General features: G+C 35.8%; 4 protein-coding genes across 6 annotated transcripts in view; 3 read left to right on the top strand and 1 right to left on the bottom strand.

The window, feature by feature from the left end:
• The first annotated feature begins 5,901 nt into the window (after positions 1-5,901).
• LOC127812018 (OVARIAN TUMOR DOMAIN-containing deubiquitinating enzyme 2) lies at positions 5,902-19,277 on the top strand. 2 transcript variants are annotated; one of them, XM_052352274.1, is made up of 9 exons: positions 5,902-6,206; positions 7,025-7,107; positions 7,197-7,242; positions 9,088-9,196; positions 16,030-16,121; positions 16,217-16,279; positions 17,198-17,316; positions 18,826-18,901; positions 18,994-19,277. In XM_052352274.1, exons 2-9 carry the CDS (start codon positions 7,043-7,045, stop codon positions 19,048-19,050), a joined length of 627 nt encoding a protein of 208 aa, XP_052208234.1. In that variant the 5' UTR covers positions 5,902-6,206; positions 7,025-7,042; the 3' UTR covers positions 19,051-19,277. The 2 variants fall into 2 exon arrangements, with proteins under 2 accessions (XP_052208234.1, XP_052208236.1); XM_052352276.1 differs by lacking the exon at positions 7,025-7,107.
• Positions 19,278-21,011: 1,734 nt separating this feature from the next.
• On the bottom strand, positions 21,012-28,739 carry LOC127812005 (uncharacterized). 2 transcript variants are annotated; one of them, XM_052352249.1, is made up of 3 exons: positions 28,065-28,739; positions 23,490-23,621; positions 21,012-22,864 (listed from the first exon to the last, which is right to left on the bottom strand). In XM_052352249.1, exons 1-3 carry the CDS (start codon positions 28,509-28,511, stop codon positions 21,368-21,370), a joined length of 2,076 nt encoding a protein of 691 aa, XP_052208209.1. In that variant the 5' UTR covers positions 28,512-28,739; the 3' UTR covers positions 21,012-21,367. The 2 variants fall into 2 exon arrangements, with proteins under 2 accessions (XP_052208209.1, XP_052208211.1); XM_052352251.1 differs by lacking the exon at positions 23,490-23,621 and having other exon boundaries at positions 28,065-28,738.
• A 15,819-nt stretch (positions 28,740-44,558) lies between these two features.
• LOC127811186 (uncharacterized) lies at positions 44,559-44,918 on the top strand. The gene has a single exon (XM_052350891.1). It carries the CDS (start codon positions 44,559-44,561, stop codon positions 44,916-44,918), a length of 360 nt encoding a protein of 119 aa, XP_052206851.1.
• Positions 44,919-66,671: 21,753 nt separating this feature from the next.
• The window catches only part of LOC127812261 (uncharacterized), a 5,537-nt gene continuing 119 nt past the window's right edge, over positions 66,672-72,089 (top strand). Inside the window, exons 1-5 of the mRNA XM_052352649.1 lie at positions 66,672-67,117; positions 69,183-69,933; positions 70,019-70,262; positions 71,362-71,424; positions 71,916-72,089. The exon at positions 71,916-72,089 is cut by the window's right edge and continues 119 nt beyond it. Coding sequence (XP_052208609.1) covers positions 66,775-67,117; positions 69,183-69,933; positions 70,019-70,262; positions 71,362-71,424; positions 71,916-72,023 — 1,509 coding nt within the window. The 5' untranslated portion in view covers positions 66,672-66,774 and the 3' untranslated portion in view covers positions 72,024-72,089. The remainder of the gene's footprint in view (positions 67,118-69,182; positions 69,934-70,018; positions 70,263-71,361; positions 71,425-71,915) is intronic.

The raw sequence follows: 72,089 nt of genomic DNA on the forward strand, positions 1-72,089 counted from the left end.
GATGATTGTTATCTATAAGAATCCTAATATTTTAAGCGGATTAGGATTTATCAAGATGAATGTTATTTTTATCATAATTCTAATGGGTTCTAGAATAGCAAAATAGATGTTATTATAAGAATACTAATCCCGTGACACTTTGGATTATTCCATATTTCTCTATAAATAAGTAAACACTCATTTATGAAAAACTACGCATATGATACTAGTTTCAATACAGTTTCATTATCTTTAGTGTCTGACGTAAATATCAAAATATTTGTGCAGAGATCTCCCCGTGCTCTTTGATTATTTTTTTATGTTTGCAGACTTAAGTGGTTTGACGATGACGTTTCTAGGTAAATTAATTCATTGTTATATTCAGACAACAACAATTAACGCCGTCCGTAGAAAATGTTCAAAAAGCCTAAGAGTATTATAATTGCAGATAATACAACAACGTCCCCAAACAAATAAATCTATTGTTATATCTATGCAATAATAGTACGTAATGACAAAATATAGGACAATGGCCATCCAAAAATAGAGAACGACAGTTGCTTGAGAAACATATAAGATAATTATCCTAGGCAAGAACTGTGAAACTGTCAACAAAAGCAAAAACGTAGAGGGCTGTTGAAAGAAGTTGAAATTTTTTGACTGAGACAAAAACAGTCGGTGGAGGCTAAAGAGGAAAAATTAACCATGGCTTTTGCTTGTGTTGACGGAAGCAAAAAAGGGAGTATAGTTGACGATGACGTTGGTAGCTTTGATATCAGTTTTTTGTTCCTTTGTGCAAGTATATGTGTGTGTGTATATATATATATCTATGTATATGAAAAGGAAAAAAAAGAGAAACACAACTATTCAAAATTACATAAAAAGATTTACATGATTCGGTGTAACCCTACGTCCACGATAAAGAGATGAGCAAAATCCACTATCAGTAGAAAATTTATGTACAAGAAAGAGAGAGCAAGCTGTAATGGCCTTCAAAAACCATAGTCTCTCGATACCCATTTTTACATAAATGGGAACATTTCCTATTTATATGGGTTTTGGGGTAAATTGGGAGGATATTTGGCTAAAATATGTTTTCTGGGCTAGAGAATAAGAGGCACAACCTAACAGTTACTCATGGCACAATTTATAGTTGAAATTCATCGTGTACTGTTTGTTTTTTAGTCATATTATTGTGTGATAATAAACTTGTGAAAGAGTATTTAAGAACAAAGGAAGGTGGCAAGTAGGGTCTACTCCATTTGGCACTATTGCTCATTGCCTATAGAGATTGAAATGAATCACTGTTTTCATGTCACTTTCACTCTATTTCAATTGTTGAGCATCAAATCAAATATAGCTTTCATATCTTGTGATTTAATTAAGAATAGCAAATTTATGCCTTAGCTTTTAATTTGAATACAAAATACATGATTTCAAATGCCTTGTGGCTTATAGGTCGATACATTTTACTTGTATGTTTGAAATGGATAAAACATAAAATAATTGATTACACTTACCAAATGCATATATTATGCAATGTACTATTTTGAACTTTAAAAGTTTGGTAAATTTTAGGTAGCACTCTTGAAGTTTGTCTAAATTATATTGATTATTTTTGTATTTTTAAAAATATTATTAATCTCCATCGTTGATAAGAAAATACTTCAATTGACAATTTTAACCCATGCTTAAAAATGCTCATCTTTCTTTCTTTCTTCCTATGCTATCTCTTACTCGTGTGTATGTGTTCTAGGTTTGTTCTATAACAACACATTTTTCGAGTGTGTGATGATCTTTAACATGTTGAGATTTTTTTAATAGTTGCACTTAGATTTCAAAGTTTTTTAAAATTCTATTTGTATCTCTTAACGGAACATCCTTAATAATATTAAAGTTTAGACATGTAATTAAAATAATCCACAAAACATAGTCTAGATTATAACTTAAGGAAGAAATACATACCTTTTAATATATAAATGCATCTATAAAATATAGAGGTTTAGAATTACATTATAAAGTAGATACAAAAATACTCATACTAGCAAGTTAGTCATGTATCTTATCCTTACCCTTATTTGTTACTGTCTTACTAGTTGTTAGAATTGCTCAAGTATGTCACTACACCCTAAGGGAGGGGTGAATTGTGTATTTTAAAAAATAAGATGAAATATACAAATTTTTACTTGAAATGAGGTTTTAGTGCAAGAAAATAGTAAATATAAAATGATATTTGCAAAACTTGCAAAAATCTAAAGTAATAATGAAATTAACACGAGATTTATAGTGGTTCGATTTAACTAACATACTCCACTACCTTAGTTACTTACTAAGGATTTTCAAATTTACTAAAATCTCCTACTTAAACTCAAGTAGACTATTTAGCAATCAGTTAGGCAATATACAACTTCCAACTTGTACCCAATAGACTCTTTCGTAATACTACTAGGCAATATACAAAATCAATTACCCATTAGACTCTCAAAGATATAAACTATTAGTTAAAATGTCTCTCAAATGAAGATACAAAAGCTGAAACAGAATAATACAAATGATATTTATAGCCTTTTGAGAGAAAAATGAGAATAGAATCATTAATGAAAAGAATGAATACAATTGTAAACTCTTATTACTTTATTATCATCCATTAGTTTCTCCAGTGCATCATTGGGCTGGTATTTATTAGCTTATCTCAAATATTAAAGAAAACTAATCGTTAAAATTAGTTGTTAGAGATTTTTAATGTCTACAAAAACTAGCCGGTAAAGAAATTTATGATGAAAAAGTAGACAAATTCAAAATATCGATCGATTATTGTTCAAGAATGTACATAGATCGGTTAATAGGTTGGAGAAATTGATTGACTAACTTCAAAAGCGGGAGACTAGATCTGATGTAGTGACTATCGACCAATGGTGGTCGATAGCATACTATCATTTGGTTGACATGCATATTAGGCTAGTCAACAACTTTTAAAGAAACAGTTGCTCGATTTATAAAGATGATCAACAGTTTGCTTGCCTTTAACATCCTAAATAATGCATACGTAAAATGGTTGACATAAATGACAAAGCGATCAACAATTTTGACAGAAAGGATTTGTATATGATGGAAACATATTAAGACAAAAATTTCCTTTGGCATTATTTTGATTTCCTAAGGTAAAATATAATATTTTTCATCATTAAAACATCAAAAGTAAAATAATTTTGACACATTTCATACAACAATTCATTTGATTTCAAAATAACTTTTCTTTGATGTCATAATATTGTTTTCCAAGATGAAATATTTCCCACAAAGAGTTTTATATTGAAAGGACATTTTGAATTTTTATCTTTGGCATCAATGAAATATATAAAGGCTTTGAACAACAATATCATCAAAACTATTTTAGATATTTTACAAATTAATTTCACTAATCATTTTCAAATTGTAAAATAGTTTTTTATCATCAAAACAACACTAATCACTTTACACATTTGAATATATTATATTAAATACTGAATCATTTAGTGATAATTCAAAAATATTTTTGTACATAGTATAATGTGACTCAACTTAATTCTAGAGGTTTAATGTCTAGTAATTATCCTTAGGTTAGGATGTAGTTATAGCAATTATCCCATTAATTACCACTTTAGGGATAAAGTAAATAATTCTCTAGATTAACTTTTTACTTTTTTTTTTAGAATTGACATAAATGCAATTATGCCCAATAATCTCACATTGAATGCCAATAACATATATTTTAATACATCACAACTGTCAATAAATGCGACAATTAACAATTTACATATGAAATAAACCAAGTTTAAGAAAAAACCACTTGCCCTGATTCACTAAACCGTGCACTAAATTCGTCTTCTCAATTTGCATGTAAGCCTTGAACTAACACACTTGACCACCAAAAATTCTCCAAATTATTTTTCTATAATTTTTCAAATATTTTCTCATTTTTTGTACCTTTCACTTTGTCCGCTTCCTTAGAATATGTGGTGTATAGCACATACCTTTATTAATTACCATCATCAAATTTTCGATGGCCATTGAAAAGTTTCCAATTTAAACCTCTAGCATTTTTTCTTTTTTTGTTATTTTCTTTTCCTTTTTTTTGTCTCCCCGTAATTGGTTGGGAGTAACCCAAATGTCACTAAACTAGTTCAAACTTCCGGCATGCTTTGGTTTTCGATAAGACTCAAAACATTCCCAAATATCATTAGAAATCACTAAAAATCTTCCTAATCTTTTCTTTGCACTTTGAGGAACAAAAAACCCTCTCATCATGTCTTTCAAATTACCCTTTAATTGGCTCGATTATGTGATTATTCTTTGACAAACCCTTGTATTATTTATAAGCAAATCCTAGCCATTCACCTCTTCAAACCATTATATTGAGCCATTTTCTTGCCAATCAAGCTTGCCTAGGTCATCATGGCCTATTTCTACAATTATTTGCAAATTATCTTATCACTTAAAAAAAGGGTTGGCATTGCAGTACAATAGACAACTTCTTATCGTGTTCATGCTGTAGTTTTCATTATTTGCACATTTAGAGCCAATAATTTTCATTGATTTCTCATAAGCTATTTTTCTCAAGTCTTATTTTGAGAATTTTTTTTAAGCCTAAATTACTTTGTATTTATTTCTATCTTTAGAGAAGTTGCACTAGCCTAAAAAATTTTGAGAAATTATATTATGCCCCCATTTTGACAAATACCAAAATAACCTTGAGATGAAAATCCAAATAATCAGAATGTCCTCAAGCTATTTTCTTTTAGAAAAATCATAATCTTTTATTTTTTTTCTAATTTTCTTAAAATCTCAACTATTTTATGTTTGAAACTAATTGAATGAACCCAAATGAAAATAGGGTGAATATGAGTTTTCGATAAAATATAACAAACCCCATAAAATCATCTATTTTTTTCCATTCTTTCTTATTCAAGGGCTCGTTAGTTTAAAGTCATAAATGAGTTCGAAGATAGATTTCTAGTAAAATAAAATAACTCTATAAAATTTTTTTCTTCTTTTTTTAAGATATAATCAATTGAATCCAAAAACAAACACTTATGAATTTGAATGATTGAAACTATAATGACCAACGACAATGGTACTGGTGGTCAACTGACCACTACCTATAGTAATCCTTTTATTTTTATTTTTTTGTGTTTTTCTTTCATTATAAAGAAAAAAATAAGAAGACCATTTTAAGGATCCAAAAATAATTAAGAACCGTTTATTAACAACAAATAAAAGTAATTAATGATCATCAAACTTAGGGCGTAGGCATTAATTTTAAAAATATTAAAATAATCTATACAATTTAAGTAAATTTCAAGAATAATTTTATAAATTTATCCAAAATATATAAATTTATTGCATGAATTTTATTTTCTTATTATAAGAAAATTTATATGTCACTATTTTCCTCTCTCCCCTCAATTCTCACCAGCATACAAAAAGTAAAAAAAAGAAAAAAAATTAACCTAAAATGATTTTGTCAAAAAAATTAAAATAGAATGAAGAACTCATGTTTTGTCTCACTCAAGTTCCTAAACCTTAATACAAGATATCATTTAGTTTGCTCGTATGAGCATGATGTAATAGTAAAATACTTAAATTTTATATAAAATATCGAGATTCGAATTAATGCGGAGATTTAAAATATAAAATTATTGTTAGAAGATAACAATAAAGTTGAAAGATAAATTTCATATGAATTATATCAAATATCTATCTTTAAATATATATAAATTCTATCTACGTCTAGATTTATTCAAAGATTTATTCAAACATGTGTCAAATGAGAAGTTCAGAAATTAGTATTGCAAAGCTCAAATACCTCATGTCAATAAAAAAAAAAAAAATCGTTTAATTTAAAGATGAGATGAGATCAGAGAGAACAGAAATTAACACTAATACACCACAAATACCAATTCTTCTCATTTATTCCAATCCAAGAACAGTTCCTTCCAAGTTCCAAATCCAATCGGCGACGAACCAAACTCGGCGGTTTGGGCGTAGGGCTTCCAATCGGGGACTCGGATGCAGGGGAAAATTGCTCGGTGTGAAAGCGACAGCTTCTACATGCAGCAATAAGCGGCGCCCGCCTTTTAACAGAGCCTCTCCCTCAGCCAAACCAATTCTCTCTCTCTCTCTCTCTCTCTCTCTCTCCCCGACACAGATACGAAGAAGGATCGAACAAGAAAGCAAGCAAATTGAGTGTCTGTTTCTCCTCTTTCTCTTTATACTGTTGTTATTTTTGCACTTGTCTTTACTTCAAAGCAATTCGTTTCTTTGTGCGGGCTACAACACAGATCTGCGCCTTCCTTTCAACATTTCTCATCTGTAAAATTTCTGGTGGTATTGTTCTTATCCGCGTGTCGTCCTCCTTTCTCAATTATAGGTTACATTTTTGCTACTTGTGTAAGGGTTAGTGTTTTTTGGGGCTCCTTGTCGGATTTCTTCACCGGAAATGTTGTAATTTTGATCTTTCTTTTGTTTTCACGGAGCTGTATGATAATTTGGGTGGGCTTTTGGGCGTAATCTGGTTCTGCTCTCTTGTTCTATTTTAATCTGAATTGGTTCTTTAATTTTCCCATTCACTCTTTCGCCCTGAAACTTTTGTAATATCCGTGTAGTTTGTTTATCCCTTGATAGTTTGTACGTGTTGGGGGCATTGCCTCATAGGTTTAGTTGGTTTGGCAGATCTGTTTCGTTCACGAAGTTTGATTTCTCAAATCCCAGAGTTTCCTGTTTTCTGTTCTTTGCTTTCCCTTTTTTCTTAATTTAATCATAGTCTAATTACAAGCGCTTTTCCCATTTAACATTCTTAGTTCGACCATTAAAATTTCATTTTCCCACAAGTGCGTTTCCTGTTTTAGTTAGACCATGAGGGCAGGCATTTGCATCAGTTAAGGTTGTTTTGCCTTCTGGTGTGCTTCTCTTGAGATATCCCAGTGGTGGGAGCTTTGTGCATTTGGCTGATCCTTTTATCTATATGAGATTATTAAGTTGCAAAATGGATTGCATGTTTGATCAGGTACATAGTATTTCTATCATGGAAGGTACTGTAGTTAGGAGGGTGATTCCGTCAGATAACAGCTGCCTGTTCAATGCTGTTGGGTACAGCTCTCCAAATTCTAAAAATGCATGCTTTTTCAATAATTAAATTGGGATTTTAAACTGTTTCCTTGTTATTCCTTCACTTGCAGGTATGTTATGGATCATGACAAAACTAAAGCTCCTGAATTGAGACAGGTAATAACCCCACAATGCATGTATCTAGAGCTAACTTTTAATACATGACATTTCACCCATTTAACATTTTTTCTGTTGGCATCTGAGATCCTGTATTGAGAAGTTGGTGCCAATGAACTGAAAACTACTGCCAGACCCATTCTGGACTTGTTATGTCAACTTGCCTTTATGTGATAACTACTCTTTTTTTTTATATATGGCATGATTTTTCCACATTTATTACTGAAAATGTCAAAGAACTAAAACAACATGCCAGATTTGACAACTGTATCCATGTCATTGTTGTAATTATTTCTCTATGCAAATTGCGCCTATATGGACCCTGTTTATTACTTTACCATCTAACATACTTTTCTTAGAACTTGAATATTCAATTATTCTGTTTGTAAACCAACTGGATTATTCGGAGTATATCTTGGATTTTCTGCATGGCTTATCTTTGCTTGTAGAAACAGGTAAACTACAAATAGAATTCTTGGTGAAGTTTGATGAGATTTTTAAAATGAATAATAGGAAGGAATCATCAGAAATTCAAGCTAGTGATGTATACAGTCAAGGGGCGAAACATCATTTTTTTTTTCTATTAAAATGACCAAATCATTTTTGTTTCTTAGGAGATCAACATGTAGTGATAGTAGAAAATCAAAACTCTAAGGAGCTCTTTAGTTGTTGAAAACAGTTCCAAATTTCTGGAAACTACTCCATATAAAATAAAAAATTAGAAAACTTGTTCAAATACAAAAAAAATTCCAAATAGAAATGGACTTTCCAAAATTAAACTGAACTTGGAAAACTTCTGAAAATAGATTTCTAAATTTTCCTTACTAATTTGGAGATTTCAAAAATGCGGTTCTTCACAAAATTTTCCCAAAATCATCTCCATCTCCTTGTCCTTCTCTAACACAAGTTACACAAAAGAAAAAATCTCTCTCTTTTTTGAACATATATTCCAATTTTCTAGATTGGAAATTAGTTTCTGTACTTTAACATTTGGAAAAATGAAAAGTAGAAAATTTTATAAAAAATTGGAGATTGAAAACTAGAAATCATTTTCCATAACTGAACAACCTCTAATGTTCTAATCTAGACATATTGAAACTTACAAAACTTTATGGAACATTATACATCCATATTTACTTTTCTATTAAAAAATATTTGAGAACAAATGAGATCTTGAATTATTTTCAGAGAGAGGTAAAAAAAACTGATTATGAACATAATTAAAGTCCTTTGTCCTCTTGCTTTGATATTATAAATAACTTATTTTCATAGATATTATAACCGGTGCATTATTTTTTCCTACTCTGTTACTTGAATCTATCATTTTTTATGAGCTCCTTTCCTCATTAACTATTTAACCTTTTCTCTTTGAGTATTTTATATTCATTAACTTTATCCAACCTTATTCATGTTTTTCTTAAGTGAAAAAAAGAAATTGTAAATGTTTGTACAATAATTTCCTGAATTTTAGAAACAGCTTGACCTTCGGTTATTATTATTTCTGATTATTTGGTAAATTTAATTTTATTAGAACCTACATTTTATTTTGTGCTTGATAAGATTGATTTGTCTGAATTACTTTCAAATTAATTATTTTTTTGATAAGATTTTATCATTGAACTTGCATGATATTTATATAGTTTTAGGTTTTGTTTCCAGAATTTTCTTATGTTTCCAATATTTTTAGTCATTTTCTTTATGTGTATGTTTATACATAACATATGTTCACATGATACCTGTTTGTAATGGCATCCACCTTTTCTACCTTATACGCTGAATCAATGCAATACTGTTTCCTTCTGTTGCTTAGGTTTGTATTTTCCTACCCCTTTTTGGCTTTTGTAGGTTATAGCTGCAACAGTGGCTAGTGATCCGGCACAATACTCCAAAGCATTCCTAGGAAAGCCAAATGAAGAATATTGTGCTTGGATCCTTGACCCAGAGAAGTGGGGGGGTGCGTTTCAACTTGTATCTTATTGATCGGAGTTCATTATATAATTTATCAAAACATATGTGGACTTCCTCAGTAGTGCTTGCCTTCTGTGTCTTGCTCAATCTTTCATATAACTGTTATGGAAATCACTGGTTTCGCTGTGACTATTTTCTTTTCACCTCAAAAAGTGACAGCTAGCTATATGCATAAATCATTAATATATGTGTGTTTTCATGTATATATATGTGTATGTCTATGTATGTGTCTGTGTGTATATGTGTTGGAATATCAAATCAAAAAGTTTGAATACAGATAAGACCAAGAGATAAGGTTGGTTGGAGATAAATTTGAATATGGATGAGACCAAGAGATAAGGTTGGTTGGAGATAAGGGAAGATTCAAAAAATTAAACTGATAAAGAGTTACTCCTAAGAAAAAGGAGGCAGTTGATTTCAAGTGATAAGTCCAGCTTTAGTGATAAACTTTATCCTTTAAAGATACTCAATTTTCCTATTTTTTAGGAGATGTTGTAGAAGAATTCTTGTATATATACCCCATTTGTATACTCTTCTTTTCTTTGTTATGGCTATGCATATCATAGTGCTACCATATCGCCTAATTCAAGCATTTAGAAGAGGGGGTGTGAAGGTATTTTGTTCTCCTGTTTTGATTCTTTTCAACATGTGTTATAAAAACTGCTGAATTTGTGGAGTGACAGCCGCATTATAAGATTCCTTCTGCTACTATGATGTGAACATGCTTTCACGGTTTGAATATGAGATTTATTAGTTGATACTTGTGATAGAACAATATATTTCCATTCATGGTTGAATGGTATGCACAACCTTTATATATATATATATATGAACTTAGACTACTAAAAAAGGAAACAATATATCCTACATATATTCTATATATATCCTACATATATTCTATGTATCTCAAGATATATAGTTACTGTATCATAGATACTATATACAAATCATATCTTAACACTCCTTTTCAAGCTGGAGCATAGATGTTGAACATGCCTAGTTTGGTGCATATGTAGCTCACACGAAGACTTTTGAGAGACTTAGTGAACAAATAAGCTAATTAATCATGAGAACCCACAAAGGCTGTGACAATATCTCTAGAAAGCAACTTTTATCCGATAAAGTGATAGTCAATTTCAATGTGTTTGGTTTTTTCATTGAACACGAGGTTAGAGGCAATATATATTGCAACCTGATCATCACACATTAATTGCATAGACTTGATCTGAATTGCTTCCAACTCCCCAACTAGTTGTTTCAACCATATCAACTCACATGTTTCTATGGCCATAGCTTTTATATTCAGCCTTTGCGCTAGATCTGGTGGCAATGCTTTGTTTCTTACCTTTCCTAGAGACTAGGTTGCCATCAATAGATACACAATATCCCGATGTCAATGCTTTTATATTCAGCCTCTGCCCAATCAGTGTCGGTGTACCCCACAATTTGACTATGACCATGATCCTTATACAATATACCATGACCATGGGCATCTTTAATATATCGAAAGATATAGATCATTGCGTCCTAGTGGTTGTCACAAGATGAATCCAAAAATTAACTTACTATACTAACAACAAATGAAATATTAGGACAAGTAACTGTAAGGTAGTTGAGTTTGCCAACTAATCGATGATAGTGCCTAGGGTCAGAAATTGGCTTCCCCTGTCCTGATAACAACTTGATATTTTGATCTGTAGGAGTATCTAATGGCTTGCATCCGAGCATCCCTATTTCTTCAAGCATATCCAATGCACATTTTCTTTGAGAGATGTAGATACCAGTCTTTGATCGTGCCTTTCAATACTCAAAAAATATTTCATGTGATTCATATCCTTGGTTTGAAAGTGTTGCTGGAGATGAGTTTTCACTTAGTGATGCCCAAATCATCATCCCCAGTGATAACAATGCCGTCCGTATACACCACTAGAAGAATGTGACAATTAGATTTGGAGTGATAAAAAACTGAATGATCAACTCCACTTTAACTTAACCGAAACTTCATGACAACTAAACTAAACCTTCCAAATGAAGTTCAAGGAGATTGTTTAAGGCCATAAAGGGATTTCTGTAAATGACATACCTGCTCAGACTCCCCTTGAGCAATAAAGCTAGGGGCCAGTTGAGAAAGGCATTCTTGATATTGAGTTGATGGAAAGGCTAGTTGTACTTGGTAGCTAAAGACAGGAACAACTGAATAGATGAGATGTTGGCCCTAAGAGAAAGGTGCCCTCATAGTCAAGCCCAAAAATCTGAGTGTAGCATTTAGCAACAAGTTAGGCCTTAAGATGATCGACACAACTATTGGGTCCAACCTTGATAGTATAAATCTGGCGACAACCAATAGTGGACTTACCTAGAGGAAGAGGTACTAAGTCCCAAGTCCCATTAGAATGTAAGGTAGACATTTCTTCAACCATTACATCGTGCCACCCTGGATGAGAAAGAGCCTATGTAACATTGTTAGGAATAGAAACCAAAGACAAAGAAGAAACAAAGACATGATAGCTTGGGGACAATGAGTGATAACTAATAAAGTTTGAGGTGGGATGTTAGGTAATACAACGATGAGTACCTCTAAGAAGGGCAATGGGTAGGTTAAGATAGGAAAGGAACCAGAGGAGGCAGGCTAATTGGCATGGAGGGTGAAGGCAATGGTCCATTAAGATTAGCTGCAATCTCCGTGGATGCATCATGCATCTATTATTGGCTTTGTTGATGGGTCCACAAGTTGAGAATGACGTTGGTATGTTTGAAGATCTAGGCAATCGAGCTGAGAGGAGGAGGAAGATGGAGATGAAAGATAAAAAAGGGGGAATAGGTAGTGGTAAACTAACGAACACCGTCTCAGAGATTTAATGGATTGAGGGAAGGGGTGGACTCAAAGAAAGTGACCTCAACAAAGATAACATATCAAGACAACTCAGGGGAGTAACATCGATATCCTTTTTAAATATGAGAATAACCAAGGAAAACACACTTAAGAGATCAAGTAGACAAGTTATCACAGTTAGGAGCAAGTTGATGGACAAAATAGGTACACCCAAGTAGTGGAAAATAATATAAGTTAGATTGAGGAAAAAGGATATAATGAGGGATTTGGTTGGCAAGGACAAAGGATGGCATCTGATTAATGAGATAACATGTCGTCCAAACAGCATCAACCTAATATTGAAAGGGAATATGCATCAGTAGGAGCAGCATGCGTGTATTCTCAATGTGATGATGATTCTTCCATTCAACAACCCCATTTTGCTTTTGGGGAAGGGGGGGTAGGACAAGAAGTTTGGTGAAGAATCCCTTTAGATGCCATGTATGATTAAAAGGGGGCAGATGGGTATCGAGTGCATTATCACTACGAAGGGAATGAAGGGTCACATTAAATTGGGTGGAAATTTCAGCACAAAAAAGTAGTGAAGGTGAAAAATAACTTAGATCGATTTTTCATTAGATATACCCTAGTAGTTCGTGAAAAATCATCAATAAAGGTAATAAAATAATGAAACCCTTGTTTTGAAGAAACATGACTAGGCCCCTAAACATCAAAATGAACAAGTAAAAAAGGAGAGCTAACACACTTATTGACTCGATTGAGAAAGTGACTACGACTGTGTTTATCAAGTTGACATGACCCACACTCTAATTATGAAAGATTGGACAAATATGGTACCATCTTCTTCAAACTGCAAAGAGATGGGTGCCCTAGACGAACATGATCTTGTAGCGGTGAAGTAGTAGTAGTGCAAATTACAGGTGGAGTAGATGGAGACAAGTGGTATAATCCTCAAGATTCACGACTTATGCCAATCATCCTTTTGGTCCTTCGATCCTAGATAGAATTAGACAAAAAGGTTATGGAGTAGTATAAGTTGACACATTTTGGTAAATGCAAAATAGATGACAAGGGCAATGTAGGAAGGGGTTTTGCACTCCCAATACTCTTCATTGAGGCTTGGGAACCATTAGCTAGTGTAACAATAGGTAAAGACCTCGAGCTATGGATACTAGAAACAGAGAAATATTACTAGATATGTTGTCGGTAGCACCTGAATAAAAAATCCATGGGTCGAGAGAAGAGGATTGGGTGAAATAGACTATGGGATTACTAGTGTGGGCAAACGATGCAATAGATAAAGTAGCTTATTGTGCAACGTGGAACTAAAAGAACTGAGCGCACTCTTCTTTTGAGATAATCACTGAAGGGGAGCCACTGGTTTTATCGTGGGCACCATTGGTAGAACTTGGATCTCTGAACTGTCACTAACAACTTGAGTTGTGTTGGTTGTGCGAGGTGGTGACCATGAAGGTCGTAACAAGTGTCCTTGACGTGACTAATATGATTACAGTAGGTACATTGGGACTGAGATTGACCACATCCACCACGAAGACGACCCCCTCCATTACCTTTGCGATTAAAATGGGATCCAATTTGAGTTGTGGCAAGAGTAGACTGTTCTCCAGGGATTGAACCACCACGATCAACAATCGAGGAAGAAGTGCGAAGTAATCTGGCAAAGACCTTCGTCAAGGGCATAAGAGAGGTACTCCCTAGAATTTATGTTTTGATAGGCTGAAGCTTTGAACTAACGCCTTGAAGGCAGAGAGCAGTAAACATCTGATTCTGCTGCTCTTGTTGCTTTTTGATATTTGCATCAAATGGCATGAACTCATTAAATTCAGTAATCGTGGAACTTATCCAAATGTCATGTTTGACTCATTCTGTTGCAGATGAAATAATGCACCAATAACATCATATATACAAGTTATGTCACTAGCATACAACTCACAAACACGATTCCAGAGGGCAATGCATGCACGAAGAGTGCAAAAAATGGGCATTAAGTTCAATTGTCTACCACAACAAACATAATAATTGGGCATCCACTTTTGTCCATGTTGGTTGATGGTTTGTAGGAATATCAACAACTATCTTAGTCAATTGATCCTTGAGTCTTTGACCAAGAAAATATATGTCTCAAGCAGAAGACTAGGTGGAATAATTTTGGCCATTTAGTTTTTCCATGGTAATAATAGGTGTCTCGAAAAAATGCGGGACAGTAATGGTGACTAGGATCTCGGTGACTGGGTTGGTCTTGGCTACCATGGATGGAGATTAGATTTGAGATGCGTGAAAGATAGTTGGTGACAAGGATATTGCGCAAGACAGTAGGATTTGGGTCAGCGGATCTGACTTGTCAGAATCTGGGTTGGATCTGGGTCACTGGAATTGGGGTTGGATTAGGTTGCTGGAATTTGGGTTGCTAGGACGACGAGCTTGAGTAGATTGGTTGTGCGATGAAGGGTGGTTGGTTACAAACGATGATTCAGATTCGTCGAGGATGACTGACAATTGGCAATCTGACATGGTGACGACAACTGGTGAGGGCGACTGGCAATCAGCAAGGATGATTGGTTGTTGAAGAGACTAACCATGCAATCTTGGTGAGGCATGCGAGGATGGTCGGTGGTAGGGACAAAGCCAATGACAGGCAATGCTGGCGGCAGTTGCAAGGGTCGACAATTGAGATAGGGCTGACGACGGTTGGACGGTGGCTTCTGTTGCATCTAACCTAACTTAACTAGGGTTAGGGCTAGGGTTATGGCTCTGATACCCTATGGTAGAACAATGTATTTCCATTCACTGTTGAATGGTATTTACAGCCTTTATATACATGAACTTAAACTATTAAAAGAGGAAATAATATATCCTACATTTATTCTATATATCTCAAGATATGTGGTTACTATATTGTAGAGATACTATTATATAAATCATATCTTAACAAGATATATGGTTTCTATATTGTAGAGATACTATATAAAAATCATATCTTAACAATACTAATACCCTGCCAATCCAAATGAATATTGGAATCATCAAGTTTGAATTTAGATATATAACATTCCCTGTGTATTTGAGGAACCATTCTACCTAAATCAAGTAGATTTTTTTTTATTATTTTTGAGGACAATAAAAAAGAGCTATGATTTTTAAAGCAACTTACAATGAAAATGAATAATTACCTTTTTCTTGTGACTCATTTAACTTTTGTGAACTTTGTGCTGTGTATACACATTTTGCCTTGACTTGTATTTTTTTGTTTATCACACTATTTAGCTATTGTGGACATCAAGGTTGAATTTTGATATTAACATACCTTATGTATTTAAGTAATCATTTCACCTAAAATCATATAGAAATGAATTAGGTCAACAGTTTGGTATGTCCCAACTTTTGTAAGATCATAAATGCACAGCCGTGATCTCTTATGTTTGTGTGGAGATTGCACTCTTATTATGGTGTTTCACATTCCTGCATCTATTTGCTCCATTGTTGGATGCCCCTGTTCTGGTGTATGTTGATAACATTAGCAGTTTGGCTGTGAACAAATAACTATCAAAGCAAATACATACGGAATGGTTTTTCAGTTTGCAACACAGACATGTATTTTTGTGGCTTCTTTTTTCTACGAAATCACCAACAGTAAAGAAACAAAGAGAAAGAGAGGCTCCGGTTTAAGCTCTCTCTCTCTCTCTCTCTCTCTCTCTCTCAGTGCTTATGTTTTCTTTTCTCTTGTCACTAGTTTGTTGGTATATGGATTTTGTTATTGTGTACCCCTTTGTTCTTATAGGTTATCCCCATTAATGTATTTATTTGACAACGTCCTTTCTTTTTCCCTCTGAGGAGATAACCAGTATTTTAGCTTCACTTCTTTGGGTTTCTAGAGATATTTATTTGACCAAATAAGCTAAGTATGGTGTTTAGGCAAGTTCTTAGGATTATTCTGCTAATCTTTTCATGTATTTTACCTTGTGAAGGTGCCATTGAGCTTGCAATATTAGCAGAGTATTATGGACGTGAAATTGCTGCATATGATATCCAAACCACAAGATGTGATCTGTATGGACAGGTAGTATTGGTGATGTGGTGTCATTTATCTTGATCTTGCAAACTTTTATGATTTGTATTTTTAATACCCATTTCCTTGGGGTTACTGTGAAACAGGGAAAGAACTATTGTGAAAGGGTTATGCTAATTTATGATGGCCTTCATTATGATGCTCTGGCTGTATGTTCTCTTTCTCTCTCTCTCTGCATGTGCCTGTGTGCACACGCATAAATATGAATATGCTGATGTTATTTTGGAGGGATATTGAATAGTGTTTATGCTTTAGTCTTTGCCTACCTCTATGAGTAGGTTGTACTGGATTTCATCTCAGGTACCTTTTATGTCTTAATGATCCAATGGGTATCATAGTTGTTTTAACTTCGAGAAAAGCTATTTTCAGGTAGGTATATAAGTTATAACACACTTTTAGATTAAGATTCAGATCACAAGGATGGGCCAACAATGGTATCTGCAGTAGATTTTACAAACATCTACTTGTTTCACCTGTTGTGCTCATGATTAGGGATGGCAAAAAACACCACCCCCATGGGGAACCTGCCTTGCCCCAGCCTGCCCCGATTGGGGCGATGCCAACCTCTGACAGGGGGTTGGGGCAGGACAGGGCAAATCCCTGATAAGTTTTATGGGGATGAGGCAGGGATGGAATTATTAATCCCCGCCCCGCTCCTCCACCCTCCCCCGCCTTATAATATATATATATATATAATCATATATGTTTTAATTATGGTTTTTATTTTTGATAATATATAAAATAACAAGTTTGCTTGCTTTTAGATTATCAATTTTTTTAATAGATTGTAAGTTTTTTATTTATTATTGTAAAATAATCAATATAAAAAAAATTGTTTTTTTTTCTGGGGAACAGGGATCCCCATCCTTGTTGGGGGCGGGGATGGGATTCAATTTTGTTTCCCCATCATGGTATGGGTCAGGGGTTAGGGATGGGGAGGGCTGCCACACCCCATCCCTGCCCTGTTACCATCCCTAGAGGTTGTACAGTCATGATCTTGAATCATTTCCAGTTGTGGAGAGACTTTTTTTTTTTATGCATTCTTGATTTCTTGTTTTGTACTGCAGATGTCTCCTGCTGATGGAGCTCCAGAGGAATTTGATCAGACAATATTTTCTGTTCAGAAGGATGGAACTATTGGGCCAGCTGAAAGGCTGGCTCTCAGCCTTGCTAGGGAGCAACAAAGGTAGAAATTTTGACATGGATGAGTAATATTACACAATTATTTGCTCTTCAGTCTTCTTCTAATAAATAAACACAAACACTGCTATTGAGTAAAAAGAGTCACTTTTGAAGATACAAATTGACCTGAAATATTCAGAACTTCCTTAGACCTTGAAAAATTCATCTGCTGAAAGAGTTAGGCAACTCGCCTATTATCATGATGTGGATTCTTGTATTTCCTAGCAATTTCATCAATCTGGTATGTGTCATTTGAATATGTGGATGGTATGTTTGTTCATGATCCTCTATATTGCAATGCTGTGTGTTTTTTTATATTTTTCTGTCAGTTACACTTTGGGTTTGTGTTTGATTAAAATCATTCACACTATAGGATGAATAGCCATTTTAACTAGATATGGAGCCTCTTAAGTATGTTTAGCTTATGGGAAGTTGTGCTTGGGCACAACCTCAAATATAGCAAGCTTTCTAGATGTTTATGGAGTTCAGATTTCTCCGTAATTTGGTCATATCCTCTGTGCATTGTTAACATTACTATATTTTCTACTGCTGAAAAAGGGAATACTAACATACTATAAGCTAACTGCTTGCCATTCCTTCCCCTCTTTGTGATTGGTTGAACAGAGAAAATATTAACCTACTTTATCTTGTCATTTTTTAATGTTTTAATCTCTGTTCTCTATGTACATTGTATCTCAGGGCAACTGTTTAATGAATTAATTTTTTCATGACAAATCACTGTTTATGTTCTCTGACAATATCTTTTATTGAAGAGATCTCCTCGTCCTATCAGGAATTTATTATTATAATTACTTAAGACACCTTCAATGCAGTTGGTGTTTTTAACTGCAGTAGAGTTTTACAGAGCCATGAAGACGTATAGGTGGATTCAGTTACCAAAATTCCCATTGACGTAAGATCTTTACAAGGAAAAACACTTGTTATGCTTTTGTTGTAAAAGTATCGAGTGAAATACCTAAAGCTTGGAACTTAACCTTTTGTATAAGAAAATGTCATAACTTTCCTGGCCAATCTTGAGCTTTGTTCTTCAGCTGCTTGGCATGATATGCAAGGTCTGATCTCTGACGCTTGGGGAATATGATAAAGCTCAATTGATAGTTTGGGCCTACTCCAGAGGACTTAAATCCCATCTCTCTCTCTGAGTCTCTGAGATACTATATATATTTTTAGTTTTAAAACAATTTGGGGTTTGGTAATGTTAGTTTAACTTGCTTTGAGGCTATGATATCGGATTACCTGGTGCGTTGTTTTGATTTTCTCCTCGTGGTTAGTTTGGCCCTTTGTCTCCATCTAAGTATGACTATTGATTATTGTCAACTCTGCATTCTGTGATAATGTGGTGTAACATCGTCCACTGGATTGCCCTTTTTCTTAATTGAAGGATAGCCTGGTGTCTAATTAATGAATGCTTAAGTTAAAATACTACTTATGGTTCGTATGGTTGGTGGGTGTCCTCATCATATGTACCAATTTTTGTTTTGGTCCCGTTTAGGAAAAGGAGTTACACCGACACTGCCAACTTCAGTTTGCGATGTGGGGTCTGCCAGATTGGAGTTGTTGGCCAAAAGGTTCGCTTTCACCAATTCTTTACCATATTGATGTCATATTTCTCTGCGTTCTTCCCAAATTTGCTCAAGATTTACCTACTGAAAATTTGCAGGAGGCAGCGGAGCATGCACAAGCAACAGGTCATGTCAACTTTCAAGAATATAGATGATATGGATATATAGAAAAATATAGAACAGGAACAAATTTTTTTTTGATGAATTTCTCAGACATTTCCACCCCCCTCTCTTAATCTCTGTAGTTTGGCCAATGTTTGATCTTATTGGAAACTGAAGTGGGGGGATGAAAAGGCCAAGCCTGAAGAAACTGGATTTGCTGAAGAAGAACTGTGGTGTTATTTTATTCATATCTGGAAGTGGAAGGATATTATTTGGTAAATTGGGTTGGATACAACTGTGCCTCTATTCTTTGATGGGTCTTCCATTAAGTTTAGGTATATATATATAGGGAAATGTTATATCCACACAAAGATTTCACAAACAATTTGTGACACATAAATTTGATTGTTAAAATAGAAGTGATGTCTACTATTTAAATGGTGTTAATGTTTACTTTCATAATAAGATTGTATTAATAATATTATGAAATATTTCTAATTATAAGATAACTAATGCCACTTAACATGTACTAAAATAAATTTTATTTTTAAAAATTTTAATATCATAATTTAATTAATATATTTATTTTATTTTAAAAAAAGTATATAACAAGTTGATCGTTTGGGATCCCAATTTAACCATTAAAACGTGAAGCTCTCGGATTCGATTTTCAGAAAGTTGGTAGCAACGATGATTTATCTTCTCTCAGCTCTGCGAAAATTTCTGTATTTAGATTGGGACAAATCAATCCAAGCATCCATGTCCTTCCTGCCTTGCAGATTATTGTTTCCTTTCCTTTTCTCCTGAGTTCTGACCCTCACTGTAAAAGCTGCTTTTGTTTTGTTAAGTCTTACCACTGCTACTACTCGTGCTCCCTCCCTCTCTTATTTGGAATTCTGATTTGTCTGTGGGACTTCCCCTTGTTTCTTAGGTTCTTTTCATATATATATATATATATATTAGGTTTTCAGTTTTGTCTTTTATATTCTGTTTGTTCTTGTAGAATGTAGCCTTCGTTTGAATTGTATTGCTACAATTGGTACATCATCATCTGCCCAATAATTCATTGTTTGAGGACTATACGTTGTATTAGCACAAAAGTCGATAAGTTAAATGAGTAATATGTCAGTGTCAATCTAGTGGGTTACGAGTTTGATTCCCGCCCTATGCAAGGGCCAAAAATTCAACTTGCAATTTATCTTTCCTAGTGTAATCGAGAATACAGGCACCAAAAATCGCACAAGGACAATCATCCAAAGATTATAGGTTGATTGATGACGAAGGATACCAAATTTATGATATACATCAATTAATTCATTTTCAACCTAATATTGCATTTTTTTTATTTCATGTTTAAAAAATTTAATTCTTAATATTTAATATGAAAAGCATATATACCTAATTATTAGATCCCTCAAAAATATAGACTCAATTTAATAGCTTCATTTAGGATTCACATTCTAATAGAAACCATAGCCAATCCAACCATATATATTGTCAGGTGGTTGGTAATTTTATTGTGCAGCTCCTCACTTGATCATATAAAGCCATTTTTTTTTAAATATTAATCATATAACTTTACAAAACAAGGTATCTAAATAAAGAAGCTCATGTACTAGTAAAGCCATAAGGACTTGGAAAATACCGAGACATATGACTGGCCCTTAAAATTAAAAAAAAAAGGTCTGCCACTTATATCCTCTTGGACCTCCAATGGGAATAGATGTTTTAATAATTAATAATTTATAGGATCTCAAGTGAGACAGCTTCCGTAGGATTATATTAAGGAAATATTTGAATTTATTAATGCCAGTTTTCTTGTGTGGGTTTTTATTGTCTTTTTTCAGATTTTTGCATTTAGTTCATATTTTAAGTTAGGAAACTGAAAATTGAGTCTGTCCTTTGATTGCATAGTATATATTAACAATATAATTTACTTAATAATTATATAAAAATGGTTGGATATGTTAGTGAGTGGTAAGAAGGGCATAGAAACGGAAAGCAGCTTGCAGAAACACTTTTTGGGCAATTTTTCACTTTTATTCCAACTCACTCACTCATTCAAGATTGGAAACAAGACAAGGGTGGGTACAAAGAAGCATATTATTATATAATATAAAGATTGGACCCAATTCCCATAGCATGCATGAATGAATGATACAGCCATCAGTCCCAGTAGAATACAAAGTAAAACCTAAATTCAAAGATCATTCATTGAGCATTATATTTATTGGCAACTAGCAACTGGCGGCATGCAGTGTGGAAATACAAATACTCCTCCCTTGCGGATGAAACACCACCACCACAACAGTAGTCAGGAGTCAGTAGTCAGTCATCATCCAGCTGCTCCCCACCTACCTCTTCCGCTGCTCAAGTTAAGTGCTTGCTTGCTTCAATTCGATTTTTTGGCTTTGTCCTACCCTCCAAAAGCTTCGTCTTCGAACTTCTCTCGTGCGTAGTACCCCCCTTGACGCCTCCAGACTCCACCGAGCACCAATCTGAAGAAGAACTAAGCCTACTTTTACTTGAGCCCCCATCTGGGGAAATGCTGCTGCTACAAGAAGACAGCCTGCCTCCATTAATCCCTTCCGCTGACATTATCCTATAGTTTTCACCATCATTTGGGCCTGAGCCTGAGCCTGAAAACCAGGGCATGGATAATGCCTTCTTCAAATATGTCTTTGGCACTCGCCCAACTTCACGAGTTTCTGTAATTGGTGTCTTGTTGCATGCGTTTTCTTCCCATTCTGCTCGACTCCCTGATGCATTACCGCCATGATGAATCTCAATAACAGATGGATTGTCACTCCCTTCAAGTGAATAACTTGATCCTTGATCCTCGGGTTGGCTCACAGTTTCCCACCCGCTCCCATCTTCTTCTTCTTCTTCACCATTCTGATCCAAATGTGCACTAGAATGTGTCTGCTTACCATCTTTATTGAACATGTTGACTTTGGAGCTCATGGCATGAACCTCAGAGGCAAGGATGCCGGGACTGAGTTCAACACATGGTCCAATGTCCCTCTCACGGCCATCATCGAAATTAAAATCTTCAAGCTCATTTAAAAATTCCTTGCATCCTTTAATATTGACCGAAATAGCAGTTCGGCTAAGGAACTCTGCTTTTCTCATCTCCTCTGCATCAGGGATGGCACCTTTCGAACTCAGGAAAGTCTCTAGATCTGCTACCAGCTTATTCATCTGAGAATACTTCTCATCAAGTGCTATCTTTGCATCAACGAACTTCATATGAACCCGCTCTTCACGCCACACCTCAGCTATCTGCAACATCTTCCTCTCCTCTTCCACTTCCTCACAGAGTTTCATGCACTCCCTCTTCAATGCTTCTACTTCAGCCTTATCTTCTCTGACTTCCTCTGCTAGCTCGTAGCATACTTCCTCTATTAACTCCCTAGCCTTCCACTCTCTCTCATAATCCTTCATATAACGTTTCATCAATAACTTGGAATCTGCCAGCTCACTGACCAGCTTGGAATTCACAATTTCCAGCCTCTTAAGTGTTTTTCTCTCCTGGCTCAAGTCAGCATTCATGTCATTAAAAACAGCACAGATTTTCTCACGTTCTCTACTCTGCCATGTGGCCTTTTCCTCACTAAGGTTCTTTAAGAAGTGTTCAAGTTTCTTTTTTGAGGCCTCTCTCTCAGTCTCAAGCTTGTGAATACAAGCTTGAGTTCTTGCAAGTTCTACCTCAAGTGCAGATATTGTAGGGTCAGCACTTAATTGCCGTTGATGTTTGCTCGAGTGACAATAAATCCATCCGACCTCATCTGATGCTTTCAGGCAGGCAGGGTTCCATTTTGTTGCCCCCTCCATGGCAAAGATCGAAAATTGAACCACAGGTTCAAACTGCAATTCATGACATGTTTCAAATTTAGTAGAAAAACGAGGACAAGGGGAAATTTTACAAAATAACTTGAAAGCCACATCAAGAGAGATACTTAAACTAAAAATGGAGAATAAAAATGCTTTCTGACTACTGTTATACACATCTCACAATTTGAACATTGAAGAACAGCTTCATCCCTCCATTCTTTCAATTGTCCTATTTCTTTCATCCCAAAAGGTCAATGTTTTGATACTTTCAATAGATAATACAGTTAGGATTAAATATAAAAGACCATTTACGTGACAACAATTATCTAATTAACTTTAACTAGGAGCTATGCTAGCATCGGGATATATGAGATTAACTTTAACTAGGCAATAGACATATGAGATTACATGCCAGCCATAGGTGCAAAAAGTTCATGTGGATCCCACCACATCTGTTTGTATAACACAATCACATATCCTCATCATCGTTGGCTAATGCTAGCACCCATCAATAACTAAGTCCTCATGATCAAGAGTTTATAAGCGTTGTATCTTGTGTAGTACCAACTTATACTATAATCCAAACTCCAGCAGCTTCCCGTTCATCTTATCACAAATAATTATTGCTAATATAAAGGTCCATAAAGAAGCAACGGACCTTGAGAAACTGCCTGCTCCTTGGATCAAAGACCGAACGAGGACTCTGCGTTAGATCCTTTGCGTTACAAGAACTATAAGCATGGGCCTTGAGATGACTGAGAAAAGCCACCCCAATATGGCTTTCTCCATGCTGCAGAGAAGATAAAACTGAAAAGTGAAAAAAATAACCATCTTGATCCCAAAACCAATCCTACCCAATAAAGAGTTTGAGCAGCAGACTGTAACTTTTGGAAGGCAACGTACTTACAGATAGATGTGAAAAAAAGATATGAAAATGGTATCAATCATCAACATGAGAATCCAACATGAAATTATCAAAATTGATTTAGTGGATTGATTGGGTCAAAATTGTCAGTTATGATTGGGTCTTTGATTCTGTTTACTGATTTAGTGGGTTGAGATAATTTCATTTTTTTTAAATTTAAGTCCAGCAATAAATCCTATTTTCTTGTTATTCAATTGACTTGTATTGCCTATTTAAAGGCATGATGATATGAATAAAAATAATGAGGTTACAGCTTTCACATTTATATTTTTTCTTTCTACAGTTTTTGTTCGTTAACTTCATAGCTATCAATGTCTCTGAAATTCTAACAGTGGTATCAGGGCATTCAATGATCTTAAGAGGCCTGTGAGAAAGAACCCATCAATGCCTTCTTTATTTCTATGGCTTCCACCAACACATCATCTCTTTCACCACCAGTTTTTTATGGAGAAAATTATCAAGTATGGGCTATCAAAATGAAAGCTCATTTGAGAGGTCTCAGTTTATGGCAATGGGTCGAAAGTGAAAGGGAGATACCTCCGCTTGGCAACAATCCTACGCTCAATCAAATCAGAGCTCATGAAGAAGCAGAAGCTAAAGCTCCGAAGGCTTTATCTCAATTACACGCTGCTGTCTCCGAATCAATTTTCTCAAGAATCATGGCTTGTGAAACGGCTAAAGAAGCATGGGATGTATTGAAAGAGCTATATCAAGGGAATGCTAGAACGAAGAGAATACAAGTGCTGAATCTCAAAAGAAATTTTGAGATTCTTAGAATGAATGAAAAGGATACAATCCAAGAGTTCTCTGAAAAACTAATGATGGTGGTAAATAGAATTAGACTTATGGGAGAAGAGCTACCTGACAGCAGAATCGTTGAGAAAGTCTTGATAAGCCTACCTGAGAGGTTTGAGGCAAAAATCTCCTCTCTTGAAGATTCAAGGGACATTAGCCAAATTACATTGGCAGAATTAATCGGAGCCTTGCAAGCTCAGGAGCAAAGAAGGATTATGAGAAATGAAGAAAGTGAAAAGACGGTGGAGGGAGCTTATCTTGCCAAGAGTTTATCGTCAAAGAAGAAAGGAAAAATTCCAGAATGTGACCATTGCAAAAAGCCTGGTCATGAAGAGAAAGATTGTTGGCACAAGGGGAAGCCTCAATGCTTCTAGTGTAAAAGATTTGGGCATTTAAAAAAGGATTGTAAATTTAACATGAAAGAACAAGCAAATACAGTGAAGGCGGTTGAAGGGGCAATTGAAGAGGAAACGCTCTTCTAGTTGGTGAGAAGTGCACCAAGAAGAATTTTTTGGAGAGAAGTGCTCCATGAAACTGAATTGAGTTTTTTTTCAACATGTGAAGGAAGTATTGATTGTGATGAGAAGTGCATCAAGAAGTGAAGAGAAGTGCTCCATAAAAAGTTGAAGTTTTGCAACTTTGAATCAAGGAGGAATGTTGAATATTGATTCAAAGTTGCTGATTTAGTGGGTTGATTGGGTCAAAATTGTCAATTATGATTGGGTCTTTGATTTTGTTTACTGATTTAGTGGGTTGAGATAATTTCGTTTTTTTTAAATTTAAGTCCAGCAATAAATCCTATTTTCTTGTTATTCAGTTGACATGTATTGCCTATTTAAAGGCATGATGATATGAATAAAAATAATGAGGTTACAATCTTCACATTCATGTTTTTTCTTTCTACAGCTTTTGTTTGTTAACTTCATAGCTACCAATGTCTCTAAAATTCCAACACTTTTGGAAGGCAACATACTTACAAATAGATGTGAAAAAAAGATATAAAATGGTATCAATCATCAACATGAGAATCCAACATGAAATAATCAACTCTACTGCAATGTTTGCAACTTGGATTTCTCCACTACGATTCATGAGCATATACAGAAATAGAAAAATCTTTTGACAAATGTGTATTCAATCATTTCCTTTTCTTATCCTTTTTCTTTTAGCAATCATAACATTAATGCTATTCTAAAAAAGAGGATTGGGAAAGGAAAAGAAAGAAAAGGACATAAATTAGGGAAATTCTATTTGTTGCCATTTCTTTTACTCTCCACACTCACTTTTTAGTAAAATTCTACACTTGCTCTTCGTAGCCACCCTTATTATTCTTTGTAGGTATTATTTTCCAAAAATACTATCGCGTGCACACAACCACATGGAGAAGACGGCAACAAGCGGAAGGCAGAGAGTTGCCACCATAGCGGTCGTCGGCAACTCGAAAGGACATCAATTGGTCGCGATGAACGCGGCTGCCCATCATGACAGCAAAATCGAACAAGAGAAGGCAAGAAATCGATGGCCATGGCAAGACCCACATGGAGAAGACGGCAACAAGCAGCGAAAGGATCGAGAATTGCCACCATAGCAGCTCGAGAATCGTCAATCACGCTGATGACTTGAATGCGGGAGAACTCTGAACCCATGGGTTCTGGAGAAACCAATTTTTTCGAACCCAAATTTGGTTTTTTCTCGAACTTCAATTCTCTTGAACCAATGGGTTCAGGACAAACCAATTTTCTTGAACCCATGGATTCGAGAAAATGCAATTTTCCCAAACCCATGGGTTCAAGATAATTGTATTCTCCTGAATCCACGAGTTTGGGATAATTGGATTTCTCCCAACTCTAGGTTCCCTAACTCTAGAGTTCAAGAGTTTTGTGAGTTTTTTTTTTTTCTTGTTGAATTCTTGAATAATGTTATTCGAAATGAAATTGTGTTTCTGGTAACTTCATATATATGGAAACTACATATATCACACCAATTGTAGACTATATATATATCACACCAGAAAAAGATATATATATATATCTATATATCACACCAATTGCAGACTATATACATATATATATGGAAACTATATATATATATCACACCAAATGCAGCGTATTGCATTTTGACACATTCGAATCCTGGGGTTCGAATAATATGATATTTAATTTAATGGAAAAATGAACATACACAATGTCACAATCAGTTGCCAAAATATATTGTATATTAAGGCAAAGCCATAAGCTTTTTGAACCCAGTGGTTCGGTAGAGTTGGCAAATGGGCAGGTCGGCCCGGCCCGCATCCCGCTTGGCCCATCCATTTTGTGGGTCGGGCCAAATTTGGCTCATGAGGGAGGCGGGTCGGGTCGAGTCGGGCCGGGAAATGGGGGCCCGGCCCGACCCTATGGTCCTTAATAAACGGGCCAAGGCGGGCTAGGCCGAGCCACTTTGGTGGGTCGAGCCGGGCCGCGGGCCACAAAGCACTAGCCCGGCACGACCCGTTTGCTACGGTATCGAGCCGGGCTGGGTTGGGAGGCGGGCGGGCCCATGGGCAGCCCAACCCATTTGCCAACTCTAGGGTTCGGATACGTATTTACACATCCGAATCCCAGGATTTGGATGCATTGGCCATTGTTCTTTTACTCCATGGTTGTATTTCGATCTATTTTTTGTCTTCATCGCATCGTCTCCGACGTGAATGGGCAGCCATGCATGTCGCGGCTCGCGAGCAATTCATTGATGTTGACAGTGAGGATGGGCAACATGGCAACTGATCCCTGTCACGATCGTCATTGTTTGACCTTTCGTTCCAATCCCCGGTGGCTGCATTCATTGCGGCCAGGGGAGGTCCATTCGACTCGTCGATCGATGGTTCTCGCCACTGCCATGGCCGGCAGTTTGTGTTCCGTTTTGGCCGATGCCTCTCAGTCTTCTGCTCCTCCTCGTCGCCACCATGGCCGTCTATCTCCTCTCTTTCTTCTTTTTTGACAACCGGCAGCCTTTGTGGCTGCTGTTAAGGAAGCAAGCCGCGACTCTAGTCGCCAGCGATGATGAACGGAGAAGAACAGATCCGTGGCTGTAAATAAAGAGCAAAAATGGGTTTTTACTCTAGATTATTTTAGTCATTCTAAATTTTAGCAAAATGTGACTGTGAGGAGCAAACTACATGGCTGCAAATAGAATTTCCCCATAAATTATTGTCTGCATTTGTACATGCATATAGAAACATTTATTTTCTCCATTAAAGAACCACAAAAGCTCAAAAGAATATAGCTATCGCTTAATTTATTTTCCTGGCTAATTACACTTTAGATCCAAAATCAGTGCAATAAAGCAGCTTCAATTTCCTTGTCAATTAACATGTAAAAAAAAAAAAGGAGAGAAGCTTCAAGAATCAAGAATGGATGAAGATACAGAGAAGTGCATTCACAAGAAAGAACGATCAAACCTTAAATTTGCTTTTGTCTGAATTGTTTGAATCCAATTGAAAACTGCAAGGACAGATCATGAATGTAAATGTACCTTAAACCCTAGCCTGCCGTGCTCAGACAGAGTAGACCTCTCGCTGCCGCGGCCGGCGTCGACAGTCATACCTGGCAGCTGAACCCGCCACAGCACCGCCGCAAGCTTCCTAGACGAAACCACAGCTTCCCTTACCTTTCGGCTACTTTTTCCGGCGAACTTCGCCGGCAACTGCCTCCCTTCACTTAACGAAATTTCTTCACATTTTTCTCCGCCGCCGAACTTCCAGCGTAGGCCAGGGGTCCCTGGCCTGCTCCGCTTTCCCGCTGGAGCTCTGTTTCCTTCCTTGTGCAACCTCTCTCCGGCGGAGGAGTATCCGCGGTCGGTAGTTCTCCGCCGAGGTGGTTTCTGAGTCTTCACTCTCTGGGGAAGATCCGACTCTGGAGTTAGGTTATGAGGTTTGGACGAGACAGCGGCTTGGAGGGCAGTGTCGCCGGTGGTCTTCATCGTTGACGGCGAGACTCAGGCATCACAACGCCTCCAGGTTGGGAAGAGTACGTTGTTGTCATTGATTTCTCGTGACAGCCGCTTCCCGCTTGCGTGTGTGAAAGCGAGAGAGAGAGAGAGGGGAGGGGGACAGTAATTTTCTGAGTGATTTTCCCGAGAAAATGCCGCTGGCTAAGGGCTGCGTCATCGAAGGAAGCAATTAAGCATGATGTCTGTACGGTCGACGTATCTCCTGCGCTGTTTGGATTGTGGACCGTTTGGTATGGATCTGAAAATTCATTTATTAGGCTTTTAATTACATACATATATGCTTTAAGTTTTAAAATTTATAAAAATTTAAGAGAATCTGTTTCATAATTAATTTTGAAATTAGAGGGATGATATATTATTTGTCTCGAATAATATTTATGTTATCCGACATAGATATATTGATGCGGTCACCAATCAAGACCCGACCCAAAATCGACCCGACCATGCTGGAATAATATTTTAATATTTCTTAAGTTTTAAAATTCTACTTAATTTAAGATTTTATTTTATTTTATTTTAATACTTCTTAAGTTTTTAGAATTTTACTTGATTTAGAATTCAATTTCATGTTTCTACTTGATTTAGGATTTTACTTCATGTTGTATTATGATTTATTTCTATTAGGATTTTAGTTGGATTTTGTTTACAAATATTAGATGAATTTGGATTAGCCAACTACTATAAATATGCCTAGGATCTAGAGTTTGTAATCAAGTTTTCCTTAATCAAATTTCAGCAACCTATTTGGGTTTTCTTAGCAAAACAGTCTTGTTTTTACGTCTTATTGAAAGCCAAGATTCGGCCATTGAAGTTTGCTCTTTCAAGGGTTTATTTTGGTGTGTTTTTTTCACACACGCGCTACACGCTGCGTCAGGTGGTATCTGTAACACCCGAGAATAATTTTGAGGATAAAAATGATGTTTGATAAAGGGCATAATTGGAATTTTGGGAAAAATAAGACTATAAGGCACACTAACACAGTTTTGGACGACCGAATTAATCAGAGGGAGTACCTCGGACCCTAGATAGCCAAGGAAAATGGTATAGTATCGACGAGCAATTAAAATTATGATTTTTAGTGATGAAAGAAATGAGATCGGGAACAGTTTTCGGTACAGCAAAAATACAGCTGCCAATTAGGTCGTATTACCGAATTGTTATAAACGATGTCCAAAAAGTCAAAGGAGGGTATCAAGGACTAGTATTCGATGTATAGAACAACCCTTAAGTGGTTTCAGGTTGAATCGAGCGGATTTGAGGTCAAATAAATCAGTCGGGCCTAAGTGTAATTTTCTAAAATTGCCCGAGGAAGGTCTAAACGGAAATTTTTCGAAAGATTCAAGGGAGAAATGAGAAATACTAATCTTAAGGGTCATAGTGAGAATGTTAGAAAGATCGGGGGCTTGAGGATAAGGACCAAAATGTAAAACAAAATTTCATGGGGGCCTAACTGTAATTTTCAGAAATTTCGCACATACATGGCAGATTTGGCCGAGATTTTGGCCTGATTTTCCGGCTATTTGGGCAGCCTAGGGTCGTCAGGGAGTGGCCTAGGGTGGCCTAGGAGGCGTGGGGAAGAAGGCTTAGCCGGAGATCAACCACGTGGGGGCGGATTTTGGCTATAAATAGCCAAGGGTTCGGCCGAGAAGGAAGCACCAAATCGAGCTCGTTTTTGAGCGATTTTTGGAGCTTTGATAGAGGGCTTTTGGTCTCTGGGAGACAAGGATCATTTTGGGATCGATTTGAGGCGTTTTGGAGTAGGTTTGAGGGGGTTTCGAGTTCGGCCGAGGGTTTGAGGCGGTCCGCCTAGCCGGACCTGCAACCGGCCATTTGGGCCACTTTCCGATGGCCTTTTGGCCTGATTTTGGTGGGGATAGGATCAAATTCTCAAGGGCTTCCGGGGGGTACCGGTTTCAAGGCGATCGGAGCAACCCCCGGCGGCCGGCTAAAGGTAGAAGACGACCCGCGCGTGACTGCCACGCGCCAGTTCAAACCAGTCAGCCACGCGCCCGCGCGTGAGGGCGCGTGAGACTTCAGGTAATTTCGAAATTTTTTTATTTATTTTAAGAAAATTAAATTATAAATTATTATGTAAAAATATTTGAGAAAATAGTCGTATAGATATTTATTTTGGATTATTAGAGAAGAAAATGGGAGAAAAATAGGAAAAATATGAGAAAATTAAGGAAAATTATAATTGTTGGATAAATGTGATGATTAGGGTGCCTTGAGGGTTGAGACGAAGTGACTCGTGCGAAGATCGAAGAAGGCACGCAAATCGAGGCAGGCACGTAAATCGAGGCGTACCGAAATATCGCCAAAGGTGAGTGTTCGCCTCCAACTTTGTTTTGACTTGTAAGTGGTTCTACCCGAAAAGACTTTAAGTGACATGTGAATGGTTTACTGTGAATGTTCATCCCTATGGCTTGGTTTATTATGGTTGTCCAAACAGTTATTTACACATGCATTGAATTTCGTACAGTAAATTGCATACATTGAGATGTTGATTTTTATGCATGTTATGATTTCTCGGCATTGGCTTGTTTTGTGTCGTCCATGTGGGACGTGGGTTGGTAACTTGTGACGTAGCCCAGAGTGACAGCACTCGGGATGCGTACCTAGGATTAATGCTAGGTGACTCACTTGGGACAGGGCTGAGACGGACTTCACCCTACGGGACCCAAGTGGCGGGGCTGAGAGTGGACACCACCCCGGTTGTTGGCTCAAGTGGCGGGGCTGCGAGTGGACACCACCCCAGGATCCTTTGAGCAATAGCATTAATGCCGAGGTGACGTCGATTCCGAGGATAGTGCTGATATGACACTCTTGGGGCTAAGGTTGCGTTGGGTTTTGGAATGCTTTTGAGTTGGAGCGTAAAGCCTAACAATGACAATGGGGTGATTCCCGGGTTCATATGCCGAGGTTGTCCCTCTTAAGCAGGACTGTTTTGCCAATGGGCCGAAGTGGTTGTGTTGCCTTTAGAGAGATTGCATTTTCCCCGGTTAGGGTTAAGTGCTATGTGGGATTCTCTTAGGCTGGTGCATGTCGGGATTTATCGATTTTGTATATGATTTTTCATATCTGCATGAAAACGTTTTTGAACTCTCACTTAGATGATTCAGCATCTAATTTTGACTATGTCCCTGGAATATTCAAACGTTCCAGGTGAAAGCAGTAGCGCCAAGGGAAAGAATATCATCGAGATGTAGCGGCTATGTTTAGTTTTCGTAGGTTTTGTCCATGATTACGATGTTCAGAAGTTATGTAATATTTTGATATTTTCATGTGAAACATCGACTTGGTTATTGTAAAGGAATTGTCGGTTATATATCATTGAGGTTTCGATCTTGTTTTCGCTGATGTGATTGTTGATACCTGTCTTAGTTTATTATTAAATTTTGATGTGCTAAGAAGGTACGATCGGGATTGACGGGAAATGATTATGATGAAGGTATATGTGTTGAGAGACTTATGTTGTGTGTTCGATGTTGAAAAAAAAAAAAAAATATTCCCGAAATCTCGAGTTAACGCTCGTTGTGGGAAAATGGGGCGTTACAGTATCAGAGTTGTTCATCAACCAATCAGATGGCCAATCTTGAAGGTAACGGTAGTAACCAGCCTCGTGACGGTGATCGGGGCCTACTCGCGGTTTGGAGAGCAATCGAAGAACAACGGGAAATAACTCGTACAATGGAGCAACAATTGGAGCAAATCCGCAACCAATTGGGCATTTTACAACCAGTTAAGGATAATCGGAATCAGACTAATGGCATGAATCAAGCCGGCTACATTATACCGGGAAGACCAACCATTAATCCTGTCCTTATTAATCCTAGAAGACCAATGATGGATGATAGCGACGATAAGGATGATCTTGGTCGTATGATAGCCAACTCTAGTGGTAAAGGGGTTGGGAGGAATGGGCAGCAACACAACCATTGGGGAAACGATGAGTATAAACTAAAGAATGACTTTTCGATGAATTTGGAGCTTGATTTTGAAGATTATGTTGTCCCAACAACCTCAACGTTTGCAAACTTAGGTCTGATTTATGCGGCTAACATAACAGAAACTCCAAGGTTATTGACTCATACTGGGGTATTTTCCAATCCCGAGGGCTCAGGAAATGCTTCGCAACCCAATGATAGTGGCATTTCTTCTTATCGACTTGCGACTGTAAAGGAGATGAAGGTTATGGTAGCAAATCCTTCTACAGTTTATTCAAGCTCTAGCATGGTTGAATCTAAGGCAATAAGAACATATTCACCTTCGCAATTACAAAAGCAAGATGGTCACATGGGTCTCTTTGTGGGTAGGGGTGTTGGATCTCCTAGGCTAGTTAACTCAACAACTGTTATAGCTGATCAAGTGCTTAGACCAAATGAGGATTCAAGCATCAATATTTTAAGTTATGGAGAGACTGCTGGTAGTCATGGAATGAGCTTTTATTCGAAACAGTTGCAAAAGAATGCTTCCCCTGGCAAGAAAAATCTACAAATAAATTCAGAAACCGTTGAGGAGTCAAAATCAATAAAGCTAATTAGAGGAGAAAGACTTGTGATAAGATCTACCAGATTAGAGAAGCACTCAAGATGGAAGGTTCAACGTCCTCAGTCTAACAGTAATAATACAATAGAGGCGGAGGGCAACAAACATGGTGATGGTTGGACCCATGCCAACGAAGATAGGGCTAAGAGGAGAAGGAATGTCTTTGCTTATGTTCCCTTAGCAGAAAAGTTCAAGCAGTCCAAGAAGATGTCAAACAAAAGTTGCACAAATAAGAAGTACAAGGCGACAGCTAATAAGCATAAGAAGCACAAGGTATTTGAGGTTGGAGATGAAGTCATGATATTCTTGAAGAAAGAACGGATTCCAGTAGAAAAGCAGAACAAGTTCAAGCCAAAGAAGTATGGTCCTTACAAGATTCCAAAGAAGACCAATGATAATGCTTATGTTGTGGATTTGCCTAATCAAATGGATATTTCCAAACATTCAATGTGACTAATCTCTCTTCACACTTACTGGATGTGGATTTGTCCAAACATGATCAAAATTCGAGGTCGAATTTTTTGTCAAGTGAAGGTGAATGATGCAGTCACCAATCAAGACCCGGTCCAAAGCCGACCCGACCACGCCGGAACAATATTTTAATACTTTTTAAGTTTTAGAATTCTACTTGGTTTAGGATTCTACTTTATGTTATTTTAATACTTCTTAAGTTTTTAGAATTTTACTTGATTTAGAATTCAATTTCATGTTTCTACTTGATTTAGGATTCTACTTCATGTTAGATTAAGATTTATTTCTATTAGGATTTTAGTTGGATTTTGTTTACAAATATTAGATGGGTTTGGATTAGCCAAATACTATAAATATGCCTAGGATCTAGAGTTTGTAATCAAGTTTTTCTTAATCAAATTTCAACAACATATTTGGGTTTTCTTAGCAAAACAGTCTAGTTTTTGCATCTTCTTGAAAGCCAAGGTTCGGCCATTGAAGTTTACTCTTTCAAGGATTTATTTTGGTGTGTGTTTTTCACACCCACGCTACACACTGCGTCACATATAAGAGAGAAGCCCACAATCTCCTTTGATTTTATCTACGTCGAACAAACGTTATATTGTCATGTTAATCCGACATGAACAGCATAATAATTTTTTTAAAATTAATAATAAAATGAGATGTTCTCATTTTTACTTCATCCATAAATTAAACCTATTTGAAATTAACATTTCTTAATTTTTTTAGTGGAATTAAAAAATATAATGAAATAAAATTAATTTTAAGAATATTAATATATCCCTAATGCTTTTTAACTCTAATTTTATAATTAAATTGTAACAGTGAGTGGGGGGATAATATCTTAGGCCGCATTTAGTTGAGGAAAACATTTTATGCTTTTTAACTCTAATTTTATAATTAAAAAATCACATCTAAAACCCTTTTAATATAAAATGAGGAGTCAAGTAGTTTGAATAAACTTGATAAAATCTTAAAAGTTAAATTGATCATATGTTACCTAAATTTTGAATATATTTAACTTAAAACACTATTAAACTTTGTATTTTGACAAATTACTCTTTTTAACTTTTTTGAATTAGCCACGACACCTCATTATTATCAATGTTTTTGAGTGAATTGATCATAATGATAATAATGAGGTGTCGTGGCTATAAATTTTATGCTTTTGTCTTGAACGCCCTTGAGTTTTAAACTTTTTCAACATGGACAACCATAAAAACAAAGTGTTTATTGAACTAAATTAAATAAAAATTGGGAATAATTTTAATTTAAATTAATTGGAATAACATTGTTTCTCATGAATGAGTAACATGGTCATTTGTAAAAAGTTCATGTAGCAAAAAGAAAATTCAATTGATGTACGATATATTTATTTAATATCGTTAGTAACAACTATCATGATTAATTTAAAATTATTTTAAGAGTTTTGTTGAAAATTTTGTATTTTAATTTATTGAAAATATATTTTGGTGATCAAATATTTCTTAATAAATTTGGTTTATTGATAATTTTTTAAATATTTAAATTTTTTCTTAAGATTGAAAATTTCATACTCATAATATATTTCAAAATAGTCGAGTATGATAGAAAACTTTTATGAAAATCAATTAAGTATGAAAAAGATTTTTTATAAAACTCATTCAAGTATATGAATTGATCCAATTGACTATCATAGGATTTTACTCGAGTATGTTACACAAAATTATGTTGTTTTTAAGTTAAATTGAGTATGGAACTTTTGAAATTGAGTAAGGATCTTTCATTACTTGGGTGAGTTTTCCTGAAAAATTGAGTTTCGCCAAAGCTATATAATATAAGTGTCTTTTTACTCGAGTAAAGTTTATTTCTAAATTGACTAATGTATTTTATTAATAGAGTAAAATATATGTATTAGTCGAGTGAAGATAGATTGATTTCTAGCTAAGTCCTTGAACTTAAAGTTAATCGAGTATCAAGTGTTTGTACTCGAGTAAATTTGGTTGTTAGTCAAGTAATCTTAGTCCTGTAATCGAGTGAGTAATGCAAGTTTTTATGACTTTTGAGTTAGTCGAATAACGACTTGATCATATTCGAGTAAGCCCGCTACATAATCGATTACATGAAAGGTCCAATCGAGTAAGGTGCTATGTTAGTCAAATAAGCTCATATATTAGTCGATAAGTTTTGTCAAAATTTGAAAAATATAATTGTTGGATGCACTAAATGCTTAACAGTTTCAACTTTTTAGTTTATTTAATGTATTTCAGACAATATCGGCATTTTTCTATGAATTTATATCTACTGTTTAATACTTGACAAAAAATGACAATTGTGAGATAATTGAAGCATTCCAATTCCCATTTACCATGTCAGCTAACATTCAATACAAGAAATCTATAAATAGAAGATGAAATTGCTTGAAGAAGATTAAAAGAACTAATTATAAACTCAAGAGCTACTTTCGAAAGCCTACAACGTTCATTCTTAAAATCCTTCCTATTTCTCACGAGCCGATTCTGCTTAAATCTTTTTGTGAGATTTTCTTTAGAGAATGTTCTTCATTCTAAATTTTGTAAACTCTCTCTATCAAAAGAAAAGTTTTAGTACTTACTGTTTTATTTCATATTTTTCTATTGAGAAATCATTTCACATTATTTGTGAAAACTTGTAAAAGGTTATGCCTAATCCTTTGAAATGCAATGTATTGGTTTTGACCGAGCCAAGTATAAAAAACCAAGTGTGATAGGTTACATCTAGTCTTTGAAAGACAGTGGTTGTAACTGTGTTTATTTGTAAAAAGTCAACTATAAATGTTTGTAATTGAGACTGTAAAAGTTACAAGGTAATAGAATACACTTGGTGCGCATTTGCAAAATTCTTGGTTGTGAACCAAGGTAGTAGACTAAGCAATTGAGGCTGAACCACTTTATAACTGATGTTTTACGCTTGTTATTTCCTTTATTACATCTTATCTCAATTCCTTTTATTTAAATTCAAATTTAAAAAATTGTGAAAAGGCTTAATTCACCCTTCTTAAGTTAACATTTGTATCAAGCTTATTTGACAAATTTAAAAATTTAAAAATATTTGAACCAAAAGACTAAAATTCATATAATGTGCTCAATTTACCAAACTCTAAATGGTTTAAAGTGTCAATTTTAAGTTCAATTACTCCAAACACTGATAAAATTTTAAATAAATGAAGTTAAGCCTGTCAAAATATTAGCAAATCAGAATATGTGATTGATATACCTATTCTATAAGTGTTGTGCCGTATTCTTCAATGTCCACCCATACAAGCCAAGCCCAAATTTTCAAGGCTTATCATACCCCCCCTCCCCCCCCCAAAAAAAAAAAAACAAAAAAAACAATCGAGACAAGGTCTTTGAATCTTGTACAAGATAAGGTTTCATGAACCTTGCTTCGAACAAGTCCTCACAAAGCCTTCCTAAAGAACCGATTATGGCCTCAGGACCTTCTGAGACACCCTCCCGAGGCCAACCGAGACAACATCCTAGGAAATTGTCCCAAGATAATGTCCTAGACAACTTTATCTTATGTCCCATACCAGCTCATATGGGTAGTCTTCCTTTTGGCAAGCGTAGTAAGATATGTCTTGGCAATCAATTTTGGCCTAAATCCATGCTTAACTTACTAGGTTAAATCACTCTTCGTGCATGGCCAAAGAGATCATGATACGTGCCCAACCACCTGTTCTTGTTCCCTTACTTTAGGGTATAAATGGGGGTCATTCCCCTCTTTTAAGGGATCCCAAATCTCATATCCCAGATCTAGAATTCAAAAATTCAAAACCTGATCGAATCCTAAGAACATACTTGCTTATCTCAAACATACTTATCTTTTGACCTGCTTCTTTAACATGTTTTATGACCTAAGTATCGGATGGCCTTTGTGGGATTGTTTATGCGTGCCTTTTAATCGCATTTCATCTTGCAAAGAATTTCATCTCTGTTGAGAAATTTATTGTTTTGATTTAACGAGGAAATAAGTAAATTTGGTTAAAAGATAATAACCAAAACAGTAATAAAAAATAATTTAAAAGTAATCGAGTTAGTCAAGTTTTAATTGAGTAAATCAATTAAATCAAGTCAAGTTATAGGTTCTATTAATCGATTAATGAGTTCATTCTAATTGAGTAAAAGTCTAATCAAGTTCTCACACTCGAGTAAATTCCTTTGTAAAAATTGAGTATCCTAGGCCAAAATTCAAAGTAAAGATGTTAGTATAATCAATTGTAAGTTTTTTGTAATTAAGTAAACTTTAGTTAAACCTAAAGGTAATCGATTACAAATATAGGCTTATTTGAGTAAAGATTTAGTGTACTCAACTAAATATGAGTTTTTATTCGAGTAAGTAATGCTAGTTTTTGTCGATTCAAAATTAATCGAGTAATTGAATTTTGTAATTGAGTAATGATCCATCTATACTGGAGTAAATTATTTTTGTAATCGAGTAAATAAGTGTCAAAGATATGTCAAGTTTCTGTATCATAAGTTCAATCGAGCATGAAAATTTATATTTGAGTAAATAACCTTTTGTAATCAAGTATATGTTGAATTTTTTGTGACAAAAATTTAATCTATTACAAAATTTATATAGTTGAGTAAAGATCAACTCAGTTGAATAAACACAAGTTTGTACTCGAGTAACATTTGTCTGAATTTAAAATTTATAACCGTTACAGCTCATTAAATGCGACATGTCTTTACTTTTCAAAACATTAAATGATTTTTAGACAACTTGTACATAAATTATGATTTTCTAATTGATTTTTTTAGGCTTGTAGAGACAAAAAATGATAGTTAAAACCCAAAAACAAAAAGAACATTCTTTTTGTTGAAAGACATCTCAGCTAGAGCATTCAATACCAAAAGACTATAAAACGAGTTTGAAACCTAATAAAGAGTAAAATGTTGTGAACTTGAAAAGTGAAACACTCGAGATCTCAAAGGCTTCTAAAAAGATCATCACTACTTAGTCCAATCAAAAAGAGAGATAGTGTTTTTTGTTTCCATATTGTTATCTCTTTGAATCACCAAGAGAAGTATTCGTAAATTGAGCAATATTACTTTTTCTCCTGACTTTATTATTGACATTTTATTGTAAATTTGTAAAAGTTAAGTCTTACTCTAATAAAAGACATTAATTGTGGTTAAACTAATTAAAAAATCATTGTTGTAAAGTATTGTAGCTAAGCTTATTTCAAAAGCTATCCAAATAAGTTAATTTGACTAAATACTCGGTGAGAAACTAAGATAGTAAACTAGGCATAAGCCGAACTACTATATATTTTTGTGTGTTACATTTTTCATTTTTATTTGCTAATTTAAGTTCTTATTTTTAAGGGTGAAAAGTCTTAATTTAACCCCCCCTCTTAAGGTAATAAGCTCTTCAATCTCCTCACAAGATCTCTTATAAGACGAAGACCTCTCTCTCTCTTGGACAAAGATTACAATCTCTCCTCAAGGAATAATTTCTTCCCTCACAAGTAGTGAAGGTGTCGTGCACAACGACAGTTGCTTATTCAAGATTTTAGAGTTGCTCATTCAAGATTCGGAATAATTTCTTCCCTCACAAGTACTAGAGGTGTCTTGCACAACGACACTTGCTTCTTCAAAACTTTGGAGTTGCTCATTCAAGATTTGAAACCATATTGCACCTTGCAACAACCCTTCACCTTGCAAAATTTTTTATGGGACCCTCTACAAATTAAATTAATATGAATAAAAAAAATTATTATATAAAATTCATAATATTTTACTTTAAGTTTACTCGTTTAGCATTTTTAGATGAAAAATTAATAATTAAACTATTATAATTAATTTGTTCTAACATATGTCTTTCAATAGATACCATCGCTAATCTATTAGTGTAGATTCACTAATAATAGAGGGATCACAAATATTGAAATATATACACAAAATTAATTGATAATCTAAAGGCTAATAAAAAAATCAAAAGATATACCTGATAAGTCACACAACGGGATAATGAGTACGAAAATGGAATTGCTAAAGAGAATGTGTAGTTGTGAAATTGGTTGGATTGAGGACCTACGCTTGTGCAGATTGATAGTAGATGCAAGTGATAATGGATGGATAAAAAATTGAGAAGGAGAGAAACTGAGAAAGACTATAGAGTCGTGGCCACTACTAGGCGTATGAAAATAATTGTGATACAATCATACAAGGAGGAGATTGAGATTAATTAAAAATACATATAATAGTTGTGAGGGGATGGGTGCCACTGCCAGACACAAGGAAATGTGATTGATTATTAATAAATGAATGTGAGATATTGAGATTAATTAAAATTTATAGTGATGCTAATGGAATTAATTATTGATAAAATAGATGTGAGACATTGAAATTAATTAAAAATTTATAATAATTTAAAATGGGCATGGCCCATAACATCTCTTCAATTTTTAAATTTATTATTTTTAATTAATTTTATTTTTTAATAAATTTAAATCTAAAAATTGAAATGGGCATGACCACCCTAGTGGCTTGAAATGGGCATGGGCCCTAGGCGAATGCCTAGACAATCTATACCTAGGGCCGGCCCTACCCTTTACAACATTAATCTTCTCATGCTTCAGTCGTGTTTTATCTCTATCTACTCAAAATTTTTAAAATTATAAATTTTAATTGTTATATTTCGACATTAACAATGAGAAAATTTATTATTTATTTAAGGTTATTAAGATTGAAGTTTTGTCAAATTTTAATAATATTTCTTATGTAATTAATTTTTATTAAAAAAAATCGTGTTGACAAGGATTTGCACTGACAATATCTAATTATATAACCAATTCATAAATGTCTTATTTACCATTATATAAAATTTGATTTTATTCAAAGTTTCAACAAAAAAATAAAGTATACTAAATTAAATATAGCTAATAAATGTTTATTTTCTAAGGTGCACGTAACCTGAAACAATTTCTATAATATATCTATCACAGTCACTGTGTGTGCCGTGACGCGGAGGGAGGCTGAAGCTTATCCGCTTCTTAAGGCATGCCCATGCAGTTTCGGAACAATGACGTTAATTTTCCTTCCGCCCGCCGTTTAAAACTTTGATACTTCGCTTTCCCCATGCTTACGTGAGTGAGTAAGACATTTACCGATAAATGTTATTCACAACTTGTTTAAATATTTATTATTATTAAAAATTATTATTTTATTTAAAATTTATAATTTGAAACACTTAATTTTTTTCTCCATAGTTTTTGTTCATTTCAATCCAATAAGGTTCTTCAGACCGATAGCAATGGCGATGGAGCATCATGATCTAACAATCTATATAGTGGGGGTGGTCGACACTTACAAGCATTCCGATGTTCAAGTCAATATATATTAAAAAATGATAGAGTATTGGTAAGATTTAGAAATAACATAGCTTGACCTGCGATCAAGTTAGTTTATACGAAGATGAAGGTATTTTGTATATCGCTGATCATCGTGGGAGGATAAAGGGTCGAGAATCGAGATGCACAATAATGATAAGGATCATATTTGAGGATCTTGAATCTGATGAGAATTATGAACTAATGAGAATCAGTGCGTGAGTTGTTCGGGATTGATGAAATTCGTTACTGATAGAAGAATCTCAACTTAAATGAATATATTATTCAAGCTCTTGCATAAGGATTTAGCCTAGGAGTCTGGCTAGGTGCCCAAGTTGTGGGTCAACCCAATGGATCAGTATGATACAGTTTTATTTTTTTATCACAACCCTCTTAAACATTATTTTTAATTAAAAAATTATTCCAAAAAGCAACAATAATATTCTAATTAATATTAAACAATTACATGCAATTATATTTTTAAAAATTAATTTAAAATAAAAATATTAAACTTATAGTTAAATGGAGGAAAGTAACACCGGTTGATGATTTAAGGAAGAAAAATAGAGAGAGAGAAAAAAAAGTAAAAGAAAAATGTAACCACTAGACCAAAAAGAAAAAAATAATGCCTAAAAAATTAATCAAAAATTGTACTTATTGAGATATATAAAAAAAAGAATTCTGTATTTGAAAATTCAATTATTTTGAGATTGTTTTGCTTCACAATTCAAAGATAAAAGGAAGACCAATTTACTTTTTTTATTCTTTTATCTTTATTTGATATTATTATAAAATTTGAATTGTAGAGAGGATTATTTATTTGAAGATGGTTTTATAAAAGTTATTTTTAAGAAAAATGATTTCTGATTTTAAAAAATATTATAAGAATCACTTTCAACAAAATAATAATAATAATAATAATAATAATAATAATAATAATAATAATAATAATAATTTGGAATTTGGTTGGAACTTATTATAATAATAATAATAATAATAATAATAATAATAATAATAACTTAAATTTTCTTTTATGCACATATTTTATATTTTTTTTCATTTAGGGGTTCCATACTTAAAAAAATTATTTTCTAACTTGGATTTATTATCTAAAATATTCAAATACTTCAGGCAAGGCAAGTGGTTCGGAAAAAAAATTCTTGAAATGTAGATTTTGAAAGGTTAATTAGTTGTTTTTTAGGCATAACATTTGGAAGGTTAAGCGAATAAAGTTTTTGAAAACAAGATGTAAATTGTAATGTTAGCGAAGAATTTTTACGGGAAATGTTTTTGAAAAAAAAAAAAATCAACCTATAATGTGAAAACACATTTTAAAGAGAATGGTAATTAATAGTCAAACTATATATAATGGTATAAACAATAGTCTAAAATTGAAACTAAGGGTCCATTTGTTTGCAGTAAAATGTTTTCCTGACCAAAAATAGTTCCATGAAAAGTGTTTTTTGTTATTTGAGTGTAACCTAAAAATATTATTAGAAAATCGTTTCTAGTGTTTGGCCGACACTTTAGAAAATTACAATATTTTGTTTTTCTTATCATCAAGTTTATAACATAACGACAAGAAAAATAATAAACACATAATAGTAATAAATATCAAAACATGATAATATCATATATCATAAAAGTTTTGCATAATAAAAGTAACAAGTTAAGTTCTACAAAGCTGTGAAAAATAGAGAAAAAGAAAGACTATCGGACAGAAGGCCAAATGGTACTGACAACGAAAATATAGGCGGAGCCCAATAGAGATGACAATGTAGGTGGAGATGGATAGAGGCAGAAAAAGATGGAGATGACAACGTACGGTGACATAGAGAGGTGGATTTGAACAAAGATAGAGCTTGATAGAAATGACGTCTAGTACGATGATGCAAGCAGAGGCTAATAAAGTGTGACAAAGACAAAGAGAGGCTTATCGACCCAAATAGAGCTTGACGGATAAATATAGCAACACGAGAGGAGCTCCACGGGCAAAGGTAGTGATGCAAGTAGAGTTAAACGGATAAAGGTGACGATGTAAAAAGTACTAGACAAATAGAGGTGGAGAAGGCATTGGAAACTAAGAAAAATGTAGAGGATGAACCTTTGAAAGGCGACTTACCGACTTCAACGTCGAAAAGTCACCTTGCATACTTTCCTCGTGTTTAGAAGAATAGATTTATTCTATGTTTATCCAAGATTAATTCATAGATTGTAAAAAAAAATAATTTCATATCATAATTGACTTTATTCCTTCATTATCATGAGAGAAAATTTTAATTAAATTTGATGGTTCAATCTTAAGTAGAAATAGTATGTCTTTTAAGTTTGTAAAAGATATTCTTTTTGAATCGACCTAGACACAAATAAAATATTAAAACTAAAAATAACCTAAATAGTAAGTCGAGATTGAGAATCAAGTGAATAATGGCTCAAAATCAAACATAATTCAAATAAAATATACATAGATTAACTGAGCAAATTCTCAAATATCATGAAGATGAAATTAATTGAGTTACGTAGTCCAAACAACACAAACCCATACCCAACCCCAATAGTCAAAGCATTAGGGTCCCCCCCCAACAATGGGAACAAGAACAACGGCTAAACGGACAGAACATAATTATTATTATTGTCCCCACATAATATATATGTGATTCCATTTGTCAGTAAAATGAAATTAAAAAATACAAGTTCCTATATATATATATATGATTAATACATTATTACTATATATAGGTTTGGACTTGCCAAGGAGACACGTTCTCATAGTTTAATATTAATAAGAAGACAAAGTGGCACACAAAAAACGCCATTGGCAGGACACATACCATATATTATATATATATATATATTTCAATTTAATGCAACCAAAAAGGATTATTTGTCGTCCCAACTTGGTAGCATGCAATTCAATCCCTGGACTTCGTCCATCTATCCCAGCTCTGACTGGCGTCGCGTCAAATTCCAGTTCTACCCTTGCTTCAATCACCTCAACAATATATATATATATCTATATAGCAGTACCCTTTGATTTGGTAGTACTTAGATATATTATTATAGTAATACGATGGGTTGAAGGAGGAAAAGGAGAGCCGGCAGCCACCACGTTGCGCAGCAAACCTATTTGGAATGGTGGCAGTCTCCTCGGGACATGTGATTATATTTGATTTTGACCGGCGCGCACGCACACACTTACTTGCGGCAATTCAAATTCAAATTCAATCCAATATGATAAGACATAATTTGATGCAATCGGAATTGTTAATTTGAAGCCAAAGATCACATGGCACGGCATGATCAGCATGGGGTGGGGGGGTTGAATTGGATTGGACAAATATGGAAAGTGTAGAGAGAGAGAGAGGCCACTAAAAGTGGTGCAGCCACTACAGTAAGCAAATGTAGGAGGCCGGTGCGCGCGCGCGCCCATGTCGTCGTCATCATCATAGCCTCCTCCACCTCTCATCCCAATCCATTCTGGCTTTTGACTCTTTCCACACACACACACCCCTCCCCTCTCTTTCTCCCTCTATGTGTATATATATACACACCGAACCTCATCCGTTTCTCCAAAAACCTCATTCTCTGCTGAAAGGCAATATATAGTAATAGCACCACAGAAAACAGAGCCTCTCTCTCACGTCATGGGCAACTGCATCAAGAAAGAAGCCTCGGCGAGCTGGGGCGGCGACGACTGGAGCTGTCTGACGACGACCCCCCAATCGCCATTCTCCGGCGAAACAGGCCGTGGAAAGAAGTGCAACAAGAACGACAACAAGAAGAAGACGGAAGAAACAGAACCAGCCGGCGGAGGGCCGAGACTGGTGAAGATCAAGCTCAAGAGAAAGGAGCTGGAGGAGCTGCTGGGGAGGGCCGAGCTGCAGGGGATGTCGGCGAAGGAGGTGGTGGAGCGGCTGATGGGAGGCTGCGACGGGTATAGCCGGAGCCACGAGACAAGCCGGCCTTGGAGGCCGGCCCTGCAGAGCATTCCGGAGGTTAATTGATGATGGACGTAATTAGTTCGGCTGTAGGCAGCGGTTATGAGGACGATGGGAGATGATGGTTGGATTCAACTGATTTGATTTGATTTTCCTTCCTGGCTCCTTCGCTTCAACTTTGGATCTTTGATGAATTTCTGGAAGAAAATCTTGTGTTTTTTTGACTGGGATCTTTGAAGATCTCATCTCATGTACAGCTCCAGCTAAATTGGGGAATGGCTGCAATCACAGATGGATGAATGTTGATATATTTTTGTATGTATCATTCTACTTCTAATTCCAGAAATAAATCCAAGTCCTCCTTAGCTCTCTAATTTTCCTTCTTAATTAGCCTTTATTATTATTATTATTGCCTCCGTCGAACACCACCTGTGATGCACGAAGAATGTTACTTGAATCGAAACGTTGGGAAATACTAAAAAAAAATATATATATATATTTTTAAGTTGTCATAAATATTTTGAGACCGTTAATAAAAAAAGTATTAAAAAAGGATTTCCTGTTTAAAAATGATTTTCCATCCAATTATAGGAGATAGATTATGTACTAGTAATTATATGATTATGATAACGAGGCCGACCCTGACCCTGACCCTGACCCTGACCCTGACCCTTAATAATTATATTGAATCATTTAGAGAGGATGGGGATGACTTCAACTCACGCATTGCATTCTGATTGTTATGGAGACCCCTTATTTTAGATTTATTAAGAAATCACGGATTGCGACTGTCATCTATTTTAAGTCCAAATACATGCTGAGTTACGTTTTTATTTAATATGATATGATGGCAGCGTAATATTAGGACTTTATTAAATGCTTGCTTGCTTGCTTGCTCTGTTCATGCCAATGCCAATGCCAATGAATTGCGTGAAGCAGCAGCATATGCATAGATAGGGCAGGAAGGAAGGACGGCCGTGGCCACGCCCCCAAAAAACTACGTACGCCTACTTAAGCATGACATTTATTGCAAGTCATGATGGAAAGCTAAGTTACGATAGCTTGCTTGCTTGCTTTGTTTATCACTGCGAAAATGAAAACAGGAAGGTGAGGAGGTGGCTCTTGCTTATTTGTCCTCCTTTTTAAACATGATGGTGATATGTGAGATCGGCTGCCACGTGTCATCTCACAAATAGTTGGGAGTGAAAATTTAGCTATGTCGAATCTCAAAATTAAAACCTGCAAGATAATGAGCTGATGGGGTTAAGATTCTCTGATAGATTCCGACGTTTAATTCAATAAAATAAATATGGGTAGTAAAAGATGTAATATGTAATATCACAAAATTTTGGTAATGATATTAATTATTAAATTTTGATTAATTATTAAATTTTGACATTTGAGGATTTAAGGTAATTAAAGAGTGGTAAAAATAATATTGCTAATAATAATACATGTGTAAATTATGTTAACTTAATTTAAATTAATTAATTAATACATATTGATAATATAATCAAAATAATAATAATGAGTTAAGAAATTAACTTAAATTAATTAATTGATAAGTTTAATTTGTGGCTGCGGTGCGCGTGAATGGCTTGGAGGCCAAGATTGCCACAGTGACCTTCTCCGAAAAATCTAAACACAGAGAGTGAGAGACAGAGGGAACGAGAAGAGAGAGAGCTCGCGAGAGATTGCAAAGGAGAGAGCTGATGCGAGAGAGAGAGAAAGAAAGAGAGAGAGAATGAGGGAGTGGCTGGCGGCCATGGGAGGCTGGCCGAGCTTTGCTCGGCCATGGCAGCGACGTGGTAGCAGTCGGTGGGGAGCGACGCGAGCATCGGCAGTGGCAGCAGGCGCGGTGGCGCGCGGAGGCCGGCTAGGGGCCGGCGAGGGCGGCGTTGGTCGAGGCGGCGGCCGGTGGAGCTCGGCCGCGCCACTGGTGCGCTGGTTGCAGGAAGAAGAAGAGGGAAGCAGCGGCCGCGGGGAAGAAAGGAAGAAGAAGGAGAAGAAGAAGAAGAAGAAGAGGGCGCGCAGAACAGTGCGCGGGAGAAGAAGAAGAAGAAGAAAAAGAAGAAAAGGAGAAGAAAAGAAGAAAATAAGGGGAAAATAAAGGGATTTTGGGATTTTTCGACAAGAGAAGTGATCAGGTACGTGGGTAAAAATTAGTAGAAGCATTATGTGTTTAAATTATAAATTTTACGCGATTAAAATTAATTAATTTGGGTCCCGGTTGTGTTATTTGCTAGAAAATGATTTAATTTGCATCGGGAGCTCGAAAGAGACAGGAATCAGTCGATTTCAGGCAAGATCCTAATCCTTTCCTCGTATTCTTTAATTTCCGTGAGAAATCCTGTGATTTCTCGTATTTTATGCCCTCTCTTCGTCTGTTTGGTCTCGTTTATTAATTATGGAATTTTGAGTCGTTCGATTTAAATTTAATTTATTAAGCTGGCTTCGAGGATTTTAGTAGCATGATTTAATTTAAAATAAATATAAGATTCGTTGAGATTTTATTTGAGGTGTGTTAACGTGGGATTTTAGACGGCTAAATTAATTATATTACACGGTAGATTTATTTAATTAAAGCTGCGATTTCATTTATTGCCAGCGAACGTTTTACTTCACAGCGGGAGTGCAAGAAAGAGAAGAAACGGCCGTGTAAAGGCAAGCTCTCTACCCTCTCTTCCTGATCTTTAATTCCCGTGAAAGACCCCGTGATTTCCTGTACTTTATCCTCTCCCTTACTCTAATTCGGCTCCTAACCTTATTTGTTATTCTTATTCATTTGTTTTAATTTAAATTAAATCCGAGGCTTCTAGAGTTTTATTTGTTGTGAGCTTATGGGGGTTTGTACCGCCCCCACTCCCTTTGGGAATGATACCGAACCAGCCTGGGAATTAGGTTCCTAGACGGGCGGGTTTATTTATGATTTTATCGGGTTTATTTATAGTTTTTCTCAGATTTATTTATTGTTCGGTTAGAGCTATTGAGCAATGGGGCAGGGGTCGGTTGTTGGTGACGTTGGGGTAGACTACGGTACGGCCTTGAAGTGGACCGTTGAGTGGACACTCCTAGTCACTGGCCGTTGATCGGTGCCGGGCACTACTGACTAGCTCTGCCGGTATGTGATTTACTGCATGCTTAGATACATTGTATTACTGTTCATGATTTGATATGCACATGGGTACGGGATGCGTATTGGGATATCCATTTATTGAGAATGCTTGGACACAGACATTCTAGTTTGGTTAGGTTGCATCCAGCGCGAGCATATGCATGGCGTGTGGTTTACTATGTGGGCGGAGCATGACCTGATCCCTGGATGTATGGGCGCCTTGTATCACGTTGATGCTCACTACGCCATTGCATTTCTATGTGCATTGCATGGATACTGGTAGTATTTAGTTCTCGGACGGGAGTACCGTTCCGAGGGAGCCTATGGCTCGGTTGTCGGGAGTACCGACGGATACGGGTGACGGGAGTACCGACCCGGGATTGCGCGCGCAGGTTTGTGAAGATATTTGTTACCTTTCAGGGCAGCGGCAGGTTGGTATAGGACTTGGGTGCCAAGTGTCTTATGTGGGCCCCAAGGACCGGTATGTGCTTTTATTATGCTTTACTATTGTGTTGTAGCGTCTCATGCCTTGTGTGTACCTGGGGTTTATTTTGGGGAGAGTTTTCTGGTTATGTTCAGCCTTCAGCCTTTCTTTCTTTATGCTTGCTGAGTCTCTCGACTCACCTTGCTTTCCATCATTCCAGGTAGTGGCGGCGTGAGCCACGGCAAGGGAGTCAGCTTTAGCGACAGAGTCGGTGTGGTGTACAGGCAGTCTCGTCAATCCCTGTCAACTCTGATGTCTGAGTAGGATTTACTCTACTATTTCGTACTGTGCCAGGTCTTTTCTCGAGTCTTGTGTATGTCGGCACAGGAGTTTGTGTTTATTTATTTATCTTGTGACCGCTGTGTTAGCGGGATACCCATAGTGCATGCATGTCTTGAGCTTTGCTTCCGCTGTTCTTATTTTCGTGTATGCATGCCGGGGTGGTCTTTGTCTCGTGTTTCATTATTTTTCTCCTCCCGTAGGCGCTCCCGTTCGGGTAATCCGGGTGGTTGGGGATATCCGGGCGGGGGTGCTTACATAATAACTGAAGACTTGTCATACCTGGTGAGGATTCCTGTTTTTTATAGATAGATCCATTATAGGGTATTCAAGATAAAGCCCGAAATGGAAAAACACAACTCCCAAAGACCTCAATCAAGTTAGAACGAGTCTCGTGCTCTGATCTAGATTTTTCAAATTCCACTCTGAATTACTTTGCAAACATTGTCACGTGTCCTTTTATTGATCGTCTATGACTATTTTCCACTCCATATTGTGGACTTGTCACGTGTCAATCTCTCGGGCAATTCACGTGGCGAGTGAGATTACTAACGCGTAAGGGGTATTTTAGTAATTTAGGCAATGACACATCAAAACAAAATTAATTAATTAATAAAAGCATAAATTCTTTATTTCATTTAATATAATTTAATTAAGGTTATGAATGTAAAATTACATGGTTTTAGCTTATGAGTGAATGAAGTTTTAGTCTGGTCAGTAAGTTAAAAGTTGATGAAAGGATGGTTAATGGGTTGAATGAAGAAAATAAAAGACAAGTAATGGATATATATATTATTTTTAGATCAAATATATTTATGGCATTATTTTTCTAGTTTTTAAACAATTTTATTTAAAGTATGTTGTATTTATTATCAATTAATAAAATTGTTTAGACGTTGAAACGAAAAATTTTATACTCATAATCAAGTTCAACAATTAATTGTTACTATTATTGCCAGACTAAAACAATTAATATTTATTTTAAAAATTTTCAACAAACAATCAGTAAGGCTAGGTGCAAGTACAAAGGCTTACTCGGGATAGACTAATGCAACCAAAATGGGTGCTTACTCCACTGTTTAGGAGAGCATATAAATATCCCACTCAAAGAGATTACTCCAAAAAGAGAGGTAGTTTGTGAGGCAAAAGGTAGTTAGAAGGCATATGGGGATTTTTTCACGTGGATTCTTTGATGCTTAAGTCAGACATTGCTATAGTAAAGAAAGTATGCAGATGCAGTGTGCATGTATACATGGAAGAGTTGTTGCATGTATACATGGAAGAGTTGTTTGAGTCACCTGAAAAACTAGGTAGTGTAGTATTAGTCTCGGTGTCAGGATCAAAATTGGTAGTATGGAATCAAGATTCAGGTTAAGAGTCTAGAAAATGGGGGAACTAGACTTAAAGGTCCCTACCATGAGGGGTTAGAGGTGTTTATAGGCATTGATTGGTGACTAGGACATGTGATACATATGTAGGGAAAGTATAACTCCTTGAATTCTAGGTCATGTGACTCTCCTAATCACATGCAGTTGTCCCAAGGTTAAGCTCGAAATGACCTTGGTGAGAAACCCTCTCCTTGGGGAAATGATCCCCTAAAAGAAAAATGCTAGAAGAGGGGTAGGCCACGTTATGTGGGACAACATGGGGAAAACAGTGTGGGAGACTAGTCTCCCTAAAGGCTTGTTTGGAAGAAGGTAGAAATAGATACGAGAAGAGATGTGGTTTGCAAGGCATAAGGTAGTTAGAAGACGTGGGGATTTCTCTCATGTAAACTCTTCGATACTTAAGTCAAACACTTTTATAGCAGAGAGAATGTACAGATGTAGTGTGCATGGTGCATGCAGGTTGTGTTCTAGTTATGTGGAGTTTATCTTAAAGAATTACACGAAAGAGCTGTTCGAGTCACTTGAAGAAATAGAGAATATTAGTCTTAGTGTCGAGATTAGAATTAGTAGTAAGGAATTGGGATTCAGGTTGGGGGTGGTCTAGAAAATGGAGAAATGGACAAGTCTCGACCATGAGGGATCGATAGGTATTTATAGGTACTAACTGGTGACTGGGACATGTGGCACACATGCAGGGAAAGTGCAACTCCTCGAATTTTGGATTATGCAACTTTCCTAGCCATACGTGGCTATCTTGGGGTTAAGCTTAGAAATACCCTAATGAGAAATCCCCTTGAGGAATGATCCCCAAAGAAATAAGGCCTGAACAAGGGTAGGCCACGTTATTTAGGACAACAAAAGGTAAACAGGATGGGAGATAGGTCTACCTAAAGGCTTGCTCGAAATGATTGCTTGATTGGGTTGATACATGTAGAACAAGTTCTCGGGGGCTAGCCCCAGAGACCTTTTCGGGAGAGGAATCCTTCCATGTGATGATTGCCTTTCTCGAAGGTTCTCCTCGAAGACTTCTCCAAGAGAACTGTCTTGGAAAGTAGACTACAATAGTCACAAAGTGACATGACATTTATAAATTCATAATAATTTTATTCAAGTTCATTATAGTTATATTGAAAACTAATAATAGTTTACAACAATGAATATATTTATTTTTAATTTTAAGTATGACTATTATAAATTATAGAAGTTATTTGTTAAATTTATTTGTGAGTATGATATTTCTCCGTTGAAAGCAAGATATACTAATGCACCTTATTATTGTTTAACCATTATCTTAGCATTACCCAATATACAAATAGAAAAATAAAAATTTTGGTATTTTACTTCTTCTTTTTTTTTTTTTCAAAATTTTGCATTACTTAAAAAATCACATTAAAATTGATAGCCGAAAATGATGTATGCCCCGATGGATTCAATATCTATCGTCGATGGAGAAATTTTATTTGTTTTAGTATCATGGTGTATTATTATTTTTTGTTCAGTAACTAAAGAAAATATATTATATTTTAAAAATTATTAAACTTACTAATTGAAGAGATGAATAATTTTAATAATATATGTATAATTCAAATATGATGAGTTATTAATTTAACGTTTCTTTTTTTAGTTATTCATAACTTTTCTTTTCTTATTACAAATTGACTCATATGTTATATATTACAGGGGCAGTTTTGAAATTTTTTCCAAATACTATAGTCTATATGTCATGTCTGCAAACTTGGGTAGAACAATTTTAAAAAAAAATTCAAGTGTTGTAGTTTATATGTGAGACTAATAACTAATAATAGCTTACTAGACAATAATATTGATAATACATGATTGTTCAATCATCAATACCTCATTCTCTTTCCCAATTGTTTAATAATAACTAAAGTTTTCGATCATTATTCGAATAAAAGAATAGATAAAAACTTCAAACATAAAAATTGTATGATCTGTTGTCTGTACCAGACGCTGGCATGTAGAGGTGTGGGGTAAGGTCTACATTAGGGTCCACACTCTTCTCTGAGTTTGTCTGTATTGGACAAATGTTATGTTACTCGACTCAAACAACATAACATTTCATAAAAATTCTATCCATTTGTAGGGGGTGAATTACCCAAAAACTCATTTCTCTAAAACTTTATTAGTGAGGTATCAAATGATTATTACGTAAAATGTGAGAGTGATAGAAAAAGAAATAAAATAAAATATTAATACAAGATAAGAATGACGATGATGTCATAAAAGATAAGTGTCGATGGGGCGATATTTTTTTCCCTTTCTTTTTTTAAAAGGTTGACAAAATCCAGATTAAAACAAAAAACCCAAATCTTGTTGGGGTTTAATAATAAAACTCTAAGATCACTGATGTTCATTGATGTTGAGGTTTGTTGCCACTAAGCAATGGTAGCCAATAAAGGCATGCAACTGAGCAACACTGGTTTATTTATTTATTTTATTGTGTAGTCAACTATCCTTAGCGTCACATGAATATTTTAGTGGTATAAATTAAGAATAATACACTGTTGCCCATAAACTGTCCAAAAAGAAGGTGAATTGGGCTTTTAAATTTTTAAGAAAACTTAACAAACTTTACAAAAAAAAAAAAAAATGTAATGAGAGTTTAATCTTTTTTTTAATGTGATTTTTTAAGATGAATAAAGTAATTAAAATTATACAAATGTCAAACACGACACGACAAGTTTTATAGAACTCCAACTTAATTATTCTCGATCCAAAGTTTGAGTGTTCCACTAAGTATTAAAAGAAAAAAATTCATAAATTTTGTTAAGAGTTAGAAAATCAAATGCAAGTTCTCTTGCACAACAAGTATAAATTTGAGGTAAGTAAAATAAGAGTTTTGATATTTTAAATAATATTATTTAATTTATATTAAATAATGATGATGTGATAAATCAAATAATAATTATATTTGAGTTGGGTCCCACATAATAAAATAAGTTGTCATATGAAATAGGGCCCACGTAATAATTATATTTGAGTTGTCACATTAGATTTGCTTAGTATAAATTAAGCAAATCTTTTTATAATAATAAAGTTGAAGAAAAAACATCAACCAAGTTATACACCACACTTGAATGTCATAAAGCTTATTGAACACCTTATTCTTTTTCACAACTTTTAAAGCAATAAACGAATTTCCTAATAGGTTTTTAAGGGTATTAAATATTTTGAACATCAGGCTGACCCAGCATTATGAACCTCGTCCACTCATCTGAGCCAATTAGTCGCTCATCTATTAACACTTTCGCCCGGAAGTCAAAATCACCAAGGATGAACAAGCGCGCCTTAGAGGGCGTAGTTAAACCGAGGCCTTTGCCTGACTCCACCCTCTATCGTTTCTGATACATTGCTGACTTGGTGGCATAGTGGCCTCTCTAGAACGGATGAAAACCTTGGCAACAGTTGCAACTGTCTGTGAAGAGGATACAACAATAGGAGATGACAGTATAAGGGTTAAAGCCTTCTTCGAGGGCAACGACACAAGACTTGAGGATGGGATAAACGCCTTTGTAGTCATTGCTTGGGAGGTCGCCAACTTAGGCACAACAGGCTTCACCCCAACGACCTTCTCAACACCCTCCCCAATAGAGGTCGAGCCCACCTTCTCAGTTGCCTTCTTTCCCGTCTTCTTCCTTTCATAACGAGCCATCATCATCTCCTTGGTCAACAAGAAGGCCATTTTCCCTGAAACAAAAAAATACAAGCATAAGTAATGACTAAAGGAAGGTATAGAAGCAAAACAGGGTACGACCTTACTCATATAATCGCCCAGACCCTTCTTGTCCTGGCCTAGTCGGATCAACTCCTTATACTCCAAAAACCTCGGGAAAGTCTCAAGTACGTCTACCAGGCATCGATCCCCAAACAACACGCTCTCATACTTGGTTGGATCAAAGGAGCTCGGATCCTTACTCCAATAGGAAGGAAACCGCTTCTCACCTTGGTTATTCAGAAAGAGCGCGAGTTCGATCCTAGTAGATTTAACCTTAAAGAACCAATCCTTAAAATGTTTTTATGACATATCAACCGCATTCAACAACTACCTCCATGAACGCTCATGCAGCGACACCCAACCACCCTTGCTGGCTCCTTTGGGATGAAAAAAAATGGGGGGGGCTCATACTTGCATGCTGACCAAGGAAATTCGACAATACCTTGAATGCACTAATAAATCCACAACTGTTTGGGTGAAGTTGTGTCGGTGTGACATTCAGGCAGGCCAAAATCTAGCTCTCAAAACTAGTAAAGAGAAGTCGGAGACCAAGATGTGAGAAAAAGGTATAGTACATGAACACACACCCGGCGCTCAACCTCCTATTTGGTCAGCCTTGGAGCCGTGGTCCCTAAGCGGTGGATCATCCCCAAACTTGACGAGTTTAGCCATTTTCAACTGTGGGGAGAAGGTAAGGAGATCCACCAAGACTTGCCTTTCCAGATCCAAATTCGCGTAGTCAATCTAGGACAAGATGGTTGGCTCACGCTACCAAAATAGGGGGTACCTCGGATGTTCGTTAGCCTCCAAGAAAAAGGAAAACTCTTTCTCTACCGAGGCCACCTTGAAAAAGCCAGACTTGAAGTGCTTATATGAACTATTGTATAGCTTTAACCATCTTTTTCCCCAAAGATTGTTCAAGGACAACCAATTGCATTTTCTCGTTGGTAGAAGAAGACTCCCAAGCTCGGCTCCAAGCTGAGGAAACTACAGAGAACCTCAAAAGCCCTGACGAAGGCCTAATTGTTCGAATGTAGTTGGGTTGGGGTAACGTGTAACATCGAAATGACCGAACCTTGGAACTCGAAAAGAAACAATTGTAATTGAAGACGCGAAAAAAATGTCTCATACATAAAGATCGATCCCCTGTGTAAGCACTCCCGCCCGGATATCCCAACCACTCGGACTACCCGAATGGGAGCGCCTATGGGAGGAACAAAAAGAATGAAACACAAAGCCAAAACCACCCTGACATGCATACACAAGACTTAAAACAACGGAAGTGAAGCTATATACATGCATGCACTACGGGAACACTGCTAGCACAGCGGTCATAAGATAAATAAATGAATACAGACTCTTGTGCCAACATACACGAGACTCGAGGAATGACCTAGCACAATCGAAAATAATAGAGTAGATCCTACTCAGACATCAGAGTTGACGGGGACTGACAGATTGCCTGTACACCATACCGATTCTGCCACTAGAAAATATCTCCCTTGCCCTTGATCCACGCTACTACTACCTGAAATGATGGAAAACAAAGTGAGTTGAGAGACTCAGCAAGCATAAAGAAAGGAAGGCTGAAGGCTAAGCATATCCAATAAACTCACCCTAGAACACCAACCCCCAGGTACACACAAGTCATGAGACGCACAACACAGTATAAAAGCATAAATAAAAGCACATACTGGTCCTTGGGGCACACACAAGACACACGACACCCAAGTCCCATACCAACCTGCCGCTGCCCTAAAGGCAACAAATATCTCCAACAAACCTGTGCGCGCCATCCCGAGTCAGTGCTCCCGTCACCAGTGTGCTCGTGTCGGTACTCTCGACACCCAAGCTAAAAATAACCTAGCCATAGGCTCCCTTGGAACGGTCCTCCCGTTCGAGACCTGAGAACTGCTAGTAACCATCCAATGCACATAAAATGTAATGGCGTAGTGAGCATCAACGTGATACACTGACGCCCATATATCCAAGTATCAGGCCATGCTCCGCCCACATAGTAAACCACGAGATATGCATATGCTCGTGCTGGATGCAACCTAACCAAGCTAGAATATTCGTGTCCAAGTATACTCAATAAATGAATATCCTCACATGTAACCCGTACCCATGTGCATATCAAACCATGAACGGTAATACAACATATCAAATCGTGCAATAAATCACATACTGACAGAGCTAGGCAACAGTGCCCGGCACCAGTCAACGGCAAGTGACTAGGAGTGTCCACCCGACGGTCCACTTTAAGGCCGTACAATAGTCTATCCCAACGTCACCAAACAACCGACCCCTACTCCACTGCTCGATAGCTCTAACTGAACCATAAATAAACCCGAGAAAACTGTAAATAAACCCGTACGTTTAGGAACCTAGTCCCCAAGCTAGGTTCAACATCATTTCAAAAGGAATAGGGGCGGTACAAACCCCCGTAGGCTTTCAACAATTAAAATCCTAGAAATCACGGATTTAATTTAAATTAAAATAAATAAATAATAATTCAATAAATAATGCAAGACGCCGAATTAGAGTAAGGGATGGGATAAAATACGAGAAATCACGAAATTTCTCATGGGAATTAAAGAACAGAAAGAGAGGGTTAAGAGTTTACCTTTACACGGCTGTTTCTTGCCTTTCTTACATTCCCGTTGCGAAGTAAAACATTTCCTAACACTAAATAAAATTGTAGATTTAATTAAATAAATCTACCGTGTAATATAAATAATTTAGCCGTCTAAAATCTCACGTAGGCGCACCACAAATAAAATCCCAATAAGTCTCATATTTAATTTAAATTATTTAAATTAAATAACGCTAATAAAATTCTCGTTTTGTATAATTAATACGCGAAATCGAAACGAATTGAGGGAAGACGAGGGGTTCATAAAATGGAAAGAGGTTGCGAAGGGTAGAGGGAGCTTGCCTTTATTTAGCTGTTTACAGCGTTTCTACGCTCGCACGCTACCAAATTAATACACGCTGTAAAATAGAATAACTCCCAAAATTAATAAAATAGGACCCAAAATAAAATTCTAACCGTACAGAATGTTTAATACATATTTCTTTACTTACCTGACTAATTAAAACTCATTAAAACCACATTTAATCTTGCATTTTCTCCCAAATTCCACCATTTTCAGCCTTGCGCGCGAGCTTCTTCTTATCCTAAATCGCTCTCTGCTTCTGCTCGATTTTTCTCCATTTTTTCGCTGCAAATTGCAGCTTAAAAAGGCAAAGGAATTGGCGGCCCAGAACGCTCCACGTGGCAGCCAAGGGCTGCCCACCTCCTTGCCCAAAACGACGCCATTTTGGGCAAGGTTTTGGCTGAAATATCAGACAAAATCCCTCCAACGTGCGCACCAACCAAGGAATCGATCCCGCGCTAGCTCCCCAGGCTCCTTACGCTTGTGCCACCTACGCTACTTGCCATCCTTAACATATAAATGCACTTACTTAATTTTAAATTAAATCTCAGCCACTTCCTCAAATCACATTTCAGCACCCATAGTTTCCATTAATTTCACACACACCCCTTAAATAATTTCCTTGACACCTGAACTTCCAGAAATTCCACTAATTTAATTTATTTTATTATTTTCCTAAATACTCTCAAATAAATAATTATTTTCTCAAAATAACATCATTACACATTTTCTTAAATCTCCAAATACCCAAATAAATTAATATTTTTTTAACCAATAAATATTCAATAATCACCACAAATACGATAATTAATAATGATTAACCATTATCAAATAATTTAATTAATTACCTTTAATTCCCTATTTTCCTCAAAATCACATAATAAATACTTCCTCTTAAATTCCCAAATATTCAATAATGTTCTCAAACACCGGTTTGAATAATTATTATTTATTTTCAAATTTCGAGATATTACAACTCATTTGCCACGGAGTTCAATTCCATGTTTACACACTCTTCTTTGCCACAGTATCAGCACACGAACAACTTTTCTCTCTTTTTGGTGTCAGATATGGAGATTTGTTGCCTCATCTCAACCATGCAACTAGGAGCGTCGAACTTAGAAACAATTTTGGACACCTTCTTGCTTACCCATTCATAGGACAGAGGATCAGAGGATGATTCGGCCATAAGGATAAAACTAGCATGGCTTTAACAAATCCTGCTAGAGTAACTATGACCTAACGAATGAAGGAAATAGTTGTAAGCCACAAGAAAATTCTTACAATAGTGAAGAAGAAAAACGAGTGTTTGAAGGTGATAACAAAAAAAGAAATCGACCCTGAAGCGCTGCGACTCTTGGAGACAAAAATTGTCAAAACACGAAAGAAATCATAGAAGATGCCCTAAAAAATACGAAAGGGTAAGAAAATAGGCATGTTTATAGGAATCACTAAAGGCATTTAACGATCGAAAACTATTTCTCACCAAGACAACCCTCGAGATCACACCATATGTCCAACAATTAATGCGCTAACAAAACGTCTGCATCGAGTAGTGGGCAAACTGTTCCTTGCGCATGCGTCATTCTTTCAGATTTTGAGATATGGGCAACCAATCGTGGACAGGACCACCTACCGAGCTCCTTATAAGCTTATACATCTTTAGGGCTACCCTCAGACCCTAACAGGGTGACTCTTGACAGCTCGGCTCCATTACCGCCTCGACTAGGCATGAGGAGCTTCGAAGCCCGCAAGTAATCAAGTCATGACATCACCCTATGTATGTCCATGCATCATCAGTCAAAGCACTTCGACCCAAGGGATTATATCTCAACCTTTCTCCGGCCACAGATGGTTGAAACACAAACATCACCTAGCTACATATCCTTTAGCTCAAATGCTTGCTTTGCGACTTACTGACCTAGGGGGCCGTGGACCGTTTAGGCCCAATCGGGCCAGGCTCAGTAGGAGCCCAAAACCCCTACCGGCTTCCTAGCCTAATCTCGACTTCTTTTCTACCTATTAGCAGTGATCATCATCACCTCTGTACCTACAACACTCCAGCGCTTGCTCCAAATCTCATGCTCAATAATGGCAGATGCCATCCGCATTTAATGAAGATCCCGTCGACACCATGCCACTGTTAGAGAGCCCCGTCGGAGTGACGAATAGACATAGTGGAGCACTGGATCAATTATGTTGTGGCTGAGACTCTGGGTTTTCTTGTTTCGGCTTCTCATCATTCGCCATTGATTCACATTTCTCTCCATCTTCGTTCCTACTTTTAGAATCGCCACAAGAATTAGAAGCTGAACTAGATATGGGCGTGGCAAGGAAAGTTAGCTTAGAATCTCCGGCCATTATCACCAGAATCCTCTCGTCAAACACCGGCAAAGCCTTGGTGGCGGCTTTGTCATGGCCGAATTCGATGTCACTCCAACCACCGTCATCCTAGCCATTATACTCCTGCAGGCACGTGATGAGAGCCTCAATAATGGCAGATCTCATCCTCAATAATATATGTTTTTTTTAGCTTACCAATACTCTGTTACTTTCATCTCTCACTTACTCGAGTGTCGGAGTGCTTGCAGGTGCTAACCACATTCGGAGTCCATTCCTTACCATTGCAAGCTCGCGTCTGACTACCTCTTTTTTTTGGGTCGAAAAGAACAACAACAATGGCCAAAGTATAGTCTATATGTCATGTTTGCAAACTTGGGTAGAACAATTTTAAAAAGTTTTTCAAATGGTATAGTTTATATTAGACACTAATAACTGACAATAGCTTACTAAACAATAACATTGGTAATACATGATTGTTCACCCATCAATACCCTTTTAACAATAACCAAAATTTTCAATCATTTCTCAAATAAGAGAATAGATAAAAATTCTATAGATGTAATTTGTTGCCCATGCTCAACATGAGCATGTAGAGGGGGCATGGGGCTCACGTCCACCTTTAAGTTTGTTCGCATCGGGCAAACGTTATATTGTTTGACCCAGACAATATAACATTTCACAAAAACTTCATCGATCAATTGGGGTAAGTTACTCAAAAACTCATTTCTCTACTACTCCATTAGTGGGTGACTATGATGTAAAATACAAAAAGAGATAGAGAAAATAATAAAATAAAATAAAATAAAATGACAATACAAAATAACAATGACGATGATGTCATAAAAGATAAGCGTTGATGGGGGAAACATTTTCCTCCCTCTGTTTTTTTAAAAGGTTGACAAAACCCACATTAACAAAAAAAATCCAAATCTTGTTGGGGTTTAATAATAAAACTCCAGGATCACTGATGTTCATTGATGTTGAGGTTTGTTGCCACTAAGCATTAATGGTAGCCAATAAAGGCATGCAACTGAGCAACACTGGTTTACTTATTTATTTTATTGTCTCTAATCTTAGCATATCATTGTCTAGTCAACTATTCTTAGCGTCACATGAATATTTTAGTGCCATAAAATAAGGACAATACACTATTGCCCATAAAATGCCAAAAGAAGGTGAATTGGGCTTTTAAATTTTTAAGAAAACTTAACAAATTTTATAAACAAAAATTTGTAATGAGAGTTTAACCTCTTTTTTTAATTTGATTTTTTAGGATGAATAAAGTAACTAGAATTATATAAATGTCAATCACGAGTTAACAAGTTTATAGAACTTCAACTTAATTATAATCGAGTCAAAATTTGAGAGTTTCACTAAGTATTAAAAAAAAAAATTTCATAACCTTTGTTAAGAGTTAGAAATTAAATACAAGTCCTCTTGCACAACAAGTATAAACCTGAGGCAGGTAAAATAAGAGTTTTGATCTTCTAAATAATTTATATTAAGTAATGCTGATGTAGCAATTTAAATAATAATTATATTTGAATTGAACCCTACATAATAAAATAAGTTGTCATATGAGATGAGACTCATATAATAATTATATTTAAATTATCATATCAGCGTTGCTTAGTATAATATTACTTAGAAAATCAAAACTCGATAAAATAAATAATCACTTAAGTGAGATATAAATTACATAAAAAAATGTAAAATAAAACTTTGACTTATACTTATTTTTATAATAATAAAGTTGAAGAAAAAATGCCAACCAAGTTATATACCTCACTCGAATGCCATAAAGCTTATTGAACACGTTATTCTTTGTCACAACTTTTAGAGCAATAAACAAATTTCCTAATAAGGGTACTAAATATTTGGAACATTGCATAGCTCTTTTCATTTAAAATAAATTTTAAATTCAAAACACATTTATTTATTCATATTTTATTATTGTAATGTAAAAAAATATTACAAAATTTATTAACTTTAAAATGTCTATATTTTTTAATAATATATTAACATTAAATATTTATAATTTACTGAATAATCAAATTTATTGAATAAAATATTATTAAAAAATTATTTTAAAAATTTCAAAAAGAACGCATTTTCTAATTTTCTGTTTCGAGAAATAAGTTTTTTAAAATGAAAAAAAGAACGCGTTTTCAATTTTTTAAAAACAAACTACTAAAATAGAAAATTAAAAATAAATTTAAAACTTAAAACTAAAAATTGAAAAGTAAAGAGAACGCAGTCTTAGCCGTTGGAGATTGCTTCTTCATGGAACATTTTTAATTTGACCAATCTTCTAGGTTGCATTTATGTAAGAATGAACCCTTTCTTTCTTTCTTTTTAGCTTTGCAAGATTAGAAAATAATATAAAAGGATGATAAACAACAATGGCCAAAGCACCATATTTAATGGTCAACATTAAAATAGGTAATAACTGTACTGTAGGAGACAATTTAGCACTTCAAATAGATATTAGCAGCAGGAGAATAGAGATGTAGATCTGCATCCTTGCTGTTTTAGAGGTCCAAAGATAATCATAAAAATAGAAAAATGACAGTTTTGAAAATTTTAAATATTAGGAAACTAAAAAAAAAAAAAAAATTATATGGTATTTTGGTTAAAAGTATTTATACAAAGGAAAATAGCTTAATTTATTTTTAGTTATAAATGGGAAAAGATGTTTAACTTTAAGATATAACTACTTGAGACCTTGAGGATTGATAAAATATAAAGGAATAAAAAATAAGGGAATAGTTGTGATTTTGGAAGAAAAAAAAGAAAGTCGACCAATCTCAAGATGGTCGACCAAAGTCTCTTCTTGAGAAGAATGATGCTTGAATAATGCTAAGTGTTATGACTGATGACAATCATGATATTTAGGCGGCAGCACACCATTAGATGTGTTGCTACCTCTCATGAGGTAGCACACAGCCAATGGTGTGCTATCAGCTAAACGTTATGATTTATGACATGACTATCATCCGTCATGACATTTAGCATTACTCAAAGTCATATATGATAATGTAGCCAACTACATCATGGATTTGGTCTATTATATCTTCTTGTATTTGGTCGATTCAACTGGATATCTCATAGGGATGCGATGAGTTTTGTTTTCTTTTGGTCGACTAGCTTCATTCATTTGGTCAATTAAATATATTCAACTCTCAACATGATATATATTACCTCAGATTGATCCTATGTAGAGATATTAGCCAACTAAGTAGACACAAATCAAAGAGACCATTAGCAAAGTTTGGAAAAAAAAAAATAGTTGGCTACTAGAATATTAATTATGGTCTACCATTCTAATGTAAAAATAATTGAGTAAATATTTTACTACATAAAATAAAATGCACAATTGAAATTAATATATACAATTGAAATTTAAAAATAATTAAAGTATATTAATTAAAAAATTAAAATCTCATTATAAAAATAAAACTAAGTTAAAACGTTGAACATTCTTTCAGTAATTTGCCCCTTATTATTAATATTATATTTACAATCATATTAAAAAATTAGCATAGATACAAAAATTAAATGATTTTTTTCACTACTGTTACGAAATTAGATTGACAACAAACCACAATTAAACCAATCAACCACACATGAATACATAATTTAATGTGAAAAACTCAAATTAAAAAAAATCACAGACATAAACAATAAAATATCACTAACCAAATATTGGTAATACAAATGTGATATAGTTACAACTAATTCCAAAACATTGAACATTTATTTATAGATTTAAAATCATCTATAAATGAACACAAAAAATCATATCCATATCAGAAAATGATGCATGAGGATATTTCTTTAAATGAGATAAATCTCACATAAAATCGAATTTGATAATATCATAATTACAGTCAAATTCGAAGTCATAATCACGGTCAAATTAGGAGTCATAATCTCGTTCAAATTTGAATTTTGGGTCACAATTGTAACAAGATCCACCTTGACATAAAATTCAAATATGAAATTATCCAAAATTCTTTCTTCCAACAAAATCATAGAAAATTAATCTCCTGATAAATACCAACCAAAACTGCACCACAAGAAATACCACTCAAATCCACACAAAGTTTACTGTAGTGGATATCTTCACCTGCACTTAAAGTATAGCCAGAGATCAACCTTAACATATCTTTACTGATCTTAATAACTCCGCATTTATCAATATCAATCCCTATTGATAACTCCACCTTCATCTTAATCCATATGTCCAAAATTACACACATCTTAACCTACAATAATGAGAATCAAGATATTTCGATACAATAATGGAATATTATATTTCAAGGTAACCAATACGAAGATCAAATAACCCCAAATAATGTAAGCGATTGATAAACAAAAATTCCAATAGAAAACAAACTAGAATATTGGATCTAGATAACAAATCTAGACAAAAACATATATGAATCTAGGTTGACAGATTAGCTAGTTAGATATGGCCTAATGGGTCAACTCTGGGTTGACCAAATCTGAAGTAGGTCTGGATATGGTGGGTCGAATCTAACCAGATTTGGATAAAGACTTGGGTGTGCTAAAACAATGGTCTTCTGCAATGAAGGCTATGTTGACGAATGGCAAGCAACAAGGAAGGCCAATGGTCAATGGCAGATGAGCAAGGCAACGAAGGCTAGCAGGCGATCGACTGTGGAAGAGAGAGCAGATCAACAACAAGAAGCTCGACAGCGACCGACGATGTTCCAATCGATGAAGGCACGAACGACAAAGGGTAAATGGTCAATGAGCTGGAGGAAAACAACCAGAGCTAAAGTGACGGTGAGGGCAATGGTGGGGTCGTCAGCGACAGGCCCGGACCTATAGGCAAATTGAAGAGCCCATTGTCTCAGGGCCCATAAAATATGTCAATTCAAGGGGCCCATAAATTTGAAAACAAAATTACTATTTTGCCCCTGTGTCAAAATGACCATTTTGTCCCATATAAATCTCTCCCCACCCCCCCAAAAATCTGTAGAACACATTAATTTCTCTGGAAAATTCTCTCTCCTCTTTCTTTCACTCCTTACCTCCCAAAAATTTGATTTTATAGTTTGAAATCAAGACCCAACAAACATATTTAATTGAGTTTAATTATTTATATTTTATTTGATAATTTAAATTTATAAACTCAATTATGATTAACTAGAATCTCTTGTAATGGGTTATAGGTAACTAGGATTTTATGCATTTATTGAGAAAAAATACTTGAACAACTTGATTATGTAAATTTGATTGATACTTTTGTCTCCAAAACTACAATGAGAGTAGTTTTTAATTGATTAGTTAGAAATTTTTTGATTTTATTCTAATATGGTATGAATATTTTTTTTATATTTTATTATAAAAAATAAAATTTGAATGTATATTATGGTTTGGGGGTCCATTTTTATATTTCGACTCAGGGCCCCAAAATCTCAGGTATGGCACTGTTCAGTGACGGAGGAGAAGGCAAACATGCGATGATGACAGGGGTTGAATGTGCTAGGCAACTTGAAACCAGATAATGCAGATGGTGATGCAAATCCAACGGCTGAGATCTACCAAATGTTGATGGTTTGATCCAACGATTCTGATACTAGTTTGTTGCGAAATTAGATCAACAACAAAGCACAATCAAACCAATCAACCACACACCAACACATAATTTAACGTAAAAAACCCAAATTGAGAAAAACTATGGGCATAAATAACAAAATATCACTAACCAAATATTGGTAATATAAAAGTGATATAGTTGTAACTAATTCTAAAAAATTAAACACCTATTTATAGATCTAAAATCATCTATAAATGAATACAAAAAATTATATTCTAATAAAAAAATGATACATGAGAATATTCTTTTAGATGAGATTAGGGTTGGCAATGGTTCGGTTTGGTTTTGGTTTTTGCCAAAACCATAACCAAACCAAACTTAAATTACTAAAACCAAAATCAAACCATTACCCATTTGGTTTTAAAAATTTAAAACCATAACCAAACCATTCGGTTTCGGTTTGGTTTCAGTTTAACCATGGTTTTTTTAGTTTAATCCATATCAACAAACAAAGACAAATAGCATTCATAAATTTTTTTGATAATTTCACAACAAACAAAGATAAATTCTAATAAAGTTACCTTATTCTTGCATAAAGTTACAAAACTTATTGGATATAAAATCACATTTCCAAACCTACAATTGTTAAAATCAATAAATTAATATGTGCATAATTAAATTGTAATTTAAGTTAAAAAAAATTAGCTACGAAAATTAATACCTTCATCAACAACATTAATATATTCTTCATAAATTGATGCATTTCTATCTGAAATGAATGAGCCAACTCCATCTAACAAAATTATAAATATAAAAAATAAATTAATATGAAGAGAGATAAGGCAGAGAGCGAGAGGCAGCGAGGGTGAGAGAGATCGAGGGTGAGCGAGAGCAAGAGGGGCCGAGCCCTAGCGAGAGCAAGAAAGATCTAGCGAGGGCGAGTGAGAGCAAAAGAGATGCAGAGAGCGAGGGCGATTGGCGAGCTCGCGCGGAGGAGCAAGAGAAATGAGGCAGAAAAGGTGAGAGAGATTGAGGGCAAGCGAGAGCAGGGGCCAAGCCCTAGCAAGAGCAAGAGAGATCCAGCGAGGGCGATTGAGAGCAAGAGACATGCAGAAAGCAAGGGCGAGGGTGGGCGGACAAGCGAGAGGCAGCGAGGGTGAGAGAAAGTGAGAGTGAGGTTGAGAGAGGAATGAGAAGAGAAGGGGAGAAGGGTTTGTAAGCAAGGCAATTGGGTTAGGGTGGGCTAGCCTCAGGTGGGCTGGGCTCAGGTGGGCGGGGTTGTATATAATATATATTATATATATATTCGGTTCGATTCGGTTACCCACCATTCGGTTCGATTTCGGTTCGGGTTTTGGTTTGGTTTTAGTGAAAACTATAACCAAACCATACCCATTGAAACAGTGTTCGATTTTTTCCTGAACAAAACCATTACTCAGTCAAACGATTTTTAATCGCGTTGACCGGTTCGGTTCTCACGATTTTGGTTGCAATTGCCATTCTTAGATGAGATAAATCTTACATAAAATTGAATTTGATAACATTATAATCATAGTCAAATTCAAAATTATAATCACAATTAAATTAGGAGTCATAATCTCAATCAAATTTAAATTTAGAGTCACAATTGTAACAACTACTAATAACAAAATCGATGAGACGTGAAAGCACTCGATCTCATTCAGACTTCAATTTGTGAAATCGTCTTAAGCTATATGTACTGAGATTGTTTGGGAGACATAGTCGACACGATTTAACTTTTATTTATTTTATTAATTAAAAAAATATGTAATAAATATTGAAAATAAACACAAAAAAGCTCAACAATATTATTTGGTTCTATTTCATGATTTTAAATGATAAAATATTTTAAACAATATAAAATACGATGAGAATTTGCTAATTTTCGTCGAAATAAGATAAAATAGAAAATGTTTGTCCACTTTTGGCCTTTGGATTGGCATCCCGCCATTGGTTTCTCATTCTTCTCAAGAAACAAATTCTCTCAGTCTCATTAGTCATTCCCTCTCTCTCTCTCTCTCTCTCTCTGAATCACCTCCTCCAAATGCATGGCCGATTTCCAAGCTCCTTCCTTCTCTCTAGGGCTTGATTTCGACTTGGATTCCGAGCCCCAAACCGCTCCCGCGAAAAACCCTTCATCGCCCCAGCAACCTCCCCCGTCTTCCATCGGCCGGAGCTTTTTGCCGGTCGAAGACGACGACGTTGTTCTGTACACACCGACGAGGGGCCAAGATGAACCGGATCCGGACCCTCCTCGGACCCTCAAGCGAATTCGCCGGGGTCTCGCGTCCGACCCCGCTTCGGCGGCTCGGAGCCGCGAGCCGGCGGAGCCCTGGCGGGATGTTGGCGATGAGATTGAGGAGTTCTCTTCACAGGAGGATCGGCGTCGAGGTAATTAAATACTTATTGTAGAGTTTTGGTCTTGGCTTGTTTGGTTCGTCTGAAAATTTGGGTAAAGGAAACAAGACAAGTCTTGAAGCTAGGGTTTCAGGTAGTTTGTGAATAAGGAATATGTATGTTTGCAGGATTGGACGTGGTTATGTTCTGTATTCCTCGATATCTGTATTGAATCCTGTTGTGATTAGATTGAAGGACGAGAGTGTCACTAACCTCTTTGTTATTTGTAATTGACAACGACTCCCTCATGACATGTAAGTGTTCACGAGGCTACTAGGCGATGAACTTATTATACTGGAAAGTGAAATTAGAAATTGGGATTTTGAGCTGCGGAAGTAGACACGATGAACATAATTATGTTACTTGTAATGGGACTTGAAATTTGCTGTTATGATTCAAGGGGATCAACTTTTTAGGTATCCATAAAAAAATATTGCTCAATTTATGAAACAGCTGAAAAGCTTAATTATCATGTTCCGTTCCATTTTAGACAGACATTCTGCGTCCCTCTTATGGGGGATCATCTTATTCTCTAATCAAGAAATGGTGACCACTTTTTTTTTTTTGATAGAAAGTGAAAATATAAAAAAAAAAAAGGGGTGACCACTGATAATGAGTTGCGGAATGCTTTTCTTCAGTTATTAATGGGATTGCTATCTATCCCCCGACTCCACAATATTTAGCATTTCGGGACTGTAAAAGACATCAGCAGGTCCTCATTTTTGCTAGCTTAGCTTGGAGCCTTGGACATACATATTGCAATTTTTTTTTAATCAAGTTTAATGAAAATTGTTCTCAGCTTTAGTTATTCTTTGCTTCAAGGTGGTGATACTTTAGCTCCCCCCCCCCCCAAAAAAAAAAAAAAAAAAATTGTGTTTCCTTCTGTGTGTTGGGATGGTTCTAAGCCTTCGCTCCATTATGAGCTCATTTTTGTTAATTTTATCATGATTTTTGTAATGTAGAGAAAAAATTTCTTGCCTGCATGGATGATTAGTTTCATTTTTAGCTGTATTCGAAGTTAAAATTTAAAGTAGTTGCTGTTTCTTGGCTTTCATCTTTATATTTTTGCAGTATTCTCTTTTGTATATGTCTTCCTCCATCCAGGACCAGCGGTGGGGTGTTCAATAGATTCTGTTACTTTGACTTGGTTTGCATGAAATAGGGTGTTGAAACTTGAAATTGGTGCTGGATGCAATTCCTGTAGCAGCATGATGTGCATTTGCTTCCTATAACTTTATGTGTAATACATGGCATTAGATTTTAACCATTATATTTGATCTTGGATATCATTCTAACTTATAAAAAAATTGGTAGACACTATCCCATTATGTATTGTTATTAAAATAGAGTAGATTAAGATTAGTGGGAGAGCTAGTTCCCGCACATGCTTGCCTATAGCTATCCTGTTGTATGTAAGAGATGTCTCTAAGCATTTCAGCACGGCAGTCTGTCCTGCATTGGAAATTCCTGTATGGGCACCATTGTTGCCTTTCCTGGTAAAATGCATGTTCCCAGGCGGGAACTTTTGTTACTTTGCAATTAGTGGACAATTATCATGAAGATTGCACTCATATTTTCAGAGGTTAAATTGGTATCACCAATCTTGCGGTAGCAAAGATCCTTCTTAGATGTCCCTGTAGTAGTCCTTAAAATGACTAAGATTGTTGCTATATATGTATTTCCTATTTGTCAATTAGGTTGATTATACAGATAAGAAAAAAAAGAATGTCCCTAGAAACATCCGAGTAAGCCAAATCTTCATGTTCCTCTGAGACAACTGTTTTGTTGATTGCTATTAGTTTCCCATTAAGATGGTTGAATCTCTATTGGTTCTCCTGTTCTCAAAATTTCTCTCACATGACTTTGTTTACTTAAGTTTGGAGATCCTATACATCTGCTAGCTCATTTTGGTATCCTCCCAAGACAGCTTGCTTTGAGTTCAAATACTGGTATTTGTTTTGACTTACCAGAACCCAATATGGATCAATTTAGAACGTTGTGCCGCATATATCTATTTGTTGGATTACTGTTGATGGTTTTTCCCCCTTTTTCTTAACAGTGAATGAACATTCATCGAAGTATTGCCACACAGGGTGTAGTAGTTCAAAGATTCCATTGCATGCACATGGGGTTTTGACCATGCAATCAGTAAGCCAGGATAAATTGACAAAAAGGAAAAAGGCTTCAAATACCCCAGCCTCTGCAAGTTTGGAGAGTTGGGAGACAAGTGGCAACAAAGTGATGTTTCCAAAGCTGACTCTCAGTCCCCTTAGGAGATTCCAGTTGCTTTCTGATTCTGATTCTGATTCTGATGATCCTTCTGTTAGTGAAGATACAAGCAGAGAGGCTAATGTAGAATATTCATCATTGAAGGAGAAAGAATATACTACCAATCAACATCCAGCTACAAGAGGACAGGAGAGAGCAAAAGCATCCGTAAGTGTTTCTCGAACAGAGGATTTATGGAAAGATTTCCATACAGAGAAGGATTTCCGCATTCCAACTCCTGCTCTGGACGAGGTCTGTGAAGAATATTTCAGATTTGTCAATGACAAGGAAGTAACTCCTAGCCTAGGTTATGTTAAGCGTACAAATGAACAAAAAGATTCTTTTCAAAATGGGGTTGTCCTCAACAATGATGAGAACCTGTGCAAGTTGGGTGACTCTATTCCTCCTGTCCATCGTTATTTTTTCCACGACGATCCAAGAATCCAGAATTTAGTTCGCAGTCGCTTACCCTACTTTTTCCCACTGGGTGCTACATACAACAGAGGGAACGAACGTCCCATTTCATCAGCAATTGATTATATGTAATATGCTTTGCTAGCAATCCAGTTTGATATATTTGCAAGAAGTTGGCATTTCTTTCTCACAGGATGTACTTTGTGTTTGCAGGAGTCAATTTAGCAATGGAGAAGGTTCTAAACCGCGAGCAACTGCAAAAATAAATGCTGAGATTAACTCAACAAGTGGAAGAAAGAATTCCAGAAAGGTAAATGCTGAGGAGGTATCAAAAGGCTCTGGAAGTTGGGTGAATCCTAAAAGCAGTGTGGGCATCCCAAAAGATGCTGCAAAAAGACGGGTTCAGGCAGTTGGTCGATCTGCTGGTCATTGGTTCACAACGCCTGATGGAAAGAGAGTAAGTTCAAGGCATTCATAATGTTCTGAGTTTTATACAATTGTTTCTGTTTGAATGCACATCTTTCTTGATAATCTCGAGAGGTTATACAAGTGTGTTTGCAAGGTATTTCTTGCTTAGATCTGTTGTATATCCATAAGCATATGATCCACATAGGTGTGTACAGTATCATTATCATCACCAGAAACCTTAATCCCATGTCATGTCTAAGGGTTCAGCCAATTTTTGTTGGTTTTCCTCTATCTCTTCTGTTACAAACTTCCTCCATTCCAGTCACTTGCCTTGCACATGCATCTATTAGTCTTCTTCTCTACTGCTGTGGCAATTATGTGTACCTTACATGTTAATAAACGGATCTTCAATTCTTCATCACAAGCAACACATGTTCACCCCCCCCCCCCCTCTCTCTCTCTCTCTCTCTCTCTCACACACACACACTTATACACACACACACACACGTACATTAAGATGCTATTTTTGTCATCCAGCATCCTCTTTTACTTGTGTGCTTCCTATCTTTGGTTAGCTTCTACTCACCCACAACAACTCTGTATACCTAAATTGGCTGTGGTGATCTTTGAAGTGTTTTGATGTTCCAAGAAAACCATATCTTCCAGTATTGCAAATCTTCAAAAATCAGAGTGTCGTTTTATGTAGATTGGTGTTGCACTCTAATAATTGTCAATAAATAAACTTATTCTCTAATCTATTTTAGGTTGCGTAAATGACCCTATCATTTATCATTTGGAATTGGAAATTCCAAATCCATTGCTTGGATACATAATTGTTGGAAGCATTTGGATTTGGGACCCAGTAAATAGAAGGATTTGGAATGACACTTTAACATAATTGTCATTTCAAATGACTACGGTTGGAATCTCTCTATCGAAATGCAACCTTAGAGAAATATGCCACAAATTATTTTATTTTTTTCACTTAATTGGGAAGATTTTATGATTTTGCTTTTGTTCTAGGTATAAAGAGTTTGTGAATGGCCTTGTATGTGTATACTTTTTGGATATCTGTTATTTGTTGTCGAGTATTAATTCCATGCCTCTCTGGTTACAATTTATGGTACTAATTGATCAAACTCTTCTAGGTTTATGTCAATAAAAATGGGCAGGAGTTGGGAGGTCAAATTGCATACAGACATTATAGGAAGGTACTTGATATCTTCCTCACGACTACTTCTGTGGATTCTTATTAGGCTGGATTCATTGAGTTCTGCCTACATATATGCATATATTTTGTTTGATGGTGGATACAAATGATTGGTTGGTTCGTTCAATTACTAGTAAATTATAATCTGTTAGTTTATTTTATCATTATTTCCAAATAGCATTGTCCGAGTGTTGCTTAAATTCGCCTCAATGTCTAGACAACCTACATGATTGATATAAAAGTTTCCAAGTTTGCCTATGCAGCTATGCTAATGTGAATATCTTCAGTTTTGAGGTGGGCGGTCAATTCTCCCCTAGCGGCAGGTTAACTTGCTGCAGGAGTGGATTATAGTGCAATTGCGTGCTTGTGTAACAAACTAGTCGGTCTTCATGTCCTAATTGCTCGGTCAAGTTAACCTTCTGTATCGGGATTGAAATAACTGATATTTGCAACTTCATGTGCCTAATAGTATCATCTGCTGCTGATACACAGGAGACTGGAGCTGGGTTTGAGAAGTCCAGGAAGAGATCCGCCGGAAAGAAGAAAACAAAGCCGAAGTCGAAGTCGAAGCCGGCTGCCGGAAAGAAGAGAAAGAGCTGAGTCTGCGTCTGCTGGGCAAGTGTTGAAACTTTAGCTGCCTGCCGATTCGTTTTGTGGTTGCATTAT

This window comes from Diospyros lotus, chromosome 10 (genome assembly GCF_014633365.1).
Source record: "Diospyros lotus cultivar Yz01 chromosome 10, ASM1463336v1, whole genome shotgun sequence".
NCBI lineage: Eukaryota > Viridiplantae > Streptophyta > Magnoliopsida > Ericales > Ebenaceae > Diospyros > Diospyros lotus.

Coding starts and splice junctions, on each gene's coding strand:
- LOC127812018 (XM_052352274.1), top strand. CDS start 7,043: ATGGAAGGTACTGTAGTTAGGAGGGTGATTCCGTCAGATAACAGCTGC. Junction 17,317..18,825: donor CTTGCTAGGGAGCAACAAAG/GTAGAAATTTTG, acceptor GGTCCCGTTTAG/GAAAAGGAGTTACACCGACA. Junction 18,902..18,993: donor TTGGAGTTGTTGGCCAAAAG/GTTCGCTTTCAC, acceptor GAAAATTTGCAG/GAGGCAGCGGAGCATGCACA.
- LOC127812005 (XM_052352249.1), bottom strand. CDS start 28,511: ATGAAGACCACCGGCGACACTGCCCTCCAAGCCGCTGTCTCGTCCAAA. Junction 23,622..28,064: donor ACGGCAGGCTAGGGTTTAAG/GTACATTTACAT, acceptor TCTTCTCTGCAG/CATGGAGAAAGCCATATTGG. Junction 22,865..23,489: donor GGAGCAGGCAGTTTCTCAAG/GTCCGTTGCTTC, acceptor CATGAATTGCAG/TTTGAACCTGTGGTTCAATT.
- LOC127811186 (XM_052350891.1), top strand. CDS start 44,559: ATGGGCAACTGCATCAAGAAAGAAGCCTCGGCGAGCTGGGGCGGCGAC.